Consider the following 64,967-nt stretch of genomic DNA (forward strand, 5'->3'; position numbering starts at 1 on the left):
CGTGGCTCTTAATCCCACAGACCAAGCATGAAGGTAAACTTGCTCTTCAGATGTTTTCAGAGAGATGTTTGCAGCAAAAACCTCCTGTTTAAAATGGGAAAATTGGACAGTGCATGGCAGTGCTTCTCCTGACAGGCTCAGACTCCCACTTGGGGCAGATGCTGTTGTCATTGCTGCTCAGAGGCAGCTCTGGGATGGACAATTGCCATGTACAGATACTCCTGTGGAATTACATGACTCCTGTATTAACAGACACCAAACCTCCCTTGTAAATTGGCTGCTGTGGGGGCACTCACATTTTTAAAAAGCTGTTCTCCTCCCAGGACTGGCAGGCTCAGTTTGAGCTGATTATCAAACCATACTAAAACACACAGAAACGGGCTGTGGGATCTCACAGCTCAAAAAAAAAAAAAAAAAAAAAAAAAAAAAGAAAAGAAGTAAAATCCCAGAGCTCATCATTGTTTTCCCAGGCTAAATGGTGTGGAATTGTTATGACCCATTTCATGCTCAGCTTTGATCACAAGTCTAGGACAGCAGTGCAAGGCTGGGGTACACCTGGCACTGTCATGATGCTGAAAGCTGCAACAGGTCATAGAAAATCCTCTGTAAGACACCTCCTGTAAGCAGAAACAGCACTGAGACACAATACCCACTCTTAGTCATTGGAACAGGGGAGAAAAGATTAAATCACACTCAGACATCTGTCTCCCTGCCTCAAAAAACTTCATTCTCATGCTGAGTCTGGTTTTAAAATGTCACCTTGAAAATGTGTGACATTTTAATGGGCTGATTGCCTGAGATTCTCAAATCCTTTAATTAGAATATGAATCACAATGTTAAATATTGTGGGAAAAGCATAAGAAACTAGAATTATGAGAGAATGCTTTGCATTTCCCTTGGTTAAACATATCTTGGGAGGACTGTCTCATAGAAATCTAACATTACAAAGACAAATGAGATTTAAAAAAAAAATACTGTGATATTCCTATTTATACCATCAGCTGGTTGTGATTGCATGGGTTTTTTTTTTTTTTTATTTTACAGCTGCCTGTGAAAGCAGCCTGGGTGTTTCCTGTTCTTTCAATAACCCTCACAGCCCATGGCAGCATCACCACAGTCACTAGTGCAGCCCTGAGGATGGGTTGCATCCCTTTTTCCACTTTTCTGATGCAGCTCCAAAATATTCAGCAGGATTTCATCAACGTCCTTTGTTCATATCTCTCCAGTAAACAGCTTTTTTTTTTGGTTGCTCCTAAAAATGTTGCAGGCCAAAACAAACCATTAGTTCCCAAAAATCCTTCAGTCAGAGAAAGCCAAGGAAGAAGCTCCTTGGTGCCAGGGCTGGTGGGAGCTAAGCAGATGGATAAATAATGGCTGGATTAGGGTTTGTGGTTAGAGGAAACCCTTCCAGCTGAAACAAAACTTCCTGTAAGGATCTAACTCCTAGGAAGTTTTAGTGGCAGGAGGGGGCAGTGAAGTTTGCACAGCAGGTTTTCTCCTCTGGTGTGAGCAGCTCAGTGCAGGAGCTGGCAAGGCCTGAGCCATTGCTGATGGCTCCTGCACAGCTCATCTGCCCTGGGAGCTGATTTGGGACAGAAATCTGCCTGAATGGGGGTGGCAAATTCCATTTACTTGAGCAAAAGTGGTGAAGAATTGCACAGAGGAACAATCTGGGAATGTACTTTGGATTATAAGAATGAGGAAAGAAAAAGGGCACAAACCACCTGTTACAGGTGGATAATGAGATGATTGGCTCTCACAATTAAAAGATAACTATTGTGTCAATATTAAGAAAAGCTTTAGTGATGTACAGTTATGTTATTGTAGTTTAGATGCCCTCTGTTCTCCCCACAGTTCCCTGTCCCCCCTGTATTGCTGCCATCAGACAGCCTGGGCTGTCTAGGACAGGTACAAAGAAGCTGCACAGGTGTCCCTTACCTGGGGCAGGTGGGAATGGACAAGCTTGGTGCTTATGGGGTGAGGCATGGCAACACCTGACCTCCAATCCAGTGACAATAAAGCAGTTTGCACTGATAAATGGCAAAGCAGAGCTGACTGACAGACTTTGGGAGGGGCCAGGGCTGGCTGATGCACCCCCAGGGGTATAAAAGACTGAGCATCCAGCTTGAAGATGAGCAGGACATGTGGTGTGCACAAGGGGCAGTTCCCAGCACTGTGAATTTTTCCTCATGCAGTCCTTTGTTGTATTTTTGTTTAAGGTTTAATAAACCTTTTAAATTTTCAAAGTGAGCAGTTATCTCTCACACCACGTAATTCAGGTTCAACCTTCAAGCATCAGAAATTTGAGGTTCATCAAAACTAGGATGTAGTTCATCCATTCATGGAGATTCTGTGGCAGTTGGAGCTGACCCTGGGCTTGGATCTTTCCATTTCCCTTGGGATCTGTTCAAATCCAGGGATCAGATTTGCAGCAGAAAGCCCAAAAGCACACACAAAAAGCTGCTTCAAGGAGGAGGCACCAGCAGGCAGAACCAGCTGTGTGTCTGTCCTGGGTCTCTGGAAATTTCCAGGTGGGAACAGAGTAGAGGGATGGAAGTTTTGGGGTAATTTGGATCTCCCTGAGAGATTGGAGAGTAACTGCAATAACACAATTTGTGTGCTAATGAAAGAGACCAAACACAGGAAATGGCACTGGGGGAGAAACAAGAGATAAACTCAGGATTAATGTGCAGAAACAACAGGAGAACAATCTGAATTTCTGGAGCAGGAGGCAGGATTTGCTTCCTCCTCAGGGCTGGTACCAGAGACCTGCCAGAGAGGCTGAGCTGCCTGAAGTGCTTCCAGGGCCATGGGGGGAAGGATTGTCCCCTTTCTGCTCACCCCTCTGACAAACCAGCTGCAGCTTTGGGCTTTGCAGAGCTGGGGACCAAGGGGAGCCTGAGCAATGTCCATGCCTGTGCCTGCCAGTGTGGGAGATGCCAGCACTGGGTGCATGGAATCCCTGCTCCCACACCATGGCAGGGCCTGAAACCCCCAGCAAAAACAACCTTTCCCAGCTGGGAGAGACCAGGTGAGCAGCATGGCTCCTGTGGGGGATTTATTCCAGCCTTCCCTTTGGTGAGGTGGGGCCCAGGAACCAGTCCCAGCACTGTCTGCTCTCACTGCTGCAACACCTGGGCAGAGCTTGGCTCCCAACCATCCAATGGAACTGCAGCTTTCCATGGTGTACCACAGGAATGATTCCAAGGCTTCTCCTCCAAGGAAAATCCTCCCTCCCCTCTCCTGTACAGCCCCTTCCCTTGCAGTCATTATTGGTCTTTAGGAACATGGACTCTTCTATGTGAACACATACACAAAATGAAACAATAACACCCCTTTCTGTAGAAGAATATATTATTTAGCAGATCGGTTTAAAAGTTAAAAAAAAAAAAATCTGTACATCTTTGAAGGTGTCTCTTGTTGTTTTTTTTGTTTTTGTTTTTTTTTTTTTTGCATCAACAAGGATAAAAATGTGTTTGCAGCATGGTTTTTTCAGCTTTGTGCTCCCTTTGCTCATGCTGAAGGATCCCATGGTGTCCAGCTGTACAAAGCAACACTGCAAACTCATTAAGGTTTCTTCTGATTTCTTCTAGTGTAGAAAAAAAAAAAAGAAAATTGCATCCACTATGCTGGGCTTCTGAATGTACTGTGAACACTATAAAATTCAGAGAATAATGAGGAGAAAGTGTCATTAGGGCCTACCAGGCAAACACAAATGCATGCCTGGACCCTTGTCAGTGTATAACATCTTTGCTGTAATTAGCATACTGCTGTACACATACAGAGAGTGTCTTGACTAAAACAACCCCTGGTGCCAGGACATCATTTCCCAGAAAAGGCTCCTTAGCTAAACTCTGATTTGTCTCTACAGACTGTGGGCAGCTGGGTCACCAGAAAGGCAGATCTGCTGGAGGATGGAGCTGTGCTGCAGCCTGAGCAGCATCCACAGGGAGAATCCTGCCAGGAGGCTGTGGTGGGGATTCTGGAGCTTGGAGAATCCTGCCAGGAGGCTGTGGTGGGGATTCAGGAGCTTGGAGAATCCTGCCAGGAGGCTGTGGTGGGGATGCCAGAGTCTGGGAGCCCGCGGTGTCCGATGGCAGCATCCCCTCTGTGAGGAGGCTGCAGGCTGTGGATCCATCTCTCCCTGCATGGTCCCACTTGGATTTTGATGTAGCCACCACCTCTGCTTGGCTGATGGAGCATTTCTCAAACCAGAGTAGCCTCAAGGCTCGTGGTTTGTTTGTCCAAAGGCTGCCTCCTCTCACTTTTCGGTACTGCCGGTGGTCAAACCTTCACTTTTCTGTTTCTGCAGCTGGAATGAAGAGCAGAGCAGCATTAATCCCCCTGACTCACAGTGCTGCTGAGAGTCCCACACTCAGCTCTCCACAAGGCATCTGCAGCATTTCCTGGGAAATAATAGGCAGCAGCTTGGAATATCACAGGCATTGTTTCATCCAAACAGCTCTGGATGAATGTCCTGGGCAAGCAGGACTCAGTCTTTCTCATCAGCTATTGTACCAGGCTCTCAGATTATTAATTTAGTCCTCTTGTTTCAGAATATTTCTGAGTTCAAGCAGCTCCCATTTTTTAAGGCCTCTTGTGCCAATACACTGTAATTAAAGCTCCATCAGTTTGTATAAAAATGCTGTTTTGACAGCTTCTGTAAACCAGGAGTAAAATCTCAGCTCAACTTGAAAATGAATAAAACTCAGAAAATCTGGCAGTCATATTTGAGTTCTTTTGCCCTTGTTTGACAAATGCTCCTGTCTAAATGGAAAAATGCCTAAAAGGCTTTGTTCTCCTTTAAAATTTAGTGCCCTCAGAGCCTGTGCTCTTTGATCAACAAGCCTCAGTACTTGAAGTGCTGAGGGGCTTTTTCTCCAAAGCTCTTGGGAGGAGATGGGAGCTACAGCAAAGCTACTGCTCCACTCATGGATGATCAAGTGGAGGAACCTTCATTACCCACATATCAAACAACAGCAGCACAACTGGTGCTCCGGGGCACTCCCCAACTTATTTTAGTGATGGAGTGGCTGATAGTAGCCTGCCTACATGGTGAATTTTTTCCTGTCAGAAACTCCCTACTCTGTGATGCCATTGGGGCAGGTTTTGTCGTGGATCTTGGCAAGAAAGGAGTGCAGGGCCATTGTCACAGGCTGCAGGGGGCTGGACCAGCACTCTGACTGCTGCCCTGGTCACTGCTCTCTGCCCTGCCAGGCTCCTGAGGCAATGCAGAGAGACAGCAGATGTGGTTACCTGAAATTCCCACCTCCCCTGAGCCTTACAAATTGAGAGATGCTCTGTACATTAAAGTCCCCAATGGGCAATTAAAGGACTTCACTGATTGTGTGTTTAACCCTCCTGGGTGCTTTGCATGACAGAGTGATTCCTCATAAAGTGCCAAGCACATCCTTGATGACACACAGGTGACTGGAAGTTCCTTCCCAGAAAATAAACTCATGCACTGGTGCTGCAGAGCCTTGAACTGCCCAACCCCAGAACATTTTGCTGCAGTGTAACCCAGGCAAAGTCCTTCCCAAGGGAGGGCAGATCCCTCCAGGGAGAGCTGTGCTCCCTTCAGGGGTTACCCCTGGGGTCTGTGCCTTGCAAGCAGCTCCTGTCCCGTGCCCATACTTGTGTGGCTCCTGGTGGACTCTGCAAGGACTTGTTTTTACTGCTTGTGGCACACACCTCTTTCCAGGCAGGTGTAATGAACATGTTTCTCAGGATAATGATTATGCCACAAGCATTCCCACTGTTTCAGAATTAAGCCGCTGCTTAATTATAACGTTTGTCTTATTCATGACAATGTTTGCTGTATCAAGGAGATAACTGGAGTTTACCTCTTTCATAGCATCATCTATCTGTTTTAACCCCTCATAGTGGTCCCTGGATTCCCACAGCGGCTGGAGCATCACCTCCTCCACTTCTGGGAACAGCTAGGTGGGAACAAGAGAAAGACTGTCAGCATTTCCTTTTGCATTCCTCAACTTGCTGCATCATGTCACTGTACACGCTGAAAACAAACGGGGTGTGGAAGGTCCATCCCCATTGCCCTGGGTCACCAAGCACCTGCTGGGGGCAAACTCTGCAGCTCTGCTCTCCCCCTCTCTGCTTTCTGGCCCTGGGGGACTTTACCTTGGTCACTGTTTCGAACATGGGGATGAGGACAAACTTGAGGAAGCCGATCTGAGCCGTGGGTTTGGTCACTTTGTCGCGGTCCATGAACGGCGCCACCGGGAGCCCCTCGGATTTTTCTCGGTCGCTCTGGAACAAACCCGGAGAAACAACCCAGAGGTAACAAAGCCAGAGATAACAAAGGTTAATCCTGTCTAGCAGACTGCGAGGAGAGTGATGCAGCAAGCAGATGAGCAGCCCTCAGATGCAGATCACAGAGGTGTCTGTGGTAGGACAGTGATGTGCTGCCCTCAGGCCAATGTCTCTGCTTTGTGGAGAGCAGCATCTGAATAAAGAGAATTCTCTTCAGTTAATTCTGCTCAGCACCAGCATCAAAGTGTTCACCTCCAGGCTAGACTCCCTGTGCAACCCCACTGGACACGTGAGGTAAAATATTTCAGGGCATACAGAAAGCTGGTAGTGGCTCTTGCTGCTCTGAAAGAGAAGGAACAGTTCCGTGATTTCCTCATTGCTCTCCAGAGAGTGATTGCTTTCAGGTATTCAAACAGAAATTATATCTCATTCTTTACTGATGATTAAAAGAGAAAATCAGTTGCATCCACTTGCTTGCTGAGCAGGTTCTTTTGCTGGCATCCTTCTCTGGCTTTCTGCAATGGAAGCTTTCCATGGAATCACAGAATGGTTTGGGTTGGAAAGGACCTTAAAGACCATCCAGTTCCAACCCCCTGCCATGGGCAGAGAAACTTCCACTAAACCAGGTAGTTCAGAGCTAGAACCAGACTGGGCTGTCAAACAGCAATGCATCTTTGGTATTTGGAAATAGCAGAAAATTGTGAAATTGTGCAATTGCATCTCTCCCTCTCTCTTACCTGCATAAAATACTCCTCCAGCAAGCAATCTACCCAGGGCTCTGCTACCTCCATCGGGCGGACTTCGTTGGAGATGTCACAGCATTTTATCAGTACCATCTTCAGCTGAAAGAGGATAACACTTCAATGCTGCACTCCTAAAGCCAGCCTTTCCCCCCCTTCCCACAACCCCTGTCCTTGCAATGCACTGGGAGGCAATGCTTTCAACCAGAAAGGACAATTTCAGATTTAACCAGAGCTCTTAAATGGTCTGGATCCTTTTTCCCTCTCTCAGCTGCTCTCTGTAAATCATTTATCCCCTCTCTGCCTTGGTTTCCCCCTCTGGGATGTGTCACAGTGGGATGTGCACTTATCTGCTGCAGGAAGAGATTCAGTCACAAATGACCTTAAAGTTTTTTGTGGGACACTCAGAGGCAGCTGGGAGAAGATTTCCCTGGAAATCAAAGACAACTGCCCTGGGGAATAGAGGAGACTAGAGGTTTTACTCTTATGGAATTTTTTTGCCCCACAGTAAAAGACAGTAAGAATTTGTGGCATAATAGAGGAAAATGTTTTATTTTCTTGATGGGACTTCAGGATTTCTAAAGCTGGAAAAAATCTATTTAATATAGAGCACTTCCAAATTGTAATTATTTCTTGGTGTAGGATGGATTATTTTTTGATAATATATATTGAATCTCAGTTTTTCAACAGACAAAAGTTAATCTACAAGCTTTCACTCCATGCACAGAAGAATAACAATCCACAAAACCTCCTTACACAGGTCATGTGTTCTTCATTTGTGTAATCAAAGTTTTCCATCTTTTCCTTGAAAGAGTCCAGTATTTCTGCATGTCTCGCCATGTCTGTAGCCAGGATTAACGTAATTATCCCCTAGCAAAGAAAACATGTTCACATATTAACTTGGCATTCCTTACAAGGCCTGCTATTGCAAAGCCAAGCAGGGTCTGTCTTGCACACAGAATGCCTCAGATGCACTGAATTGCTCATGCTGGAAGGGGAAGTTTCTGACTTGGAACTGCCAAGGAAATGGGAGGAGGGTTATAAAGAGTTTGTGGTACATGAGGATCATGGTTTTATGTGATATTCCAGAGACAATGAGGTTTTTCCTTTCTCACTGACTAATTGTAGAAAAGCAAACTGTACAACAGGATGTTAAAAGCCACACTCTGGCTGCCAAGATCCACTTTCCTCTCCTTGGAAGGCACTGTGGGTTTTGCTGCTGACTCTTAGTGGCCCTGAGACAAAAAATCATGATGTGGATTTCCTTTGTGCCAGCTGTGCCCATCCTTTTTGGATTAAGGGCTTTAAAACACTTGGATGAGGACAAGGAGCTCTGTATCCTCCTTCTGTGCAGAGTTTATGATGGGAATACATGTGGTTAATTTAAAGTTGTGGGTTTTCATACACAACAGTCCATTTTGGGCCTGTGCCAGTTTCCCATGGACTGGCAGAACCAGGAACTCCTACCAGCCCTTACACTGCTTCTTCTAAGGAAGGTGGAATGTGGAAATCAGGACTGAGTTTTAGCCCTTAGAGCCCTGATGGCAATGGTAGCATTGCCTCAGAGATAACTGTGATGACTCCCAGTGCCCCAGGGCCTCTTCCAACAGCACCAGTGCTCTGCTGCTGCAAATCTTTTCCCCTTTTGAAACCCCTCTTGAAATTAATACAGTGTTCCTGTAAAACACAAACTTCTGCCCTGAGAGCTTAATCCTTCCCCAGTCAGAGCTAATTGGCTGCTCCAACAATACAAACATCTACCCCCAAAATGTCATAGGCTTTAATAGGCAGGATGCACTCATTACTCCTCAGCAAGGCATTCCAGGGAGTGCTGCTCTGGAAATTTTCCAAGAACCCCTCTCAGATCCTGTCACTGTGATATTTTCTGAAAAATCCCTACACCAGGATTCCTTCTCCTGGGAAGATGGAAAGCTTCAGCTTCTCCATGTTTTGCTCCTCTGGAATGTGATTTGGAGAATTGTTTACCCAGCATGTGAATTGTTTTTAATTAATGGCCAATCACAGCCAGCTGTGTCGGGCTCTCTGAGTCTGTCATGAGTATTTATTGTCATTCTTTTCCAGCCTTCTGTCTCTTTTCTCTTTCTTTAGAATAATTTTAGTATATAATTTTCCTATAATATAATATAATATAATATAATATAATGTAATGTAATGTAATGTAATGTAATGTAATGTAATGTAATGTAATATAATATAATATAATATAATATAATATAATATAATATAATATAATATATATTAAGATATATTATTAAATATTATTATATAATATAAATTTATAAAATAATATAAAAATAATATAAAAATATAATATATATTTAATAATATATAATAAAAATAAATAATATATACATAAAAATAGATAATTAATATACAATAAATAGTATTATAAAATAATATTTATATAATATCATAACATAATATGATATTATACAATATTATAATATAATGCAATATAATATAATGTAATGTAATGTAATGTAATATAATATAAATAATTTTATAATATATAAAATAATATAAAAATAACATAATTATATAATATATATTTAATAATAATATATAATACAAATAAATAATATATAAATAAAAGCCAAATATATAAATAAAAATAGACAATTAATATACAATAAATAATATTATAAAATAGTATTTATATAATAAAATAATATAACATAATATTATATGATATTATATAATATTATAATATAATGCAATATAATATAATGTAATGTAATGTAATATAATGCAATATAATATAATGTAATGTTATGTAATGTAATATAATATAATAGGATATAATAGAATAGAATAGAATAGAATAGAATATATATAATATATAGAATAGAATAGAATAGAATAGAACATAACATAACATAACATAACATAACAACATAACATAACATAACATAACATAATACAATATAATAATCAATCTTCTAAGAACTTGGAGTCAGATTCTCATCTCTCACCTCATCCTGGGGCCCCTCTCACCACTCAAGAAGATCCTCCCAAGTGTGAGGCCCTTTTCCAGCCCTGCCCTCCAGGGAGGATGAATCCCTCCCATGGCGGAGCAGGGAACTCCCTGCATGTTTATCACCTCAGGGACGGTGTGCCCAGCATTCCTACCTGTCTTATCTGCTTGAACTGGTCCTGGTCCACGTTGGAGAAGATGTTGAACTCGGGCTGGGAGATGATCTGGAAGGCCACGGCGCAGTGGTGGTTCTCCAGCGGGGAGATGTCGTTGTAGCGCACGGCCAGCTCCGTCCGCGCGTTGATCTGGTAGCTGAGGGAGGCAGACCCTGAGCACAGAGCTCCCCAGACACCCCCAGCTGCTCCAAACCACGCTGCTTCCTCCTGCTTGCATTCTTTTCTGTGCTCATTCAATGGGCTGCAGCTCTGGGGTTTTTTGGGTTGTTGGTATTAAGTCAGATTTTCACAGAAAAGAGAGATTTAATACAATCTCAGGTGCTGATTCCCCTCAGTGGGTGAATACCAATAAAGATATATAAATATACTATAAAATACCAAAATATAATATATAAAATACCAACACCAAAAAAAACCCCGAAGGTTTTTATTCCTTCTTTACATCTTGCCACATTTCTAGTTTAAAATGTCTAGTTTAAATTTCTAGTTTAATATTTTGCTACGTTTCTGGTTTAAAAGGATGTAGAACAAAACCAGTAGGAACTGGGTTTGGTTTTTTTTTTGATTTTGAACAAATCAAAAACGGTTTTGACGGTTTTTCTACCTCTAAAAAAATGTGTAAACTGCCTTTTTTTTTGTTTTGACGTAGAACAAAACCAGAATTGAATTGTTTAACTCAACCCCTACTAATGGCAAATGCAGAGATTCTCACTGATCCCAGTCAGAACTGGATTCTGCCCTTATTTAATGAGTGGTTACAAATAAATCAGATTCTTCCTCTTTCACATGCACACAGAAGTGTCTGTGGGTCAACAGCAATAATTTCCTCACATGAAAATAAAGAGAGTAAAGTACACTTCATGATTTATAATTATGAAATAAAGCATAAGCTAAATCCCCCTTTGAATTTTTGTGTAATTATTCCATTATAACATTTTGTAGCTCTGTTACCAAATATAAAGCATTTCACCTTGTTTTCTCAGGAGTTGGAGGGAAAGTGTTTGAATAGGAATCTGAAAATAAAACATTTTCCTTACAGAACCAAGGACAGCTGGCAAACCCCAACCCAGACCTGAGCTCTGCTTTGTGAGTGACCAGCAGGGCCTTGGGAAAAGGTCAGGCTGTGAGAAGGAAAACCTGATCTACCAAAACTTGCCAACCAGTGTTACCTGCCCAAGAGATTTTAAGGGAAGAGAAAGCAAGAGAGCAGACTCACGTGTTGTTATAGCCTGGATGGTCCAAGTCATGGCACACTGCTGCAGTCATGAGAATCAAAATGTCAATTTGGGAAAATTTCTCCTGTAAAATGCAAACCATGAATGTAGTATTATGATTTCTACTTTCCATCCCTGTAAATCGAAAGAAATAAGGAAACAAGACATATTTACTTTTTAGAGAAATGCAAATCTGAGCAAAATGAAGCATTTTTCCTTAGATGAATTTACTTCAGTCAAGAGAGAGAAATCTGCCTTCTCTTCCAGTAAAAATGACTCAGATTTGCCTTTGTTGCATGAAATAACAGCAGCTCAGAGGAAGCAATTTCCTTGAAACTTGCTATTACTGCAGAGATGATATAAAAGCACTGAGACATTACTGCAGTCTCTTACAAGTCACTTGAGCACCCTGATTAGGTAAGGGGAGAGCTGGAACATGGCTCTGTTGCCACTGCATTCTGCATTAAATAAAGTTAGGAAAAGAGCAAGAAAAATTTAATGTTGTGTTCCAGCAGCTTTTGAATAGCATGGACTTACACTAAAGCAAATTTTTCTTCATACTGCTACTGGCAAGAAAACAGAATTAGGCCAGTAACTGATATGTGTAACTATAGATAAAAAAAGGGGTTTTTAAAGTGAAAAAAAGCAGTTTTGTCCAGCAATGAAACTAATATTTGAGTGCAGGTTATCCAGACAGTGAAATTAATTGATGCCTATAGTTTTGGACAAAATAAAGGTGAATTGTGTGTCCTGCATACAATACATGCCAGGCTGCAGGTAAAAGCACACATTTGGAGAAAACCTCTTGTGGGAACATTTTTTGTCCCAAACAAAGAACAAACCCACAGACCATAACTCAGTTGGGTTTGTCTCTCATTCCTGAACGTTTCACTCCATCAGAGTGCAAACTGTGGACACCCAGGAGGTGAAGTTACATCCCCAGCAGCCTCAGAAAGCTGTGCTGGGGCTGGGGGTCAGGAATGGGATGGCTGAGGTGGAAATGCAATACCTCTCCTTGTGTGCCTGGGTGTCAGATAAAGGTTTTTTCTCATCTAGAGATGGGGTACCTGAGAGGTGTTTAAAAATTTTTATTCTCTTTTCAGCTTCACATGAAGGGTGAGACAATAGAGATGTTATAATTCGTGCCATCACAATCAGAAGTCAGCTATTTCTTAATTGTAATACACTACAAGTGTTTCCTGGCCTGTTAGTTTTTGCCATGCTATGCTTTAAATAATACTGTAATTAATACTGTAAATGCCTTAAAGCCAGTCATCTAAAATCACTCTTTGTGGGTCTTAATACAATGCACCTTTCATAGTTCTGTTTCCCTATGGTATCCAGAGGCCATCCTTTGCAAGGCCATCCTTTGAAACTTGTTTCTAGCTCCATTTCTCTCTCCAAAACGTCTGTCCCATTCCAGGGCATTTCTAAGTCAGCATTTCTTGTCTCAGGGTTTGCACACAGGTGCACACAGGGTGAGCCTGCTGTCAGGCTCTGAGAATTCCCTACAAATCCATTTCCCACACCCAGGGACAGAGCAAGGGCAGCCTCCTCCAAGGCCACCATTGCCAGCAGGCTGGTGGCCTGTTTTGCAGAAGTGGCTCAGATTTCAGGGTGGGAATGAGTGGGTGCCATGTGTCAAAATCCAGGACATTCCTCTGGCTGCCCGGGAGGACTTGAGACCCTGGCAGGGGGCTCAGAGACCTTGGCACGGAGTCAAAGACAACTGTGCCTTTGATTTTAGCCCATGGAAACAATTACCAACTTTGTGTGAGGATTTACAAGGCACAGGAGTTTGAGTAGAATGACAGTGAATTTGTCACAGGGTGAAAATGTAGAATTTTGGGGTTTTAGAATGGGGGTTCAAGAGGCAAGATGGAGGAATCTGAGCGTGTCCTGTCTTTCTCCTTCTCCTTCCTGTCCTCCATTTTCTGCTGGGATGGTGACACTTCTGGATTGGTTTAGGGCAGAGACAGACTGTCTAACATCAGTGATAGGTATTGGAAAATTATTGTGAATAAAGCACACATAGCTTTTAGTATAAAAAGATGTCGGAATTCAGGACACCCCTCTGGCTGTCCTGGATTGCCAGAACCCCTGCCAGGGGGCTCAGAGGCCTTGGCACAGAGCCCAAGACACCTGTGCCTTTGATTGTGACCCATGGAAAAAATTACCAACCTTAGATGAGGATCTGCAAGCCACGAAAGTCTAAGTAGAATAATAGTTAGTTTGTCATGGGGTGAAAAATAAGATTTTTTGGGTTTTTAGAATGGGGGTCAGGAGGCGAGATGGACGGATCTGAGCGTGTCCTGCCTTTCTCCTTCTTCTTCTTGGTCTCCATCTTCTGCTGGGATGGTGGCACTTTTGGATTGGTTTAAGGTAGAAGCTCACTGTCTAACATAGGTGATAGGTATTGGGAAGTTATTGTAAATAAAGTACATGTAGGTTTAGTATAAAAAGCTAACACTGCCCTGAGGACAGTCAGTGTGCCATGAACCTGCTGGACAGACCTCAGCAGGTCAGAGGAAGAATGTTACAGGTAACAGGCAATAAACAACCTTGAGAACGAGAGCCAAGGAATTCTGCCTTCCTCTTCAATCTTGGGGCTGTGAAAAAGAGCCTTTCTAACACCTCGGGGTCATCTGGACACCAGAGGCCTGGAAAGGCCACGGAGGGGCTGTACCTGGAGGCTGCAGAGCGAGATCATGCTGTACATCATCTGGGTGACGCAGAAGCAGTGCCGGAAATTGTGGAAGGGGTTGTTCCTGTAATTGTCGTGGATACACAGCTGCAGAGAGAGGGAATGGAGCTGTCAGAGGTGGCAGAGCTGTTTGCCAAGCAGTGGAAACCCTTAAAGGAATCCTATTGTGATATAAGGGTCTCCTCGAGCCAGGTCTGATGAGCTCTTGGAGATCTGTATCACACCCAGGATGGCTCAGCCACCTCAGATGGCATAAAATCAGCAGGATGGCTTCTGTGGAAAAAATTTAATAAAAGGCAAAATAACAAAACTCGTTACAGAGGAAAACAGAGCCAGGTGGAAGAAGTTCTTGCTCCTGGTAAAACAGCTCACAAAAGCCATTAGTTCCTTTGTTCTCTTCTTTTTCTAGTAAATTGCTCAGGCCACACTTTTTGGCTCCTGTCCAACTGGCTATCCTGAAGTTTGAGGTGAAGTCCCCCAAGTCCTATGAAGTGTCTTTTTACCTAATTGAGGGAAGAAACTTCTGGGCTCTTTTCCTTTTTGAGGAGACAAAGGATAGTTTTGCCACTCCATCAAGAAGGGGCACATTCCTGTACTATGGGGCCCAGGATCATTCTCTGCTAGGACAGAGTGACAGCACAGGGCCTCTGACACTTTCTGCCTTCCTGGGTGAGATTTGTGTTATAGATACATATTATAATATTGGCTTTTTGCAAATATTAAAATGGATTCTATATGTGTGATGTTAAAGTAACTTAGTTGCAGAGATGAAGTTTTTATTTCTGTTGTTTATTAAGCTTAGACATTGTAGTGAAGTAGCTGCTTGTGTTAAAATTCCTGCTTGGATGGGATAACACCCAATGAACACAGGATGAGGACACCTGTACAGATCTGCCAACCATCAACACTCTCTGTCTGTGTGGACCAAGGCCCAAAAAATGGAGGTGATAAAAAAGGACTAAAACCACAGCCAAGGAATCTGCATGCTCAAAAAAAGGTGGATCCCAAGGAGGAGATGTGCTAAACAATTCTTGGAACACCTGAACTAGTTTGGGGGAAAAGTTTACTATGCATAAGGACCTATGAATATGCAAAGAGCTGATGTAATTGAAAGGTTTTTAAGGGGTATCCCCAAGATAACAGTGTGCTCTTGCTGAGTGCCAAGATGCACCCATCATAACATTTGCTCTGTGGTCCTTGTCTCCTAATGTCCTCTATTAAACTTTTAAATTTTCACAGCAGAGTGCAGGTGTTTTTCACATTTGTGTGTTCCAGGAATTCACCAGCAGGTAAAGCTCACAGAAAATCCCCTCCCTCTCATGCCAGCCAGCAAGGGGCAAAGATCCCAGCACAGCTGCACCTCATCCTCAAGAGAGGACACTGCTCTCCTCCTGAATTTGTACTTCAAACCTTGCAGTGGCTAAATGGGGACTGTAAAGGCTCAGAGCCCACCCTGGCCCCCTCTCCTGCTGAATACAAACTGCAGCTCTGATACCCTGAGGGCTCAAACGTGCCTGTCATGCCATTTCCCAGGGCTCAGAGGTGGCACTTTGGGACGTGTTGCCCGGCACAGGGAAGATGTGAATGCACACCAGGCTGGGGCACACCTGGGTGGGTTTTCTGTGCCTGTCAGCCTGGCAGAGATTGAGCTGTCACGGGCTCACAGGAGCCATTCTTGTGTGGTTTAACTTTCTACAGATCCTGGCTTGGTTGCCCTCGTTTCACAGGCAGGATAAAGCCTGTCTGTCCCTGTGTCCTGGCTAGTGCCAGCCAGGCTGGCAGAGGGAGGCTGGCACGTGTTGACACGTGCCATGGTCATTATTCCAACGTTCCTCTGGTTTCCTGTCCCTCACAAAGCAGCCAAGGGTCAGCAGCACTGCTGGGCCCCTCTGCTGAATCCTCCTCCAAAGCCTGGAGCTCAGAGAGCCCTCATGCTTCACTTACTGAGCCTGAATTAATGACACGGACAGAATTCCTGCCCCCTTCTCCAGCTAAATCAGGAATTTACTTCAGGAGTCCTCACACCCCATCAGGATCAAACACTTCAACCCATCACCTGACTTCTAGGAGACCTCAAAGCTCTGGGTGAGGTCAAGACAAGTGTGGTATTTCAACGCTTATTCAATATTTGTGGGCTTCATTGCAAAAGCTGCACAGATTATTCTGCAGCAGGGATTTTAGAAACACATTTAATTGTTTTAAAGTGACTCAGGAATGGCTTGAGATGGTTGTCAGCCAGGCTCACAGGTGGGAGCCAGTGGATGTGGGATAAGCGTGAGGTGGCTTTTTCTCTCCCACTCAAGTTCAAAGTAATTGGTGATTTTTTGTTTGATGTTTGGGATGAATGATGAGGAGGATTTTATTTTATTAGAAGGTTAATTACTATATCATATCACGTTATATTATATTCTATGATATGATATGATATGATATGATATGATATGATACAATATTGTATTATATTGTATTATATTATATTATATTATATTATATTATATTATATTATATTATATTATATTATATTATATTATATTATATTATATTATATTATATTATATTATATTATATTATATTATATTATATTATATTATATTATATTATATTATATTATATTATACAATATTGTATTATATTATATTATATCATATCATATTATATTATATTATATTATATTATATTATATTATATTATATTATATTATATTATATTATATTATATCATATCATATCATATCATATCATATCATATCATATCATATTAGAATTTGTTAAGTATTTAATTGTATTTTATTGTACAGTACTTTGTGATTGTTGACAGTTTTGATATACATATATATGGATTTAATTGGTTAGGGAATTAAAATACACTAGAATTTAATTATTAATTTATTTTAGGTCAATAATTTTTTATAATGTATTTCACTTGTGAACAAACACAGGTGCAGCAAATGAGAGAAATTTTTTTTTTTTTTTGAGGTTTAGAGAATATGAATTTTAGAAATTCGTTGGGAAGTTGTACTTTGCTTTTTTCTGTGAAGAGAAATGTGGCAACACAAAGTGATGCCCACACTGTGCCACTTTGGAGCAGAGCCCTTGAGGCTTTTAAAAATCATTTTTCTTTCTTTGAGAAGATGGGAGACCTCACCCTGCCTGACCTTTGTAGAAAATCCACAACAAACTCCCCTTCTGAGCTCAGAGTGAGGCTGTCTGAAATGTTGGTGGTGACAAATTGCTTGGAGACACAGCTCGGGGAAGCTGCCTGCAGCAGAGTGTGTGGGTGGGCTGTTGGTGTGTGTTGACATATCACCTTGCTTCCCATGTTTTTGGGCTGTGAAACAGGAGGAGGAGGAGGAGGAGGAGGAGATCTTCTGGTTTAGCTACTACTCTGTGTTCCCCTTGTTTGTGTTGGGTTTCATCCCACCCCTTGTCTTCAGCTGCTTTATAAGGTCAGCACCACCCAGCTTTTCATTTGCCTCCTTCCGAGGGAGAGATTTACCAGCTTTTGATCACTTTTGGTGTCTCCTTTAATTCAGTCAGTATTATTTTTCTAAAAAAGGCTTCACCAGCGCTGGGAATAAATTTCAGGTGAGCCTCCTGCCTTGTGTGGTGCCATTTTATGCCTTATTGCAGGCTGTGCTCAGCCTTGTGCCTCGCTGTGTCCCTCCTGCAGCAGGACACCCAGCAGTGACAGCCCCACGTGCCTCCTGCCACTGCAGTGCTGTAACACCCAGACCCAGTCTTTTCTTTGTCCTACCCAGCCACCTCCTGGTTTTGTGACATTTTTAGGAGCCTACATCCACCTGAAACAGTGCCCTCCACTCTCTGCAAGCCCCTTGGTGAATTAGAAGAGATTAATGAGGTGTAAGTCTTTATTTTATAAAATATCTGTATGATGAATTCACACCGTGATGTTTTTAATTATTGTCTCAGTCCATTTGTGAGACACAGAGGTAAGTTTTTACTAGTTATAATTCCTCAGGCTATCCCCGGGTGCTTTTAATACAATGGTTAAAATATTTACTGGTTTACAGTTCTCTAGGAAAATGATGGGTTTTTTCTAAGAAAGCAAATATATTCTTCAGATTTTTAGCAAACACTTTCTTTTGCTCTCCCTTGGACCTGAAAACTCATTGCTTTTAAAATATTCCAGTGTTTCTCCCTCAGCCATCTCACTTTTGGTATGATCTCATCTTTCTCACATTTTGCATCTCTGCAATATTCTCACATCAAAGACTGAAGCAAAGAAAGTTACCTTCTCAGCAATTCCTTTTCCTTCCTGACTCGCTCTTTCCTCTGCTCCCTGTGATTTAGCACTTTGAAGGATTGTTGCACTTTCTAGCTATATCTGAAGGCACTTGTCTTGCCTCCATTTACAGTAGGTATCAAGAGCATTCAGCAGAAATGAGCTGCTTTCAGTAACAGAGACCTCAGCAAATGCATGAAAAACAGTTAAAAAAAAAGAGTCATTTATGACCACAAGAATGCCATCATTTTCTGAAGTACCTAAATTTAAAGATTTTGTACAGACTGACTGCTTTCACTGGGATTACTCATGCCAGTCATGCCAATTCCATGACTAAATGCCTTGTTTATTGATTCTTGAACATGAAAAATTGCAAACACCAGTAACTTGAAATACTCACCAGCCACCTCTTCAAGGTGATGGGGTTGATGTTGAAGTCTTTGACCAGCCCAAGGTCGTGGTACATGTGCTCCAAACAGCTCAGCATCTGCAGCCAGGAACAGGCAGGTTATGGCTGGCCCTGTAAATATCCCTTCAGGACACCCTGTGAAGTGAATTTCCCTCTTGCAAGCATCACATCATTGCAGAGCCCTCTTCAGATGAAAGAAAGATGTTCAAAGGCTGCATGATTAAAGGCAGTGCAAGAGGGGAGGCAGAGAGGGCTGGAAGCTTTTTGAAGCAGACACGCTGCTGTTGACTTCACAGGTTTTGTGCAGGCCTTTGAATATCTCACCAGCCCTCTTCAGTGGCTGATTTGTGTGTATCACAGCAGTTCCTGCCCACAAAAAAAAGCATTGCCACTTTTCTAGTTCAGCTGGGATGTGTCCTGTTGCTCAGTGAAACCAGTGGGAGCTTCTCCCTGGCTGCACAGAGATGGATCAGGCTCCAGCTGAATAGAAAATGACAGCAGGAGAGAAGAGATCCCTAAAGAAACATTTATTTCAGACCTTTGTCAATACCTTCTTTCTTTATGACTTCTTGGGAGCTCCTAACTCCACTATCTTGCCTCACATTTCTTGTTTGAAAGATTTCCCATGATAACCCTACAAAACTGCAGCAGTTTTGTGATTTTCCCCTCATGGAGACTGTGACTATGAGTCCCCACAGCTGAAATGCAGGCACAGGCAGCTCTTCTGAGACAACATCTGCTCTGCAGCAGCAAGGGGGATTCAGGTAAGTTAGCACCACCCCTCACGTTCAATCATCCGGGCTTGAAAGAATTGAAAACAAAAGATATTGATAATCTCAAAGAACTGAAAACAAAGGATATTGAAAATATCAAAGAATTGAAAACAAAGGATATTGATAATCCTAAAGAATTGAAAACAAAAGATATTGATAATATCAAAGAATTGAAAGCAAAAGATATTGATAATCCTAAAGAACTGAAAACAAAAGATATTGATAATCCTAAAGAATTGAAAACAAAGGATATTGAAAATATCAAAGAACAGAAAACAAAGGATATTGATAATCCTAAAGAATTGAAAACAAAAGATATTGATAATATCAAAGAATTGAAAACAAAGGATATTGATAATCCTAAAGAACTGAAAACAAAGGATATTGATAATCCTAAAGAATTGAAAACAAAGGATATTGAAAATATCAAAGAATTGAAAACAAAGGATATTGAAAATATCAAAGAATTGAAAACAAAAGATATTGATAATCTTAAAGAATTGAAAACAAAAGATATTGATAATCTTAAAGAATTGAAAACAAAAGATATTGATAATATCAAAGAATTGAAAACAAAGGATATTGATTATCTCAAAATATTGATAATCTCAAACAATTGAAAACAATAAATGTTGATAATCTCAAAGAACTGAAAACAAAAGATATTGATAATCTCAAAGAACTGAAAACAAAAGATATTGATAATCTCAAAATATTGATAATCTCAAAGAATTGAAAACAATAAATGTTGATAATCTCAAAGAACTGAAAACAAAAGATACTGATAATCTCAGTCTAACAGCTCCCACCAGTCAGAAATGAGCAGGTTTCCTGGAGCTCAGGAGTTTCTGTGTAAATGCATTCCCATTTCTGAAGGCCCAATCTGCAGGGGATGGAATGTGGCCATTGTGTTAGAAAATGCAGTTTTTAGAGTGTAAAGCAAACCAGGGGTTTCAACATGAGGGGTATAATGTCACAAATACAGCCCTGGGGGCATTTCTAGTCAGTTTTCTGTTATTTAGGCTCTTAGAAACTCACCAGAAAAAATTATTTAATCTAATGAAACTTTATATTTATCCAGGGAAATATAAATTAAGTCATGGAGTAACAAGAGGGCTGATTTTGAGTAATCCAAACAGGAAAAGCAAGAGCTGAGGGACAATGCCATGAGCTGAATGCTGCTCAGATCCCTTGGACAGCATTTTGCTGAAAATCCCCTTCTCCTGGTGGAAGATATGTTTTGCAATAGTTCCATAAAAGCCTTTCCAAGACAAGAAACTTTATCCAGAAGTGCTGAATTACCCTTGGAAATGCAGCTGTTGCCAAGAGAGCTTTGGGTGAGTGAGGAGGAGACTCTCAGACCCAAAACCCTGCCCCTGAACACAGGGGAGTCTCAGTTTTCATGTTCAGCTTTCCTGGTCAGCAGCAAAAGGCTGAAAATGGGACTCTTGTAAGGCTTGAACAGTGGGCAGGAGGCATTTGAGAAGGAGGAGGCAGGCTTGCTGCAAGGCTGTGTTTGCTGAGGTGCAGCAGGGCACATCCTTCATTTGCTGGCAGCTGACCCAGCTTTGTGACCTGCCTGTCCCCCTCGGAGCACGTGGGCAAAGTCTCACTGCTCAACAAGCACTGACAGAACTGAAATGTCCTCTGGAAACACAAAGCAGAGCTGAGAGGGACAGATACACCCATGGGGTGCTCAGCTCGCCACAGCTTGTGGGGAATCTCCTTTCTGAGCAGACTCCTCCTTGCAGGGCAGGTCAAATCTCCACACCCTCCTGTTTGCCTTGTTCTTGCCCCCTGACAGTGTTTCCCAGCCCTCTGAAGGAGTTGCTGTGCTAAAACACTGTCCCCCAGCCCACAGGAAACCGTGGATAATTGGTTTTGTCTCTCATTCTCATTTTTTCTAAACAGTCAGAGCAACAATGATCCAGCAGGGTTGTGGTGCACCTGTCCGGCTGTAATCCCCTCCTGCCATGGTGCAGAGAGGGAGCAGTGGCTGCAGAGCACCTCTGACCACACAAGGGAGGCTCTCAGTGGATGGGAGATGGACCCAGAGCCACCAGAGAGCCCTTCTGTTGTTCTTCCAGACACAGGGAATACCCTGAAGGGAATGTGGCTGGGCTATGGGGTGTTTCTCCTTGTCATGCTGAGCCAGAATCACTCTGCCTGCAGAACCTCTGAGAAGGCAATTTGGGTGATTGCTGCTGGGGGTGCTGCCAGAGCTACCAAGCCTTCCCCTGGGAAAAAACCAGCACCAAATCCTTGGTTTATTCCTGTCCTCCATAATCCTTTTATGAGTGAGATTTGCTAGTGCCTGCTAAATCTGGTTTTCCATTGTATTATGAGCTGGTTTTATACATTATATTATATATATATATATGGTTTTACATTATATTATAAGCTGTCCACTCTTAACATCCTTCTCCTTCATGCTTCTGGAGGTTTACACATAGAACCTTCCAGAACCTTCTGCAGTACAAGTGATGAACCATGAATAACACAAATAGCAGTAAAAAAAGGAAAAGAAATCAGCAATGAGATACTAATTGGCTTTGAATGCAGCCCTGCAACCTCTTCAGAACAAGCTGCAGAAAAACCCCTCAGCTGAAGGGGTGTGAATCAATGCCTGCACCTCTGCCTGCTGCTTTATTGATTTGAGTGGAGTTATTGATGATGTGCTTAAGCACACACTTCACTGGGGATTGATTTGTTCAGATAAAATGGTATGGGAGAACTCATGTGGCAGTAATGACAGTGCACCTGTTGAGGGACTTTACTAGGAAGAGATTAAAGAGCAAATAAAGAGGAGCCAGGATATGATAAACAGCATAATCTACCTGGCATCTGCTAGGAAGAAGCACTGCATTTCTGGTGTGGTATGGAAATTAAAAAATATAGAGAGAGAGGGGCAGAAAAGGGGGGAAAACCCTGCAGACTGTCTCAAAGGGCTCTTCTGGCCCTATTAACTCCCACAAAGTGCCAGCCTGGCATCCTCACCTCATTGGGCTCCCACAGCCAGACGTCAAAAGTCGGTTTCCGCAGAGCCTCGATGGTCTCCTGGGACAGCATGTACTGCAGACAGAAAGGCAGGAGGGTAAACAAGGGTGTCCCTGCCGTGGGAATGCTGTTGGCACATCCTTGGGGCTCCCAGGGTTCCATTCATGAGGGATTTAGCCACATTTCCCAAGGAGAGAGCAAATGATCTCTCCCTCTGGCCACCCAACCCTCCTCACCCTTCCTGCCAGCTGGCAGCTGCTCTTTGGGGAAGATCCTTGTGGAGCAAGACTTGGGAGAAAAGGGAGAATAGAGGTGTTAAGGAGAGGGCCATGCCTAAATCCAGCAGAGAAAATCAAGGGCACAGGGCACAGACCCATCCCTGCACTGGTTCTGCTGCCTGCAGAGCATCAGGCACTCAAAGCTGCCAGTTAGGGAGGGGTGGTGTGAAGTGTCTCTGCTTACAGTGCTAAATTAGCTGGTGGGGATGATATGTTTATTTTCAGATGATTTATGCTCTCGTTTCGAGTGTTTTTTCAAGAGTGCCCACAGTTTCAAATTGGTTGTCAGCCTGCAAGATTCAAGTGATTTTTTATCATTGGGCTCAAAGCCTAAAACAAAATCAAGCTCATTCACCAGTTATGGCTGTATACAAAATGAAAAGAAAAGGAATGTGCAGGGCTAAAAGACATGGGGTTATCAGGACTCCACAGCTTCATCTTTTCAGGATCCTCTTCATCAGTGGTTTTGGGACTCAAAATCCTCGTGGCTTCAACTGGCCCATTTACCATGGCTGTCTCTAGTTTGGGTTTACTCTCCTGAGCAGGTGAATGACAATTTCTGAGCCATCAAACTGATACTTAATCCAAGGAGGAACAACATAGAAGATTAATTTTTCTTCTTCAAAAGGCAAGGAGTTTTGCATTTGCACACACAATGCACATTTAATGTGACTTTCTGCAAGAAAGCTGCAAATTAGCAGCACAGATCTGGTGAGCAATGATATCTTCCTTCAGCCTCACTGACATTGGACAAATCCAGCACCTGACAACTGATAACAAATTTTGCAAATCAAAACCCCAAACTCCCCATGAGTTTTGGTCTAGGAATAATGCAGAAATACAAAAGTTTACTCTGCAGTCGATCAGTGCAACTCTTTGTAGCCTTTATTCTTAATTCAAGATCCTAATGCAGCAGTCCATCAAAGTTTAATCTGACATATCTACTTATCAAGGGAAAAAAAACCTGGCTTAGAACTGCTGTGTTCTGTGAAATCATGTGTTAGTGTCAGGAGCACAAGCCTCCTGGGCAACAGTTAACTAAAAGAAATAGAAGTGCCAGAGTCTCTGCTTTAGTGGAGGTCACTTTAGTGAGGCAGAGCAGAACAAACAGCAGAATTTATTGCTCTGCTGGGCTCTGAGGACAGATGTGCACAGAGCCACGTCCATGTCATAGATCTGCATCACACAGGGCTGGGAGGATTCAGGGTGGCTGAGTCAGCTTTGGTGTGTGTGTGAGGTGATGCTCATGGTTCAATCATGATTTGCAAATGGGTGAGCTGGTGTTTTGTCAAGGTCTGAGCTGGGCACTGGGCAGGCATAACCAGGCAGCTTTAAATAATTCTTGTGGGCAAAGACTGCAGGTTCTGGGATTCAAGACCCTGTGCTCTTGATGGCTTCAGCCTCATTCATCACTGTGGATTTGTAGTTGTGCTTGCCCAGGAGACATTTTTCTTCCAGCATTACTGTTTTCTCTAGCAAATACACTAACTCATTTTCACAGGGACAATGAATCATTTTGGAGAGGATCCAATGTCGCATTTTCTCTTTGTTTCCCTAGGTGAAGCATCCCCATAAATTACTTTTTAAATTAAAAAATAATCTATCAGGAGAAAACAGGCAGCAGCACTACTTTCAACCAGAACACAGCATTACAGGGTGTTTTTGATTGTTGCTATGAGCATGGAGAATAAACAAATATAACTAGACAAAAGAGTGTTAAATGTTGATGAATGCACAATGTTCATTAACATTTCAAACACTAACGAGCTTTCAAGTATTAAAGACTACTGAGAATTATACTTTAAGTCACCACGGGCAACTGATGGCTTTTTCCATTGGCATTTTGGATCAGATCCTGGATTTAGAATAACAGGGAATTAATGGCTAAGGAGTCACACATTGTAAAGCAGCACTTGTCAGGGTGGCAGCCCTGCAGCAGGAATATGGGAAGAGAAAATTGTGTGGTACCTTTGGGTAGGATGGTACATCCCTCCGGGGAGCTGGCCTCTTGTTTTCATCCAAAAAGCTGTACTTGCAGGGACAGTTAGTCCTGAAATGAAATGTTCATCTCTTAACATGGAGGGAAGACAAGCTCAGTGCCTCAAAAAGTGCCACAAGTGCTCTGGTCTCCCAGTGGCCACCCCTCAGAGCAGCTCCCCACCCCACAGCCTCTCCCTTTCTAATGCAGTGTTGTTCAAAATGCTTTGGAAGTGTGATCCTCCTCAGGATTTTCTCCCCTTGTGCAACACCCCTATTGCCATTTCTCAGTCTATTTGCATTCAAGAGAGAAGCATCTGAGTTCAGGCAGGTATCCATGGATACCTGCTCCAGATTGCAAGGCAAGACGAATTCTATTTGCCATCTGTACGGCAGTTGTCTTTTGTCAAGTGGGCAGTTTGCCTCATCTCTTCCACAATCACTCTTCCCTCGGGTGGGGACATCTGCTGATAACAGGCCATTGGATGTCCCTGCATGGCTGATAAGAACTACAGCATCCCATTGGGAGATGTGAGCCCAGGGGGAGGAGCCAAGCATTCCTACATGGATATAATCTGGAGATTCTGGAACACCAGCATGGCTTCTCCACTGGATTCCCAGAGGAACAGCAGCTGCCTCTTCCACTGGATCTCAGAGGATCTAGAGGATCCTCTTTCTACAGGATCCCTGCTCCAACAGAACCACCCCTGACACTCCAGGAGGGCTGCAGCCACAATCCCAAATGGATTGCTACCAGCACCCTGACCCACAGGGTGTCAGGGTGTGTTCTGACTGTCAGTGTTGTTTTGGTTTATTGCATTGTTTATTTTATCCTTTTATTTTCTTCCCTAGTAAAGTACTGTTATTTCCTGCTCCCATATTTGTTGCCTGAGAACCCTTTAATTTAAATTTTATAGCAATTCAGAGGAGGGGGGTTACATTTTTCCATTTCAGGGAGGCTCCTGCCTTCCTTAGCAGGCACCTGTCTTTCCAAACCAAGACAATACCCAACCACTTCTCCTTAAACTTCCAGGGAGCAGCTTGCTGTCCATGGCAGGCATCCTTCTCCAGGGCTGCCAGGGACCACGCTGGCTATGGGCACACCTGTGCTGGTTCACTGCTGAGGGCACCCACTGAGCCTTGCTGCAGCCCGTGAGAACTTCCACTTTGATGCTGTGACCTCCTTGGCTGGTGCCCCTGATGTGTGGGACAACAGCAGAGAGGCACGGACTTGGCAGACACCTCTGCTTGGCTCCCTGGTCCTGGAGAAAGGGAGCCACTGCCAGCAATTACAGGTAATTAACACTTGCCTGGCTATTAACACTGCCAGTTATCTACTCTTCTTTCCTCTGCATATGGAAAAGCCAAGCTGATGCTTTCCCATCTGAGCAGAGGCCCAGGGGGGATCTCATCACTCTGCAACTGATGAGTCTGCAGCCAGGGGAGGGTTGGGCTCTTCTCCCAGATGACCTCAGACTGTGCCAGGGAAGGGACAGACTGCACATCAGGGAGAATTCCTTCATTGAAAAGGTAGTCGAGCACTGGAAGGGGCTGCCCAGGGAGGTTTGGAGTCCCCATCCCTGGAGGTGTCCAAGGAAGGCCTGGAGGTGGCACTGAGGGCTCTGGGCTAGGGATAAGGTGGGGATCAGGCACAGCTTGGACTCCATGGCCTTGCAGAGCTTTTCCCAGCTAGTTGTCCACATGGACTTTATTAATTCTTGTGTGAAGCTGATCTTCTTGCATTTTGCATTTACAGAGTCATGGAATGGTTTGGATTGGAAGGGACCTTAAAAATCATCCAGCTCCACCCACCCTGCCGTGGGCAGGGATGCTGCTCACTGGGTCAGGTTGCTCAGGGCCCCATCCAATCTGGCCTTGAGCACTTCCAAGGACTTATCCCTGGAGTCCTAACATTTGGATTATCCTCTCTCAGTTTTCAAGCCCCCTGCCAAAGGAAGCAGAAATAAACCTCCCGAAAGAAGCCAAGCAAAGCATTCCATTAACTCGGTTTGTGCGTTTTTGATTATTACATTTTGCATTGTATCTCTTTTGAGTGATTCTCTTTGGTGGGAATTAGTCCAGGTCTCTTTTCTCCTCTTAACATTGATGCCTGCTGTCATTTCTGGTGGCAGTGTCAGAATCCTGTGAAAGTTATGTCATTTCACAGCTCATGGTGGTCAGCTGACATCAACCAGCTGCCTTTTCCTGCCCTGTTTAAGGAGATTCTCACTTGATGAAAAGCTGTCTTAATCGTTTCTAAAGCCGTTTCCTCAAAACTCCACTGTGTGGGGTATTAGTAGGATAAAAATAGTGAGATTGGGGCATTCCTTGCCCTAATTGGAGCTGACTGCCAGGGTTAGCTGAGGGTCAGCCAGCTATCTCTAATTCCCAGCTGTAGTAGGATATTGAAGCCTTCATCCAGGCACACTGGGGAGCACACCAGAGCCAGGATGCATCAGACCTTCACAAATGCAAAACTGGATCTGCAAATGATCATGATTTTAAATGACACCATAATGATATTAGCATCTGCCAGTGGTGAGTGCAAAAAGCAGACAAGCAAAAAAAAAAAAAAAGCAATTTGAGGAGGATGCAAATGGAGCTGCTTTGCTCTTCTGAACAGAGAGCTGCACAATTCACTGTGCTTTTATAAACCTGGCTGCCCTGCCTTACTCTCTCATTTGGTAATGTAACAGCAAATATAAGGAAAGGTGAACACCCATACAGCTGTGTACACTGTGATCTTATTGAAGGAATACAGGTGCTCACAAATATTTATGTACATCAATTCAATTTAGATGGCATCCCTAGTTGCAACCACAATGCATTACCTAGCAAATGACACTGCACAAGGATGACAGATCTGAATGAGAGCAAATAACATTTCCACTTCCCTGGGATGCCTCTGTTCCCACACACATCTCATGCCAGCAGAGAGGGTTGGCTCAGCCACCCTGGGGTGAAGCATCCCTAGGCTGGGGTCACCACAGGCTGGTGACCTGGGGCTCTGGTGCCTTGGGAATAAGGAACCTCAGCTCATTCCTCAGCAGCTCCTGATGGGAGCCACCAAGGAGCATCATCTCCTCAGTCTTGTACCCACATCTAGCTGCTGCTTTGGCTCCCACACCCACGGGGTGCAGAATTCTGCATGAGCAGGAGGAGCCTTTGAGCAGCTGGGAGGAGGGAGAGGCAGCTCAGGGTAGCCAAGAGGAGCTGTGACAGAGCCACGTGGACACAGCACCAAGGTGATGCTGAGCAGAGTGAGCCCTGCTCCTGCTCCAGAGAGAGCAGCTGTGAGTGTGAGCCCAGAGCAAGCCAGGGTGGGTGTCTGTGCCCAGTTGAGCCCACTCCCATCTTCAGCACAGCTTTCCAGCCTCACATCCCATGCTGGTCTCTCCTTTTGGAGCCTGTCACATCTCAGCACCAGCCCTCGGTGAAGGTGACACCCCAGCTGGAGCTGGCTGCACTGAGCAGATGGAACACCCGCCATTCCAGCTTTTCTTGTTAACAGCTTGTTTAGGCCACAAAATATAGATTGGAAGGTGACAGGATCTGGGATGGGAATTAGTCATGGCTGCTGGGACAGTCTTGTACTTCCTGATGCGGTGTGGTGGTGACTGAGTGAACATGAACTTGCCATAACTTCTTTTTTTGGACCTAATTCCTTGTCCACCTGTGCATCACTGCTCATCATCATCACTGTGCATCACTGTTCAGCTCTGCCAGCTCCCTGCCACAGCTGAGGCAAAGACACATGGGCACACACGTTTCTCACATCACACCCAGCACAAATCAGCACACATGCTCCTGCATTGCTGCCAGCCTGGGCTTGGATTTTTCTAATGAGATTTCTCCACACACCCCAAAAAGAAATGATGCAAATCACAGGCTGCATTCCACCCTGCTGCGATAAATTTGAGGCACACAAATCTGAGGTTAATAATGTTACTCTGCGTTTATGCTAATATGACAGCTGAATTTGGCCTTGGACTTCATGGGAATGAATTATCATTGTGCCTCCTGACATATCTGCATGGCAACATTCACAAAAAAAAGTGATTATAAAGCCTGAATCTTTTAGCACATTTCCCACTGCCCTCAGTAGGAAACAGTTTTGATTAAGGGTCAGACAATTTGACCCCGAGGCTGTCAAGACAGCAAAGTTACATTTGCTGAGAAAAATCCCCTTCACCCATGTTTTGAGCAGCAGGGTGTGTTCCTCTCCAGCATCTTTCCCAGGAGTATTCCCAGTCTCAGATTGATTTGTTTGTCCTAATGGGGCACTTCAGTGACACAGGGGGCGTTTTCCAGCTGAGACCATGCACCGTAGGAAATGCAATTTTTTCTGCTGTTGTTTTAATTACAGCAAAACTGAGCTCCACCATCACAATGAGCCCTTGCATTAGAATGCAAATTCCCAATTTCTCGTTGGATTTGAAACGGATGATTTATAATAGCATGAGATCATAATTAGAGGAGCTGCTACATATTTATTTGGTAATTTCCCAGAATATATTGGAGCTGATTCGAGTTCTAACTGGTTCCCAACCAAAGGCTGCAATGTGCAGAAGTTCTTTTCCCATTCTCTCTCTCCCCCAGTAAATCTGGATGAAGAATTCCCATTCTGTATGATGACAAATAACTCCCAAGACCTTTTTCTCTATTCCCATGGCCCAAGCTAATTTAACTGGTGAATGGCTATAAATCTTCAAATGGTAAAATAAAGCCACTGTCCTTGATGGTTATTGGTTTCCTTGCTCTTTTACTTCTAAGCCCAGGAATAATTCTGTGGAAATGTTGCACTAGGGTTTGAAACCAGACACTCCTGTGGTTGGGTGCCAAGCAGAACTTACCTGCTGCTCCTTGCTGCCATTTCCTCCCTCATCTTTTTGATGTCACGCTTGCATTTCTCAATCTCCACCACTTTCAGGCCTTCCACTGTCAACAAAGGGAAACAACAGGGCTGTTACCATGGCCAGAAGTCGCAGGGTCTGGTTTCACAATGGTGCAAAACTTCAGGGAGCTCTGCCAGAGGGGTTATCCAGCGAGGCAGCAGCTCCCACAGGCTGCCTGGGCTCTCCCACAGGTGAGAGGTGCTGCCAAAGCAAGAGGAGATCTTGGAAACCCACAGGAATTCTCTGCTGCCAATGCAGATAACATCCACAGGGCTTTAATTCTCTCAATGGCTATAACATCTCAGCTTCTCCACAGCAGCAGGCAGCTCTTCTGGTGCCTTCACTCCTGGGCTGCAGAGCAGGAATCAGAGGAAATCCTGAGCAGGAAAAAGCCCCACTCCCCTGATGGGATGATAAGCAGGGCTATGCAAACATGTCCCAGTAGGATTAGAATTCCCATTAAGATAAAAGGTTTTAATTCGGAAGTTCATGCAGAGCATTAAGGAGCTCTGAGAGGCATTGCTGGATACAGAAAAACCAAAGGGAGAATGCAGGAGGGAGAGAAAAATGTTGAAAATTCGGCTCTAATGACAGATTTTTATTTTTTTTTAACTATTGAAATCCTGTCACTTCTTTTTGCCGATCAATTCTGTAATCAAAGGTTATTTCTACATGCAGCACAGAAAATCCTATATTTCCCTTCTGCATGTAATTGTGAGAGCCACGAGGCAAAAAGTTTGATTGCCTTTTTATGCAGCTGAGAGAGCCCAATGCAGTGAGAGTGTGAGAATAATTCTCCCTTTTCTTTCCCCCTCGTTGAACTGTCAGTGTGATCAAGGACACAGAACCATTTATTAAGTCCATGTCATTCACATGCAATCATTTCACAGTTCATTTGTTTACTGAGCTCGAGGTTTGCATGGAGGAAAATCAGTATTCAGCAACTTTCTTAGAAAATCACAGTCTGGATCACACTTATCTGGAGAGCAAGTGATAAAGCCCTGCCTTGAAGGGCACAGCTCTGGAGATAAGCAGAGACCTCAGTTTTGTTTACCTTTAGGAGAGTAACAACAAAGATTGCAGCTGGAACTGGGAAAAGGGAAAGAGATGTGTCTGAGCTAAGCCCAGAATGCCACATATTAGGGGAGGAAAGGGAAAGGGGGGTTAGTTCATTTTTGTTACAGGGATGCTCTCTTAAAAATCCCATTTAGACATTTATAGTTTTTCATCTGTCATTGTTACAGGCAATTTTTTTGGGTGATCACAAAGTGGTGATGCAGGCAAGCTGCTGTCCTGCTCATTGGATATCTTAGTTCTGGATACCTGCCTGCAATTTTTTGGGAGCTTTGTCCAACTGCTGATGGTTAGCTGTAGCTGACCTGGAGCCTTGTGCTGCTCTGTGCACCACTGGTGCATTCACCTGGGAGAAATTCCATTTGCCAAGGTGTCTAATTGGTGACCAGTGCCTATCTGAAGCAGTGGGAGCCAAGCAGAGTTATCAGTGACAGGGAAGTGAGGCAGGCAACTGCAGGGAGAAGAGGAGTTCTGGTGCAGAATGTCAGCCCTGAGCATTTTTTCCTGTTGCATCTCTTTGGTTTTCATCCCAAATCTCTCTGGGAGAGCAGAGAATTTACATAATTATTTTCTTAAGGTAGATGTGAAGTGCTTACAAATTGCAAAGGGTTTTTTGCCAGCTTCCTTATTCTTGTGTGGGCACGGGACAAAGAATTCCCAGTGCCTGCTCTGCATGGGCTCACTTTCCAAGGGGAAGTGACAAGCTTTAGCTGGGATTTAAAAATCAACTACAAGATTTGGCTCCCTGAAAACACATCTCTGGTGAGGTCTCTAGGCAGGAATGGGAAGGAAGCTGAGAACATTTCATGTGAGGTGCAGATGCAGTGCTGTCATGAGCACTTATCCCCACACACACACATCCCCTCTGGGGAAGAAATCCTGGAGAGCACATGTGGAAGTGGTGGAGAAGGGATCTCTGAAGGAGGCAGGAGAAAAGGCAAAATAAAAGCACAATTCTTTCCACATTTGGCTTGCAAATGATAGACGGCCATGTCATGTGCACTGATTAGGGGCCCATTACATTATTCTGCAGTGAGAAATACCTTCTGAAAAGAGCCTGTGCTGCCTAAAGAAATCCTTGGGCTGAATCCAGCAGTGAAACATGGCTCTCAGAGCAACCTCTGGGAGCCCAGCTCAAGCAGGGAGGTTGGACACTCCCTCTCTCCCACGGTTTTGCTCCTCAAACACGACAGCCCAGGGAATTATTTCAGAGTGCTGCAGACTGGGCTCAGTTGCAAACTCTGGAAGTCTGATTTGGAGCAGAGAGGCAGCCCAGGGAGCTCCTTCCCACAGATTGCTCCATCAGCTGCTGGCTCCATCAGCAGTGGGACCCACTCAGGGAGAGAGCCCTCCTTTGGGGAGCAGGGAATTCAGTCCACCTGCCTGGCCCAGCAGCTCTGGGCATGCTGCCCTCCCTAAACCAGCACTAAATAAAGTGCTGGAGTGGGCAGGTGCTCAGTTTTTTCCTGCCAGGAATGGCATGAATGCCTTGGTTATCTCCCTCCTGTGCAGTGAGCTGCCAGTGTTGAGAGGCAGAGTGTGTGCCAGGGATCCCAAAAGCAGCCCCTGGCTGGCTGGGATTGCTGCTTTCTTGGGCTGCCAAGGGGATACAAAGACCCGCAGCTTACCTCATGTGCTCTAATCCATGGCATTTAGCCCTGAGGAGTGGAGCTGGTCAGAAGTTTCACTGAAAATGCAGAGTGGCTGAGCTCATTTCTCTCTTTTTTTTTTTTTTCTTTTTTTTTTTTTTTTTTTTTTTTTTTTTGGGTCAAAGAATAAACCAGCAGAGCCTTGGGAGAAGCAGCAGCCAAACAGGCAGGGAGGAATTCATACCTGGGTTCCTTTCTGGGGGTAGGCAAGCTGCAGGTTGTCCCCTTCATGGACATCCCTCAGCACCAGGAGCCTGAGGCTGGGGTGGCCACAGGGAGAGGCTTCCCTGCAGCTGCTCCTCAAATAAGGACATTTCTTCCTCTCTCTGCTGACAAAGGGATCAGCCTCCCTGAGCAGCTGCAGGGTCAAGGTAGCTTCTGGTCAGGGGAAGTTTCAGGAACCAGAAACTCTTTTTTCCCAGCCAGCTCTTGTGGGAGAGTTGTTTCTGCAGCTGCAGTGCTGGGAAAGGCTTTCCCTGCTCCTGACTTCAGTGCTGAGCATCCTCAAGGAGAGGGGGTTTGAAGTCAAACTTGGATGGCAGCACCTTGTCCATACCCCTCCCTGCCTCTCTGGGACCTGTGTACTGAAACAACTCAGAGACTGCACAGGGGGAAACAAAACAACCCAGAACACCAGGAAAGGAGCTCATTGACAGGATGAATTGAATTTGGCTGTTGCACTGTGACAATGTGGTCGTGTTGTGGTGCCTGGAGTGATTGAGGGAGCTGGGGGTGCTCAGCCTGGAGAAAAGGAGACCCAGGGGTGCCCTCATCACTCTGCACAGCTCCTGAAAGGTGCCTGTGCTCAGCTGGGGCTGGGCTCTGTCTCCAGGCAGCACTGACACAGCCAGAGCACACAGCCTGGAGCTGCACCAAGGGAAATACAGGTTGGAGAGCAGGGAAAAGGTTTTTATGGAAAGGGTGATAAAGTTCTGGCATGGCTGCCTGGGGAGGTGGTGGAGTCCCCATCCCTGGGTGTGTTTAACAAAGCCTGGAGGTGGCACTGGGTGCCAGGGTTTAGTTGGGCTGTTGGGGCTGTGTTGGACTCTATCTTAAAGGTCTCTTCCAACCCAGGGATTCTGGGATTCTGTGGGGGGTGGGACTGAGAGCAGAAGGAGGGTGCTACCCCTGGAATTACAGACCAAACAGCCCCAGTGAGGGTGGGACCAGGCTCCCCAGAGTCAGAGGATCAGGGAGTGCAGAGGGATGGGGGAGGTCACTGCTGGGTGCAGGAGGTGACAGACACCTGGGCCATGGGGGACACGGGGGGCTGGCCAGGGGCTGGGAGGGGGAGATGGGGAGGGGGTGGTGGAGACCCTCTGCCACGGGGGCATGGGAACAGCAGGACGTGGCCCCAGCCCCAAAGCTCAGTGGAGGGCTCAGCAGCCCCTCAGAGGCAGGACAGGAGGAGCTCTGGCTGCTGGCAGCACCAGCCAGCCCACCCTGGTCCCCACACCAGTGCCACCACAGGCTCCCACCATCCCCACGGGCTGACCTGTGGCCTTTGGGGCTCAAAATTGGCCAAATTACAAGGGATTGGAGAAAGTGGAGGAGCAGGACAGGTCAGAGGCCACAAGGCACCAGTTCCCACTGTGATAGGAATAAAGGGACACTCACATTCAACCTTTTTCTCCAGCATTGCCAAGTGATTAGCTACTTCCGTTTTCAGTTCATTGATTTTAAAAACCCTGGAAAGAAAACCCTCATGTATTAATGTTATACATTTAGTGCTCTACCTACCCTAGGTGCTAAGAACTTCTGCTAGAAATGTCCATATTTTTATCTCTATCAATCTGCCCAGCCCATGTTTGTCATAAGGAAAAGCAATTTTTCCATGGAAATGCTAACACTGGGGCAGAAAATACACCAGGGTTTAATTTTCAGAAAAATTAAGAGATATATATATTTTTTATGGCCCTGGGAATGTCCTGTGGCTCTACAACACTTCATCTCCCCCTCTCTCAGCAGTGACTTGCTACTGTACCCCCCAGGGAAGCAAAGTTAAAGTGATAATTGTTCAATTGGTAATTCATAATTGTCCAAGAGCAGCGTCTTGGTGTCTGCAGGCTCTGAAACCTCCTCCCCTCCTGCCGAGTTACACTGCTGGTTTCTGGGCTGTGGTGGGACTGATCTCTCTTATTGAAACCAGCTGGGATTAAATAAGCAGCTACACAGATGTTGAGAAATCCTCTCTGAGGAGAGACATTTTTGGGTGATAAAGGGGAAAATGAAACAAATCTGATTATTTGACTGCCCAATGAAGCAGCATTTCTTTTGCTTCCTAAGAGGGAAGGAGCATTTACTACTTGATCTCCTTTTTAGATCAAAGATAATCACTGAAATTGCTTTTGGTTTGAGCTACTGTATTGCTGTCAGCAGGAAATAATGTGTCCCAGACCTAAATTTGGCAGGCAGAGTGGGATTTGAAAGATGTCTTAAATGCCCCTCTGCCTGCTGTGAAAATTTCACTTCAGGCTGATAAAAGAAATAGCATTTTAAATTAATAATGATGTTCAGTTTTTTACCTCGAGAACTGCTCAGCAATCTGTCCCAATAAATTCTGGAACAATTCTTCTTTCTCTGAAAAAAAATTAGAAGGAATACATGATAGAAAAAAATGAAAGAAGACAGCCCTTCTGCAAAGTGGTGTCCCCAGGCTTCCAGTTCTGATGGCGAGGCCAAAAAATTGTTTAGGTCTCTGAAGAGTGACAGGCTTTGGGAATGACTCCTTGTCTCACCTGCCTTGCTCTTCCTGCAGGTTACAGCTGGGGTTTCTCAGAAGTTTTATTTTTGGGAGGCTGGATCTCGATCTCTGAGAGGTGGCTGGCTGTAAGGCAGCCCTTTCTGGAGAGGAGACCCTTTCACAGAGCTTGGGTGGGACGCCCAGAATCCCACCTGGCTTTTGAAAGTTCCTGCTCACAGTCAGTGTCTCTGCATCACTTGTGACAGAGTGCCCATGAACAACCCCACAGCTCAGGAACACTCAATAAAACCCAGCTTGCCTTTCAGTCTTATCCTGGAGACCAATTTTTTTTCCTGGTGCAAATGCCTAAGGATTGTGCTGCCTTGCATGAACTCCAGGCAAACACGAGATGACAAAGTGCTGTCCCTGCAGAATGAGCTCTGCCCTTCCTGGTTTGTGGGATGGACACAGCAGGGCACAACTTTCCCAGCCCCTTTTCCCTTGAGAACACAGCCTGGACGGAGCTGCCACAGGGGTCCTGTCAGGACTCCATTGTTCCCTGAGTTCCTCCACACTGGGAGCCCTCGTGGGCTCTCAGGATCTTCTGCTGGCTCAGGAAAGCCAGCCTGATGAAGCCCCAGCCTCTTCCCAAGATAATCACAGGACTGCAATTCCCAGCACAAGGAAAAGCAAGCAATCCCTCAAAGCAGGACCCTAGATTTCAAGGGATGGCACCCTTTAGGAAGGAAGAAGTATAACAGCAATGTTTCCCATCTTTTAGCATGTCCACACAGAAAGGGGAAGCCCTAATCACCTTTGCTGAGCCCTGAGATCCTATTTTGGGATTGTTCCCTCTTTCCCCCAGCAGCTAATGCAGAGTGCCCCAAAGTGCTGCAGTGATTCCTGCACTGGGGGTATGCTCAAGGAAAGGAAGCACTGAGAGCACTCAGAAACACGCTGCAGATCACACAACACCTATTTATACCCCGCACAGAAACACCCGGTGGCACTTCTGCAGATTCTTCTCCTCCTTCCCCGAGGGAACACGACACCTCACAAGGTAAAACACATCAGACAGAAATACAGCCCAGCATTTACCATTTATTTCTAAATAACAGCTCTTGTACCCGATGAAAGGATTTGCAGTTCCTCGGGTATTAGAGACATCAGCAATACTTGTCAAGAGCATTCACATCACGGTCAAAACAATTTGCCTGTCACCCCCTGTGTCTCAAAACTGGAGCAAGCATTCTGAGCTCTGAAAGTCTCAGATCTAATTCCCTCTTTTTTTTCTCTTTTTTTTCCTTTTTTTTTTTTTTATCCCCCAGCTCCCAGCAGAGTGGCTAGCAGAGAAAACAGAAATTGCTTCTTCTCACCGAGACCCATTTTCCAGATTTCTCACAAAACCCAAGAGCTGAAACAAAGCAAACGCCGCGTCCAGTTTAAGAGAGGAGGAAACTTACCGTGGGCAGCGCCTGGGATGGCACAGAGTCCAACAGGGAAAACAAGCAGAGAAAGCAGAGAAACCCCTGTCCTCTCCCTTCGGTGCTGCTCAGCCCTCTGACAGTGGCTGGAGCATGCCAGAGACTGACAAGTTCCCTATAAACACTGTTCCAGCAAAAAAAAAAAAAAACCCAACAATCTTACTTTCACTCCCTCCCCCTGTCAAAACTCACTCTGAGTACTAAGAAATTCCCATCCAGGGAACAGTCAGCTGCAATCTGATGTTTATGGATGTAATAAAAGACTTTCAAAATGAAGATGTATGTTTTTATAACCCTAGGGTGCAGTAAAGATATATGACTAAGAGTGGCAGCTCGCCTCATCTTAAAGAGACAAAGATCCATTTCTCTGCCCTGTTCCTTCCAGAGGGGAAGACCTCTGGTAACCCCGGGTTCTGAAGAAAATGAGACATTGCTCTGACATAATTTAGTCTTGTTTGTCCCCTCCTTTGTAAAACAGGAGGGCTAAGTGTGCTTTTGCTTCCTCCATTACCCTCTGCCTTCTTCTTTTTATACCTCTGGGCAGGGCTGAAGCCCCAGTTTCACAGAGATACCTTTTACCTCGGATTGCTTCCTTTGTTTTGCTGCAGTTCCCTCCCTGAAAAGGAAATCCTGCTGCAAGCAGCACTGGCAGCAGCTCTGGGTGCTTTGCTAAGGGTCCTGTTGCAGCATCCCCAAAAAATCCCCCTTTCTTCTCCCCTCACTCCGAATGAGCTGTATTTACAGGTTTTTGCACAACACTCTGGGTGTTTTGCAGCTGACAAATGACAATCAGAACCCCCAGAAGATGCTGCAATGGTTAATGCTGGGCAGGGCCAGGCCAGCTCAGGCTTCCCCAGGCTGCCCAGGGCTCTGTGCCCTGCTGCCTGCGGGCACAGGCACTCCTGCTCTTTGCCCTGTGGCCTCTGCCAAGCTCAGCTGGGAGCTTGGCCAGGACTCCGTGGAGAAAGGAGCTGCTCTGCCTCGTCTCCAGCAGGTTCTGGGAGGAAAGCAGGTGTGGGGGGAGATGGCAGCAGCGTTTTTTCCTGTGACCCCTGCCGCGGCCGGGTGGGAGGCTGGCAGGGAGAGCCCACCTTCCCTGCCAGACTGGCACCAGGGGCACACTGAGCAGCTCAGGTGGGCTGCCCTGGCACAGATGGTTCATTACCCACTGGCAGACACCCTCTGCCTCGCACCATCCTGCTCACAGGGCCTCTTCCTGAACCCTCTCACCCTCTGGGATCACGGCCAGGGAGCCACCTCCATCCTCCCACCCTCGTGGCTCCTCTTGCCACCCTGCCAGCCTCTGCCACCCTGCCAGCCTCAACAGGCTGTGGGCAGGGAGTTCCTGGGCTTGGGGAGTGGCTTGGCTTCCCCCTGGCTTTTCTGCTTTGGCCAAGCATGGCTGGGAGGGCACGGGCATCTCCCTTTCCTTGCCAGCAGCAGGCTGGTGAATTCCTGCCCTGTTTCTCACAAATGCTTCTGCCTCTGGCTCAGGCTTCTGTCTGCATTTCACTTTCTGTGGTTTGCTTGGATCAGGGCAGTCAGAGTAATTAAAAAAACCCACCAGCAGCCAGGGGGACAAAAGCCTGGGGAAGGGGTGAAGTTCAAGCCCAAGGCCACATCCATGGATCTGTCACAGGAGCCCCAGATTCATGTAATTCACAGCTCAGGTTAATTTGGGCTGTTGCATGCAAATTCCCCATCAGGTGAGCAATCCCAAAGGAGTTGGCCACATCCCAATGCACGGAGCAGCAGTGGGAGGAGGATTTTTCTCTCCCAGTCTCTGCCTCCTCAGTCTTGCCTGAGCTGAGAGCATGAACAAGACTGGAAAAGGAGAAGAGAGAGGTGCCAGAATAAGAAGATTTAGACACAGTGACAAGTTTCTGTTGTTTTACCAATACCTAAGCACACAAGATCTCAGGTATTGAATCATCCAGGGGGAAAATCATCCCAGTGCAGCCACTGCTGGGCTTTGCTGCCCTAACTTTGGAGCAGCAGGAAAGTCCCCGAGAATGTTTTCCTGTCCTGTCAGGACCACAGTGGGTCAGGCTCACTTTTGACCTCCACAACAGCTCCTTTCTCTGCACTGTCAGAAATGAAACAGATTTCAATTTCATCCCTCAAGAGGGTGCTGCTAATAGGGTTTGTTCATTTAATTGTCACCCCTGTCAAATCTGTAAGTGCCTGCACCCTACTAATTAGAGCAACAACACAGCCATCAATTTGTGAGTTGTGAGCCAGTTCCACCAGGAGGACACAGACCAGAGCCCTTCTGCTGGTGGCAGGGAGAGGATGCTCATTCAATGGGTTTGGAAATTAAAATACCACAGAGAAAAGGGTTTGCCACAGGGGTTTTGATGCTCTGCATGGATAGCCATGAATCTTCTGGTCCAAGGCCATAGGAGGAGGGACAGGCTGTGATCCAGCAGCTTCACAGGCTCAGAGCCAGCCAGCTCAGGCCTCCTCTAACCCTAACCCTGACCCTGAGCCTCACCCTAATCCCAACAGTTGCAGACAGCTGACCCCTGACACATCCATGGCTGCTGCATCCAACACTCTCTGGAATAATAATGTTTTATTTCCAACCCTCTCCCCTGACTATGGCCAGGAAATGAAGAACTTAGCAGGACTCCAGTGGGTATCTCCTCTGCTGGATTGCAGCCACTGCTTATGTTTTGCCTCCCTAAGGATTGTATTTCCCAGTCCCACCTTTTACAGCCTCTGTTCCCTGTGTCATTCTCCTGCAGCTGCCTGGGACATTGCTAAAAGAGGTTCATTGCCTCCCACCACTGTGAAAATTGGGGTGACCCCCTTTTTGGCACCTATTTGGATGAGCTGCTTTGGGAAGCAGAATGATTCAGGCAGAGTTGTGTGAGAAGTGAAGAACAGAACAGAGCTGGTTTGTTGGTTTTTGTTTTTTTTAATGAAAAGGAACAATTTCTCACTCTGTTTATTCTTCCTACTGTCAGCAAAATGTCAGGAATGCTTAAGATTAATGACAAGCCATGTGAAAGAGAAAAAGATACCAAGGAACATTAGTTCCATCACACTCAGCTCAACTTTCTTCCTCTTTCCACAGCAGACTCTGTCTTATGTTTGGACAATCTATGGCCAGAATTTTTCTTGCCCTTTTCAGCTCAGATCTTTGGAAATCCTTTTTCTATGAAGTGCAGGGAGTGAAGAGAGATCTTGCTGACACAGTGAGCTGTGCTCTGCACAAAGCAGAGCCATGTGCTGTCAGCTGGGGATGACAAATGAGGGCCTTGGGAGAGTGTGAAAAGTCATCCACAGTCCTATAAAAATATACTGCTAGCTTCATGTTAGGGGAATAAAAAAATACATTCAAAAAGGAGTATATTTTCTAGAAAGCCCCTCAATCAGCTTCCCAGCTGGTATGGCTCAGTGGCATTCCCTGCTGGAGCCATGCTGGCCCCATTTCCCTGCCGTGGGGCAGCTGGGGACTGGTTGCTCACAGCAGCTGGGACACAGAGCCACGTGCTCCACCCCACCTTTTCTCTGTGATAATGCAAACTGTGCTCCCAGAGCAGGAGAGTGATGCTGCTGCAGCAGGGTTTGTCACAATAAGGAAACACTTTGGCAGACAGCTCCTTCCCCTTTGCAGTCACACGTGTCCCTTGGCTGGGACTATCTCCCCCTGGCAGTCACTGTCATGGGGTTTGTTTATGGCTTCTTACAAATTTCACTGTGGGTAGGTTCTTCCCTGTTCCCTCTGCTCTCTTTGCTCTCTGTTCACCTTTGCTCCCTGCACAATCTCCCTGCTGTTGCCTCTGTGTCCTCCCCACGTCCTCCTTTCCAGATGTTTCTGCCAACAGCCTCAGCTCCTCGTGCCTCCCCTTCTAGAACACACAGTGCTGTCAGACACTCTGTTTCCAACCATCATTCAGGACCCTAAGCCAGAAGATGAGGTGGGACCCCCAAAACATCATCTCTCCTGTCCCAACAAAGCCACCTGCTCCTGCCCACCACTTTTTCCAGCCCCAGGCTTTCTGTCACACTCCTGTTCTGTGTTTCCAGGACAATCACAGCCTCTTGCCCTTTGTCTCTCCTATCTTCCCACTTGACTGCTCCAAGGAGTGTCCCCAGCTGATGTCTCCTCTCCTGCTGCAGCCCTGCCAGCCTCTCCCTGTGGCTCCAGAGTGTCCAGGCTGCCCTGATGTGAGTGGCAGGAGACTCTGCAGCTGCACAGGTGAGAGAAACCAGGAGCCAGATGCTCACAGGAACTGCCCCAAGCCAAAGTTCTGCTCCAGTGTCTGAGAGCTGATACTGACAGCAAAGAGAAGTGGGAGGAGTGGCACTCCAGCCCTGCCTGTGGCTGGGAATGTGCTCCAGATGGGTTCTTTCACCCAGGCCCTCTTTAATCTTGTCAGGTGAATTTAAATATTTATCACACTTAGAGCTACCATGCCCACAACAGAAATTATGTTCTCTCCTCAGCCATCTGGGATTGACATGAGGCTCAAATGTTGTGCTCAGCTTTCCAGCAGAGGAATGGGCAGATTTAACAAAACACTGCAGGACAGGCTTTCATTTTTCTTGCCTGAAACCTCCCCCTGCTCCATACAAGGCTTTCCCCAGGGCATCAGGAGTGCTGAGTCAGACCAGAGTGAAGCACTGGGAAAGACCCCTGGACTCAGCCATTCACCTGATCTTCAAATTCATTGAAATTCAGGCACATTTTTAAAGCTGTCCTGCAGAACACTGTGATCAAACACTTCTTATTCTGCTGCAGCTACAACCATGACACTGACATCTTCAGGTTTTTGCCTCATGGCCACATAACTTCCACATGCAAATGTTTGCAAATTCAGCTTTACTTAATTCAGCTTTAGTAGATTCAGATCAAAAGGGTCATTTTACCTGAGAGCTGCTCAGTCATAACTGGTATCACTTTGTATGGGGACCTGGAAGAGCCACAGAGGGTTGATGTTAGCAGCACTCAAAATGCAGTTTGTATTTCACATCTGTGCTCCCTGAGAAGTACAGAGAAGCATCTGAAGATATTCCAAGCTCTCTTAAAACCTGTGAGTTCGAGTAAGCAATAGACACTTTTTCTGAACACACAACCCTCTGATTTACAGAGAATTTACAAACAGAATGATTGGATTCTCTGATTTAGAAACAGAATCATAGAACCATGGAATGGTTTGGGTTGGAAGGGACTTTAAAAATCATCCAGTCCCAGCCCCTTGCCATGGCCAGGGACACCTTCCAGCATCCCAGGCTGCTCAGAGCCCTGTCCCTGTCCAGCCTGGCCTTGGACACCTCCAGGGATGGGGCAGCCACAACCTCTTTTTGCCCTGTGTTTGTGCACTGTCCTGGGCAGGAGCTCCCTCCCAGCTGCTGGGGCTGCCCCACACAGTATCAATAAAGGCAATGGCATTGAAAAGTCATCATGAAATATGGGCCAAAGCCAGCAATGAAGAGACCTGAACTCATCACTCATCACAGGCTTTGAGTTTGCTTTTCAAGTAACCTGCTGGTTGTGCCCTAGCAGGGCAATCAGCAGTGGGGGAACAACAGAGCTTTGTCAGCAAACAGGGAAGGATGGGAACAGATATTCTACACTGAACACCTAAAAGCAGTTTTTTTTTTTTTCCCTAAGACAATTCCTCTTGCTTTAACAAGTAAAAATCTTCCAAACCAGCACCATGCTACAGCCAGCACACATTTCCTCTGCCATGCCCCTCCCTCTGCTCACCTCCCCCTGCACACAAAAGGCTTCTGCAGGCAGCCCCCTCCCTGGCCTTGGGCCTGAGCCTGTCCTGGGGGAGCAGGAGGCAGCAGGGCTCACCTCTCTGTGTTGGCAGGCATCGTGGGGTCGATGGACACCATGCAGTTGTCTGCTGTCAGAAGGGAGATGGTGGTGTTCCTGAAAAGCAAGTTCCAAAAAGGGTTATGTGACCTGGAAATGCCAGCTGGAATTCTGTGCTGCTGCATGTGATGCAGAGCCATCCTCCCTCCTGCAGATGCATCTTTTCTCCTTGCTCCTGGCACCTCTGTTACCTCAGAGCAGAAAGAGTCAAAGCCCAGGGCAGGGTAGGTTTGATGCTTCACCCATGTAAAATGTGAAGTGTGATAATTGTTGATCTCAGAGCAGACCTTGCTCCCTGCTAATTCATTTATTCTTTTGACTCATTGTATAATAATTTCTGTCAAAAAGCTGTATTTTGTGATACATTGACTCAGCAGCCACATATTGACTCATGCGATACAAATGACTTTTGGTGCTATGAATGTCTTGAAATTATTTAGTTACTCATTTACCAAAACAAACAAAACAAATATCTTGCTGAATATGGGGTCTTTCTCTTTTTCAATCACTGTCCTAAGGGTGATCTCATAGGCTCAGATGTAAACCTTGGAGGTTTACTTTGGCTCCAGGATCCTGGTTGAAATGCAATTTTCTTTTGAAAATCTTCTGATGAAAATAAAATACCAAATATGCAGTGAACACCCTGACTCTGAATGATTAAAACTGCTGAACAAAGTTTCCTGGGTGATGGAGTGGAAGTCTTTGACATCACAGGAAAATGAGAGTTATTAACCTCTCTAATGTCAAATGGGAGGAAATAGAACAAACAGCAAAGGGCATTAATTCTGTCCAGTAGCTTATGCAAATTCAATTTTATCTTTCAATCCTCAGGGCTGGCGTCATGCAATAAAACCATTATTAAAAGACTGGCTTATTTTTCTCCTGCACTTTTCCTGTACTGTAAAGTTGTGTGTCCAGAGATAAAGGCTTTGCCTTGTTGCATCCAACCTGTGCTGCTCCAGGTCCTTATTCAGACAGCAGATCCCCCCTTCTCGAGGGGATTAAGGGATCTGGAGATGATTGAGGGGCTTCCCTCCCCTGCTCCAATGCCTGGAGGTGATAGATGGATGGATGGATGGATGGATGGATGGATGGATGGATGGATGGATGGATGGATGGATGATGGATGGATGGATGATTGTGGGGGTCCCAGTTGTGGGTTTCTTTGGGCCTGGATTGAAGGCACTTGAGACAGTAGTTCATGTTCAGACTCAGGTGTTTATTATTTCTTATCAGTAAAACAGTCTCACTGCTGTGAGTTCTGCAGCTTTTCATTAGAAGGCACAGAATGGCCAACAACCTCTTGTTCCAAGGTCTTTTAAGACTAAACTATCCAATGAAGAACTGACACCTGGATTATTTTCCCTTTTACCCCAATAACTGATCCCAAGGAGCTGCCATGGGGACTTTTCTGCCCAATTACAAAATGCCATCCAACCCATGGAGAAGGAGGAAGAAGAAGCATGAAGAAGAAACCCAGGACCACACCCTGTGCCCTCCATCTTGCTTCCATCCACAACACACTAAAAACCCCAAAACCTCAAATTCTCATCCACACTACTCTCTATAATCTATTTCACACTTCTGTGGATTCCAGTCTATCTTGAAGTCTGGGAAACTTTCTCCATGAATGAGGGTCAAAGTCAGTGCTGCCCTGGGGGTCAGGGCACCCCAGAGCAGACAGAGAAATATTCCCAGTTTCCAGTTTCGCCCTGGGTTTCCACAGATGGTGGATGGATGGATGGATGGATGGATGGATGGATGGATGGATGGATGGATGGATGGATGGATGGAGGGATGGATGGATGGATGGATGGATGGATGGATGGATGGATGGATGGATGGATGGATGGATGGATGGATGTTACACCATCCACCACATCCCAGCCTTTCCCACACACCCTCCCATAACCCTGGACCCCTCTCAGCACTGAGGTCTCACCTGGATACTGCTCTTGAGGTTGAAGGGAACAAATCCCATTTGGATTTTCCCCAAATGGAAAATCACAGCAGGAGGGTTACAGGGATTTTGTGAGACAACACAAATTAGGAAATATGTGGCCTGGGAAATGGATTTAGAGACATTTATGCTCTATAAAATTGTTCAGCTGGGGTGCTTTGTGTTTGACTATCCCATACCTGGGATTAGATTTTAAAACACCTTAAGAGAAAGCTTATTACCTGGTGGCAATACTTCTTGTTGTCCCCATTTTCCCCCTAAAAAACAGGTTCTAAACAAGTACCTGCATTTCACTCAATGTGGGCAAAAATGTAGTACTGAGATATGAGTGGTAGGTGTGCCCAACCTGTGTGTACTCAGGGCTGGGCTTCTTCACTTGATTTAATTTTAGATTATTTCTCCTCTGTTCTGCTCTGTTCCACTCTGTTCCTTGTGTGCAGCCAACACTGAGGTGGCTCAATTCCCTGCCTCCACATTTTCCAGCTCTTGATTGCCCCAGTTTCTTCTTTCACCAGACTGGAACAAGAGGCAAGCCTGAACAGCAGCTAAGTAAAACATTTGGGGGCTGGCTGTCTTTAAATTGCTCCCAAAGGAAAGAAACAAAAGTGAAATGAATGTCACAAATGACAGACCTACCTCGGTAACCCTGTTGCAATGCAGAAAAGGTCCATAATATCTTTGGAATTGCAGTATTTACTGAAGATCACCTTCCAAAGGAAACAGCAGCAGAAGGGAAAAAAAAATGAAGAAAAAGAGAAAGGATGGTTAGTTCCCACAGAGATATGAATCCTGTTCAGGCATGCACTGGGCTAATTTTACAGCACAGCCTGTGATTTCAATTATCTGATTTGATTTGTGAGCTGGAATATTTCTCTGCTCCTGTGTAATACCTGTGTCTTTGTCAATAAAGCAAGCAAGCTCTGGAGGCCGAAGTGCTGCTCAGAAGTGGAGCAATAAAGTGTGTGAGCTGAGAGCAGGGGGTTCCTCAAAATGCAGTGCTGCTGTGGGATGATAGCAACTATAAATTAAAGAGTGCAAGAGCCTGGATTTAGGAAGAAAACTGCCCAGATCTGAGCAGGTCATGGGATGGTATGAGAGGGCATTGATTTTTGGACCACACCAGTTTATACTAGGTTGAAAGTGAGCAGAGCTTGTGCCAAAATTCCTACTGACTGTCAGATGTTCTTGTTGTTAGGTCAGAAGCCAGACCTGGGATTACAAAATTTGCCACTGTTACCTTCCCATCTCCCCAAACACCTCTTCATTCCCCCACCCTTCCACACACACCAGGCAGCCCCAGTGCAGAGAAGACTGAGCAGCACATCCCCCAATCCCATTTTTCTATTCCTGCTATTCCTGTGCTTTCAGTGACACAATCCCAGCCACAATTTTCCACAAGACTCCTGTGCCCATCAGGACTTGCAGTCATGGTCCTCCCAGCTTCTTCTGCAGTCAGAAAACACTTTAATGATACCATTACAGCACTTCCCATCAGTCTCACTACGCCCCAGCGCAATATTTAAACTCTGTCATCTAAAGCTTGTTAAATTACTTGCCCTGTATTTTATCATGGGTGAGAGGCAGGCCAGAAACAGAGCCCAGGAGTCCTAATTTGATGTCTTGCTGGATTAGGAGACAGCACACTGCCTCTGAAAGAAAAACACTCAAGAATTCAACAGCAGCACTCTGCATGAGGAGTGTCCCATTTCAATAAATGTGTATTTGTAGGATGTCTGTCCTTGTGACTGAGCTCCCTGAGGTTGCTTCCAATCCAAACCCACATCTCCTCTGTTGGGTGCACGTTGCACTATTGAATCTTCCAGTGCTCTAAATCACAATCTTGTTCTTAGTGGACTTATTGGGGAAAACAGCCATTGAAAAGGATCCCTGCTGCCAGTGAAAAAAAATCAAGTGTGGGTGGAATAAAAAGAAAGTGCAGACATGAGAATGAGGGATGGGGCTTGAATGCTTCTGCCAGCGTTGTGCCCCTTTCCTCAGAGCAACTCTGAGCTCCTCTGAGTGGCTGTGCTGGAGGCTTTGAACCTGCCATAGAAATTAAGTGCCTCATTGCAGCCAGCCTCTCCTTAAAGCCAGGAAAAGCAACAAGCAGTGGGAATGGTTTGTCCAGTGGGAATGGTTTGTCCAGTGGGGATGGTTTGTCCAGAGGCTGCTGGTGCTGATGGGATGGTGCAGGGGCTGGCAGGAGGGGAGCAGTGGTGTGGAGAGGGGCAGCTTCCCTGCCCAGCACTGCAGCTCTCTCCTCTCACATCCCACAGGAAAGAGCCACAGAGCCTCTGGGCTCAGGATGCAGCAGCTCAAAGGCCCTTGTGGAGATTGACCTAATGGCAAAACTCAGGAGGAACAAGAAACCTGCATTTTGCAGATGAGCAGGGACATCAAGGTCAGAGTTCTCCTCTCCTTACAAGTGTCAGAAATGGGATTTTCCAGCCCCCAGAAGTTTCTGTTGCCACCCACCACAGGCATGAGGGGTGTGCATGTCCACAGGTCAGCCTAGAGGCTGGTGACCTAGGAATAAGGAATGTGTCACCTGGGAGGACAGCTGGGAGGAGACAGGGGGGCTGCAGCCACCCCCCCTGAGCAGGCCCTGTGTGTTCACTGAGGTGAGGACCACGCTGGAAAAATAACAAGTCACCCTCTAATTAGGGACTCCTCAGAAAAGGTGTAGGTGCCAGGAGGTAATTAAGCCTGCAGCTTCACTTTGTCAGCCTTGACTTTCAGGTGCTTTAATTCCTAATTTGTCACAGCACTGGTGACACTGTTCCCCTGCTCCTCCAAGGTGCCTTCCAGGCTGCAGGGGAAGTCCCTCACCTGGAGCTCTGCCACTGGAAGTGGGGAAGTTCTGGGAGATGCCAGGGTGTGCTCTGTTGCTAGTGGCTGCTCAGAGCTGGGGGCATGCCAGCCTGAAGTACCAGGACAGTCTGGACAGCACAGCAAGGCTGGCTTGCCCTGGTGGTGCACAAACACTTCAGCAAAGCTCCAGCCTTCAGCTTTCACTGGTGGTAAGGAGCCTTCTCACTCCTGAGCAAAGCACCAGGGGCTTTGTGGCACAGAGGAAGATGATGGTGCTCACTTCTAGAGGCGGGTGTGACCCACACCTACACTCACACCCACCTTCCCTGTGTTCTGCCCCAGGTGAAATTGCTCCAGGCAGTATCTTCACAAAACCTTCATGTGGCATTCACGTTCTCCAAAAAAATCCCTTTGCCCAGGATTTTTCTCCTGGGAAGGTGAGAAGCCTCAGAGAAAAGTAAAACAATTTTTGTCTCATTTGTTTCTCCTGTGTTGTGCTCATGTGGAATGTGTTTGGAGATTGTTCACCCACGGGTGATTGCCTGATTAGATTCTGCTGGGAGTTGTTTTGACTCTTTGGCCAATCAGGGCCAGGCTGTGTCAGGACTCTGAAAAGAGTCACGAGTTTTCATTATTATCTTTTATCATTCTGTAAGTGTCCTTTCTGTATACTTTAGCGCAGTATAGTATTCTTTAATATAATATAATATTATAAAGTAATAAATTAGCCTTCTGAGAACATGGAGTCAGATTCATAATTCCTGCCTTTGTCAGGACACTCTCTGCAAATACATCACCTTCAGGCCCTTGATTGCTGAGGCAGGGAGTAACTGCTGCTGGGGAAATGGGTGTGTCTTGAAAGTCAAGACTGACCCTTGGTTATTAAAGCACAGAAGCAATCAAGGCAATAAAACACAGCCAGTGGAGTTCAGGTAGGGCTGAAATCCTGTTCCTAGCAGAACCCAGCACCCTGCCAGACTGATAGCTGCTGAAATTGGCTGGCAGAATATTGGAGTACAAACTGGTACAGGCAGTAACTGGGCAGATGATGTCAATTGTGGCTGAACAGAGGCCAAAGGCTTGTGATGTGCCAGGAGTGCTATTTCAGCTATTGAGGTTTCTTATTCTGGAAATCAATTATTATTGACTAGGACAGACAAGAGAGGAAAAGATAAAAAAATTATTAGGGAACATTAAAGGTAAGAAAGTTGGCCTGACTCATAGAAAGCAGTAGGAGCTTTCAACACACTGAGGATGAATTTTAATGTTTCCTCTTACTCCATGCAATAGTGAAAGAGTGGGAAGCGAAACAAAGGCTGTGATACTAGATCATGAGCCATCTCCATACATGCTTTTCAGTTTTCCATACTTGGCATTTTTACTTAGGTGTGCTAAAACTGGATTTGTGGATCACCCACTGCAGTTTCGTACTCATCTCAGGATGCCTGTCCTCAGCTGGTTGTTTTTTTTTTTTTAATCAAAAAGCACATGCTATTAAAATTTCCTTCTTCTACAGCCTGCTGAGCTGTTCTGAGCATCTCCCCTGTGCTCTACAGCACAGCAGCCAGCCTCAGATGTTCTGTAGGAAGGTGCAATTGCTCCTGTTACTGTCCCCAGGTCCGTGCTCCCAGCGGAGTCGATGCTGGTTGTGCTGCTGGAACACAACTGGAATGTGCTTTGGAGGGTGGGAGGACAGCCCTGAGTGCTATTGATGGCTCCAGCACAGAACAGGAATCCTGTGGGCCTGGAGTCCATCCCCCCTGGGGGGACATCAGCAGCAGGAGGGCAATGTGGGGACACTTTGCTGGTGGCCACACTTTGGTGGCACGTGGGCTGTCCCGTGACCTGCAGCTTTGAGAGCAGGCAGCCCTGGCACTGGGGGACAGAACATCTCACCCAGCCCTGTGGAGCTGTCCCTGCTCAGGCATTGTCCCCAGGGCTTTGCTGCTCAGCCTGAGTCTCCATGATCATAACTTTCTGGCACTGTCTGGGGCTCTGATCCACAAATTTCATCTCCCTTCAGACCTGTCTCAGCTGTCTCTGACCCACATCTTGGGGTCCCTGTGGGTGACAAGCCACTGCTGAGATGTCTCACAGGACCTCATTCCCTGCATTAATGCCTGGTGCTGGAAGATATCCTTGCTCAGGAGAAGATTGAGATCTTGCTTAACAGAGGCCAGAGTTGGGAGAGCACAGCAGCTCCTCCAGCTCTGGCAGCAGGCTAAGATCATGCATGTGTAGGGTTTCCTGTAATGAAATTCCAGGTTTCCTCATAGTGCACATTTGAAAAGTGCATAGTCAGCCCAGAAAATCCAGGGATGAACCTCCAGGGATGAGGAGAAAGAGGATACAGGGACTCTGCTATTGCCTGGTGGCACAAAGGTCTCCTGCAAGACCACTCAACACACAAGACACTCAGCTGCTGAAAGCAAGTGCAGGACTGAAGTCAGGTCTGAGCAGAGCCACAGCAGTGACAAACCACGTGGGGAAGGGAAACCGAGGCCTCTGCTTCAGCTTGCAGACTGATGGCTAATTGCCAAGAAGAAAATCAGCCACATACAAACCCTGTTAACTGCATTTCCCTTGGGTTTGTGCCAGGAGGAACAGGCTGAATTCCTGGAAAGTCAGGCAGCATCTGCAAACAGGTTTTTTTTCCCCCCTGAGAGTTAACATGATTTCATATTTCTGTCCTTGCTGTTGATGGTGGATATCCCATCCCTGGGAACATTCAAGGCCAGGTTGGATGGGTCTCTGAGGAATCTAAACAATTTGAAAATGTCCCTGCTCATTGCAGGGGGTGAACTAGAACCATTAAGGGTCCCTTCCAACCCAATTCTATGATTCTACCACGTGTAGGAAAAATAAACAATGACAGGAAAAGCAGCTTTCTCTGAATGCTTAACTTGTTTGTGCCAAGGAGTTTCCATCAGGATCAAGGAGCAGCCATTCCATTAGAGAGGGCAAATCTCTGTGTGCCTTGGGAGAAACGTGATGCCACTGGGGGGAAGGCAGAATGAATAATGGCTGAGGCTTTTTGGAGTGGAAATAACATTTTGATGAGGCATGCAGGGACTGCAAAGTAGGACAGCACAGTTTGATGGGGATGCCTGGTTCCTGGCCTGGCCCTCAATTCTGTGGGACTGGTTTCTTTCCTGAAAACAGTCCTGCTTTCTTTTTTTTTTTTTTTTTTTTTAAACATTTTCTTCTGAAACAAGGAGCCATTGTCTCTTAATCCACAGTATCCACCTCTGGTCTAGGACAAGGATTTAAAAACCCCTCTTGGGAAGAGCAGGGATTGAGAGCCCTGGTGCTCTGGGCTGGCTTTCCCACTTGGAGAGGAGCTCAGATTAAGGGCTGGGATGGAGATTTTACTGAAGGACCATTGTGCACAGACTCTGCAGCCTACCAGTTTATAACTAATCACATTACACTTTGCTTTCAGATAGGATAGGTAAAAACACAGTTTAGAAATCCAATTTGTGTTCTATATTTGATCCTCAGAACAGCTAATCCTCTCTATAAACAGCAAACTCTGTCCAGAACATTATCATGTTCTGATCTGCTGTCTGTAATTGGGTATTCTTCCAAGAATTTAATTTCTGTTTGATTATTTTTATTTTACCCTGGTAAAATTCCTAAATAGATAATGTAAAAATATTTTTGAAGCCAGTGTACCCTCAGTTTCCAGTTCTACTTCATTTCTTCTGGTTTCAACCTGCTGTCTTCAATACTTTAGCACTTGGTCATGTCTTTCATTCAGCTCAGTGAGCAATGTTCAGAGTCAGGGCTGAAATGGCAGGCTTTAAACAATCTAAATTACAGTCTTTCACTAAGGAGGGAGGGGGATACTACGTCAGAAAAGATTCTAGTAAAACTCAGTTAGGTGTCTTGCATGGACTGTGAAAATTGCTGCTGTTTCTGCAAGAGCAGCTTTCATGGAGGATTTCTGAGCTATTAAGGCAGAAGATTCATGTGAAATTCTTCATTGTGATTTTCCCTGTCTTTCCAGAGGTGCTTGTCATCCATATCAAAATGAAGAACAATCCAGAGGTTTTAGGAATCACTGGAAGGAATTCATATTTCTTGACCCATAAGCAAATAGGTCTCCCTCAAAAAATATCCATAAATGTCCTTTCTGTCATAGTGCCCAATATCCAAAAGAAGCTTCACCTAAAATTCCATATTTAAAAACATTCCAGCTTTCCCATTCTTTAAACTCAGATACAAACATAGCATCAGCCCAACTATACCCAAACTCTCTGTCTCCTTTTTTATTTCTGGCACTAATTAACAGCTGATATTCAGAAAACCACTCATTTATCTGAGCTTTGAATGTTAGGAGCATTAAAAATAGGCTGCCAGATTTGCCATCTGTTTGATACAGTGGGAGCTTCTCTGAGAGAAGAGCAGAAAACCAGAGCATGTGTGCATGTCCATGTGTGGGGGAGAAAACACGAGAGCCCTCAGCTGAGGGTCTGAGCAAAAATAAAAACTCCCCTGAGCTCTTCAAACACTGACTCTGATAGGGGATGAGAAGTGTGGCAGATATGTTATCCCAAAAGCCACAGCTCTGTAATGCTGCTGATTCACACAGTTCTGGGCAGGACGTGCCTTAGAATGTTCATTTCAACACGAAATGTCTGTGTGGGGTTTGTTTGCTGTAATTTTAACCCTCCCCAGGCTCAGCATCTCTCGAGTGCCTCTCTGCCAGGTGCCCTCTGCTGCCAGCAGAAAAGGAGGACAATCTCCAAATCAGCCCACGTGTCTCCAAAACCCCCTCTGGGATGGGATGAATCATCCCTGGAGATGCCACCCGCCCCCCCAGTGACTCCAGGGGAGCCTGCAGGACCCTCCTGGAGCAGCCATCCCTCCCCCTGGGATGCCGTGGTTAACTGGGGTCAATCCCATTCCTTTCCCTATGCATTGCCCTAAATTAGGAGCTGCCAGACAGAGCTGGCTACCAGGTTCCTGCATGTGGCATGTGGTAAGTCACAATCCCCACCCCTGTAACAACCCTGAAAAGAGAGCTGTGGGAAAAGAGATTTTCCTCTTTTTAGGAAAGAAAAATGTCCATGAGGCACCCTCAGGTGTGTGAGCCCAGGACAGTCTGGCAGATTGTCCCTGAGAGGGGCAGCATGGCAGAGGTTGGCTCTTCCACTGGGGGCAAAGAAGCATCTCAGTAATTTTTAGAGTCATCAGGGCTCACAGGAAAAGGGAGATTACATTCAGGAGAGACTTGTGCAACCTACTGACTATACTAAGGGGCATATTGCAAATATTGCATCTGTCAGTACTAATTATTAATGGCAGAACACAACCAGGAGCCAGCAAGGCTGATTGGGAGGGGCCAGGCTGAAAGTTTCCTATCTTCTGCAGCAGAAATAAAAACATTTCATAAAAGCATTTCAACCTTTAACAAACAACACAAATGTCTATATTCTGGCTTTTCTTAACACAAGGAGGGCACATTTGCTGCTAATGGAGTACTAAGTGCAATTAACCCTGCAGCACACCAAGGCATGAGGCTTGAAATGTTTTGTAAACTGGATAATAGGGATGCTTTAGCACCAAATGTTCTCAGTAGCTGTGAGTGAAAGTGCTTGTTTCCAAGCTGCTCACACAATTAAAGTCTGACATTGGAACTGCCTTGGTAATAGAGGACTGTTAGAAGGAAAATGTTAATTAATGGAGTGAGGAAAAGCAGGTTTGAGGAGAGACCAGCAAATGGCTGACTTGAATCTATATAGGCGAGTTCATGAGGAAGGTTCTGATGCCTTGAGAGGCTGCCTGGAACAGAGGCTGGACAGAGTTAAAGGAATAAAGTGGGGATTTATGGAAAAGGCCTTCAAAGGATGCACCTTGGACTGTACAAGAGCCTGGCCAAGGCTACACCCAAGATGGGCTCCTGGGTCACACCTTTTCCCACTTTTATAAGTTTTGGTCCATTTCCATATTGGGGTTAATTGTCCAATTACAGCTCCAGGTTGTGCAGTCCCATCCTCCCAGATTGCTCTCCTCAATTTGCTGTGGTTTGCACTTTTTGGGGCTGAAGCTGCAGTGGTGTCCTTGGTTCTGGGGCTGGAAAAGGATTGTTTTGTCTGACTGAACTGTGAGGAGAACTTGCTGACACTTTTTATGAAGTTCAGAGTTCTGTACTAATGCAGTACAGGACCTGGAAAATATGAAAGCTAAAATTTAAGGCATCAGTTCTAGAAACAGAATGATTTTGTCATGTTTGTGAGGAGCCAGAAGAGTTGTTTATGAGGAGAATAAGCTATATTTGTCTGGTCTGAACCCCTAGGTAACACCAGAGTTACCTATGAGAAAAGTGTTAGACCGAGAGTGTTAAACTTACACTTTGTCTGGACTAGTGTGAACATAAACTGCAATAAATACAATATACTGAGTGTGACTTCACAAAGATAAACAGCAGTAAACAAGCCTTGCTGGGTGATGGGTGTGTAACAGCACAGCTCTGTAATTCCAGCACAGCTCCAAGAATTTTGGAGCTGTGCTGGAATTACAGAGCTGTGCTGGGATCATGGTTACGTCCCCTAGATGCTCTGAGGAGCCCCCACAGAGAAGGAAGGAGAAGGGGGAGTAGAGGAGAGAGAGGCCCATGTGTGACATTATCTTTCATGTTTTTAAAAGCATGGATTGAAGCCATTTTTACCCCTTAAAATGTTTATGTGCTGCAGTGTGACAGAGTTCAAGGAACCTGCTGCTCATTTTGTGCTGCTTTACAACAAGAACAGGCAGCCACCTCGAGTTCACCAGGGCCAGCTGCAGTGAGGAAGCCAAGGCTAGCCAAGAGCTGGACAGACTCAGGCTGCTCCACCTTTCCCCTCCCACACCCACAGAGCTCTGCCAGCAATAAGAAAATGGCCTTGGTCCCACACAAACATTCCTATGGCTCACCATGCTCAGGCAGGATGTGGCACAGAGCAGCCCCCAGAGGTGCCCATGTCCTGACTGCCATGAACACCCATCCTGTGCACCCCTTTGTTGTTTGGCTGCTGGGAGGGTGTTCCCCTAAATCCTCAGTGCAGACAGACACAGCCTGGGCTCCATGGACTTGCCTTGCTGTGTTGAAAGAGTCGTGGGGATGCAAAAATACTTCATCGCCTCGAAGGGATCGTCACGCCATTATTTTTCCTGCCGTGTTTTGTTTTTCATCTGAATCCAGTTTTGCAGGTTAAAAATAGCCTGGTGAGCCTTGGAAAAATCTGTTGGCTTTGCTAGAATCTGGGCATTCATAGCACAGATGCTGCTGCTGTAACTGAAAGGAAAATCTCACGTGACAGAAGCGATTCCTGCGCGCTGATGTTTCGATGCAACAACCTCAGTAGCAAAGCTCAGTCTGAGCCTTGTCCTCTTCTTTGGGGACCTCAGGCCAAGAGGAACAATGGCTCAGTGTCCTGCAACACAAGTCAGGTCAGCAGACACCCAGAAAGCTTGAACTCAGTGCATTTTTTTGAGGGAAAAAAAAAAAGGGCAAATTTTCTGCTTAACATCCAGAAAGACTCAATAAACCAGCAAAATGACTCTAAAATTCTTTACTTGCTTTCTGAGGAAAATACCATTGAGTGACTTCATAGAATCCTTGACAAAGGCAGCAGTCCTCATCTTTTTTTCCAGTTACTTCATGCTCTGTAGCTCTCTGATTTTCCATACTTGTTACAAATATGATGTTGATTAAGACTCTGGAAACAGAAATCCTCTTGAAACAAGCATTTTTCTCAGATGAACTCCTTAAAACTCTGCAAGCAAAGCCACTAGCCTGTGACATTTAAGAAGGAGAGCCATGAACCCTGCTGGGCATAAGGCCACTGGCTGGTTCTCCTCTGCTACCATTTAAATCTCAAAGGTCAAAAAAAAAATGTTCTCAGTAGTTTCTCCATGGAAAAAAAAGATTGGGCATGAGCTGGGGAATGTTTGGGGTTTTTTTCCTGGTGTACGTTTTAACTCAAAACAGACTCAATAAGAATTTTTCTTCAAAATGCAGCCAAAGGGTTAATAACAGTGTGAAGGAAAATAAGCTTCCAGATCTGGCTTAAATTTGGCACTTCTCCACCGATATTGGGGGTTTGGGTGCTTGACCCCATCTAGTGGTACTCCAGGAACTAGGAGAAATCCATGGGGGTTTGATGAGATCACTTTATCCTACATGAAGCACAGCCAGGGCTTCCCCTTGCCCTGCTGTCCTCTCCTGGGCCTGGCAGCAGAGCAAGGCTGGGCTGGCACACAGAGGTGATTCCCTGTGTGCTCAGCCCCAGGTACTTCTGAGAAGTGCAGGGAGGAGGTGTTTGTCCAAGGAAGTGGGTGGTGGACTGCTGGCTGAGAAGATCTTTCACAAATAAATAAACCGAGCATCCCTCGTTTTCCCCAGGTGTGCATCCCTTGTTTCCCCCCAGGTGTGCATCCCTTGTTTCCCCCCAGGTGTGCATCCCTTGACGTGGCTGCTGGATAGAGGGTTACTCTGGAATTTCATTTTTCACCCAGCTCCAAGAAAAAGTGACCTCTTTGAAACTGTTCTGTGCAGAGCCCTGGATCTGGAGTGTGGCTGTCATCCCACAACCTTTGATCTTCCCCTCCACAGCCCTGCATGACCATACCTCTGCCAGCTTGGGGTCTCACAGGTGGAGTCTGCTGGGCTGGGCCACCTCAGGTCCTTCCTAAAGCTGCCCCAGCTTGGAGAGGTGTTCAGCCAGCTCTGCCCACTGGAGGAGAGCCCAACGCTGTGGTCAGCTTTGGTGAAGGCAATTTTGTGCCTGGCTGTGCCTCTGGAAGGTCAGTTTAGCTCAGTCCCCTCTTCTCCAGTCTGAATAGACCAAGTGACCCCAGCTGCTCCTCATACAGCTTCCCCTCAAGGCCTTCACCATCCTCATGGCCCTCCTTGGGACACTCTAATAGTTCAATGACTTTTTTATATTGTGGTGCCCAAAACTGCCCCCAGCACTCGAGGTGAGGCTGCCCCAGCCCAGAGCAGAGCAGGACAATCCCCTCCCTTGCCCAGCATGTGATGGGGCACATGATGGCTCCAGGACTTGGATGTCCCTCCTGGCTGCCAGGGCACTGCTGATCAATATTCTAATTTCTGTCAACCAGGACTCCCAGGTCCCTTTCCTGGGTGCTGGTCTTCAGCATCTCACTCTCCAGTCTATGCACACAGCCAGGGTTACCCCGTCCCAGGTGCAGAATCCTTCATTTTCCCTTGTAGAACTTCATCCAGCTGGTGATTGCCCAGCCCTCAAACTTGTCAAGGTCTCTCTGCAGGGTCTCCGTGGCCTTGAGGGAGCCAACAGCCCCTCCCAATTTAGTGTGACCAGCACACTTATTTAGTATTCATTCGAGTCCTGTATCCAGGTTGTTGATGAGGGTGTTGAAAGGCACAGGAGCCCTCCAGAACCCCACCAGTGACTGGACACCAACCTGATGTCACCCCCTTCACTACAACCCTTTGTGCCTGACCTGTGAGCCAGCTGCTCATCCACCATTCCACACAGTTATCCAGCTGTGGGCTGGACATTTTGGGCTGGACGTTTTGTCCAGAAGGACATTGTGACAGACAGAGATGGACTTCAGCCCTTCCTCTGGGACGTGCTGGCACCGGCATGGTCCTGCTTTCAAGCGGGGCTGATGATGCCTCCTTTATTTTAATAACTCCTGGGAAGGATTTCAAAGCCAGCCAACTCTCCTTTCGTAAGCACCAGGTCCCTCTGCCCTCCCTGCTGTGCCCCTCTGGACCTGCCAGCACACAAACCTACTTAGTTTAGCTCCTCTCTCCTGCTGCAGAGCGCTTTGCAGCGCTCACCTGCGGGGCGCAGCGTCCCGGGGGAGGCGGAGTGCGGCTCCCCGGGCCGGGTTTGTCCCTTCCTTTACCCCGGCGCCGGGGTGAAACAACTCCTCCCAAAGTCAACAGCACACCCTGCGGCAGCACCGGTGGAAATTCAGGATGAGGCCATGGAAACGCAAAAATTGGCTGTGAGCAGCTGCAGCCACAAGCAGCGCTGGGCTAGGATGCTCAGTTCTACTGCACGATGCCCAGCAGGGCCAGCTGGCGTTGGAGCTGAGTCCTTTCAAACTCAACAAGTGCTGTTATAATGAAGCTCGTTCTTCGTTATTGGTTGACAAGAAGCTTAGCATTGATTTAATGAGTTCCTTTCAGAAGCCTCCACTGCTGCATTCCTTGGAAGATTAAGGGCTGCTGCTTTTCCCCCCCCCCCTCCCTTCTGCTTCTTTCTAATGATGTTACTGAGAAGGCAGGAGAATCTGAGCTATGTCCTTCTTACCGCTGGGTGAACCCCATTTACACGGCATTTTTACTTCAGGAATCCTTCCAAACATTACACGGGCGGGATTTTACATCTGACAAAAGAAACAGTTAACATTTGCCGAGATTAAACCCCCTTTAATGCTGCTTGAGTTTGCATTTGCTTGCTCATGTGACTGTGCCTCTCCTGTGCCTTTAGTGTTAAAACTACTCTCCAGAGGCTGGTTGGAGAAATGCTGTATTTTTTTTTTTTTTTAAATCCAGCATAGATGACAAACACTGTGCATTACCGACATCTATGGAAACACTCACCACCCTTTCGAAATGCCAAAACATTTTTTGCATTGAAACTGAACTGTACGGGAGGCTCCATTCAATCCGTGCTTCGGGGGGCCACCAGGCAACCAATTTATTAAACCCTGGAAAAAGAGAATCAGAGCTCTCAGCTCAGCAGAGCCCGCAGGGACAATCTCACGGCAGCACAGAGACCACCATCACGACTAAGCTACGTCTAAGATGGATCAAGAGGAGCAGCTTTCTCTGGGGAATCCGGCACAGATCTGGATTCTCCAAGGTCTTGTTCCTGAGGACGCGACTTTGAGCGGTGGCCGTGGGTTTCCAGGGCAGTGCTGGAGGGGGCTGGAGGCGTGTGTGGTGGGATGGGACTGTGAGCACCAGCTCCCCATTCACTCACACAGCGCAGGGGAGGGAAGGGACACGGCATCGTTGCTGTTTCTTTACAAAATTAAAAACAAAAGGCGACATTGGGCGAGCGGAAAATTTAGAGCAGGAAGACGACAGTGATGCGAATTTTGCAAATCAGAGTTTACTTGCTCTGGACCCCCTCAGCAGCTCTCTGTTACAGAAAAGGCACTTGGTTTGCGGCCAAAGAACTGCTGACAAAGAGAAGGGGAAAAAAACCAAAAAGGCTTGCAGAAAGGCGTCGGCATTGTTTCTGTTTAAAAGCAGCGGGCTGTCAGCCCGACAGCGTGCGAGCTCTCCCTTTTAGCCAGGACACATTTCTCCCGCAGCTCTCCCTGCGCTGTGAACCGTGCTTAACCAAACGAGGCAGGCGAGCGGCGGTGAAAGTTTGAATTATCGGCATTTACCGCAACTCGGGCAGAGGCGGCACAGGGGTCCCGCAGCCCCCGGCGATGCGGCGGCATCGCGCAAAGAGCCGGGCACTGCCTGACCTCCAGCTCGTCCCGAGCGAGGTGCCCACGGGCAGAACCAATCTCCAGGAGCTCGGCACGCTGTATTCCCTGCTCCCACTGCCTGGGGGGGAAACCTCGCCCCAGGCTAAACTTTGTAAACACGGCGCGACGCCGCTCCGGGAGCGGAAGCCAAGGCGGCTGCGAAGCCGAGGATCCCCCCGCGCCGGCAGGGAGAGCTGGCAGCGACTTGGTGTTGGCAGCGCCCAGCCCTCCCCTCTGCCAGCCTCCCCTTCCCCTTTAAATAAACATCCGTGTACAAAGCAGAAGGCACGCAGGATCCCCCCCCTTCCCCTGGAAAAGGGATGCGGAGCCCGTCTGGGATCGGCCGCGCAGCAAACGCCGCCCGCAGCCGGAGACGCCGCTCGGTGAAAAACAACAAAAGTACCTTTTGAATTCTTCCATCAATGTCCAAATAAATACATTTGGGCCGGTAAGTGGAGGAGGCAGATCCCATCTTGCTACAGCTGGGCTCTCACCGGACTTGTTTCCAGTGTCAATCAGAGCAGAAAATCAGGTCTGTCCTACCCAGCCGAGCCACCGCTGCCTGACAGTTTGGTGTCCCCGCTCTTCTGTATCCCACTGTACTCTCATTCTGGGAAGGTCCCTCCTCTAACATGCATGCATTTTGCTGTGCCTCTGTCTTTCTCTGCCACCTCCTTTTAGTTTTGCTTCCCTCCGAATCCAGCTGCCTCGGACAGGGAAAGACACAGGCTCCAGATGCTGCCTGCAAGCCCCCTCTCCATTCCCATAGCAACAACCCCTCGTGGCTTTAAGGCTGAGAGTGGCTGGGCATCCGCATTCGGGCTCTGACCCTGGGACTGCCCGGCTCCTGTTATGCACGAGATCAAGTGGCATTTATCCCCCGGGGGGGCTGCGGAGGAGGAAAATCCCCCTTCATCGGGGTGCTGAGAGATAGAATTTGATTTTACGCTGAAATAGGACCGCAATTATTAGTGAGTGCCTCTCCTGGTGAGCTGCTTGCACAGTGACAGGCTCCCGTCTGGAAGTGCCCTGTGCTGGAAGTGTCCTTTCAGACACCCACTGCCAGCCAGGGCTCGGACCGTCTCAATCCAAACTCAGCAGCTCCATTTCCACATCCCTCCCGTTATCATCACAAGGACAGAAGGAGCTTTTTCCCCCCTGTAAGCACCAGCAGCACGAAGAAACCACAAACCCCGTCCTCTCGCCCACCGCCATCCGTGCCACCCCCGGAGGGAAGGAATTTGTTATTTAGGGGAACGTGAAGTCTCCTGGCAAAGGCATCTCTCCCGAGGAAGGCAGGAGGGAGCGCAGCCCCGGCGGTGCTCCCGGAGCGATGCCGGGCGCTCTCTGCCGTGCCCGGGCTGCGCTGCCCGGGAGCCGGGCACGGCCCGGGCACGGAGCTCGGAGGCAGCACAGAGGCTGCACAGGCAGCACACAGCCCCTCCTGACAGCATGGGCTCTCTGGTTTTCTGGGGATTTTGATGGAGGGGCTGCAAAAGCATTTTCTGGCCTCTTCTGTGCTGTGCGGGCTGGGAGAGCAGGGTTGGGACAGCGCGGTCAGGGATGCTCAGCCTGCCCAGCCCGAGCCTTCTGTGCAGCCAGAGAGAGACAAAAGTGACCCCAGCAGAGGCCAGGGGGCTTGGCTGTGGCTTATCCTTGGCTGTGGCTTATCCTTGGCTGTGGCTTGTCCTTGGCTGTGGCTTGCTGCCCCTGGGAAGGCAGACAGGGCTCTGCTGCTCTGCAAAGGGGATTTGTAGGGCTGGAGGGCTGAGTGGGTCCCAGAGCTGCCTGTCAGTCAGAGCTGGGATGACCCTTCAGGCTGAAGCCAGTGGTGCTTCTAAAGCTCTCAGAGGCAGCAGCAAGGTGGATCTTTCAGGAAGTGCAAGCCTTTGCTTCACATCCTTCCTCTGCCAGCCCGAGCAGGCAGTGGGAGTCTCTCAGGAGAGAACCCTGGGCACTGCAGGGGTGTCCTGGGGACTGTCCCCTCAGCTGTGCCACAGCCTGTCCCTTACCCCACTACCCACTTGACTGTCCTCTGAGCTGTATTGCAGTCTGTCCCACAGACTGTCCTGGGAACTCTCCCAGAGGCTGATCCCTCAGATCACCCCACAGGTGATCCCCATGGCTATTCTGAGCTACAGCTTCTGCCACTTCACCAGCCCTTCCACACCAACCCCACTGCTTCTGCCCACCAGTCAGGAGCTCTGTGACCCACCATTCCACACCCTGCTCTTGATCCTGTTCTGCTGTGATTCAGGCCTGAGTGACTTGGTTGACCCAGCAGGTTCCTGAGGAAGATGACCATGGTGACAAAAATGCAGCCATTTGGAAAGAGACAACAAGAAAACTCACTCTGGGGGATGCACATGGGACATTTGGGATTGTAGAGAGGATACTGAGCTCTCCCACTGTCATCACCCACTCCAGGAGTGGTCAGACATCACTGGGGCATTTCAGGATTTGATCACACCTCACTGAGATATCTAATGATCAGAGTCTCACACTGGTAAGAATCAACTTTTTGATATTTTTTTAATGTGACTGGCTTCTCCAGCCAGCAGAAGGACAAGCTCTGAAATCCAGATGATGATCCTAATCCTGCCTCTCCACTGTCCTTGTCCTATCCACTCTCCCTGTGTATTTGAAATTGTGTTTCTTAAGCTCCAGCACACATCCGCCTCTCCCTAATTACATTAATACTTGTTGGAAAAACTGCTTTGCTGTACAACTGCTGACTATTGCTCTTTTCAAGAACTTCAGGTATGAGTGAATCTTCAAAAGCTGAGCACTCAGAAATTATGACAAAAGCCTGATGCAATCAAAGGCCCAGTTTAAGACCAAGCCTGAAAGAAGACAGAAGATAACATTCATCAGTGTGCAGCTCCAGCAGATCACTGCCTTCAGCTGGTTTAACCTTCCAGAGCCTCCTCATTTCACTGTACACTGGGCAATGTGGGGCAAAAATTACTGGGGAGCATTATCCTGTGTCATCAAATCCTGCCAATCCAAGCCCAAACCCAAGCAGTACAGAGCCAGACAGTGATTTTCCATCATTTGCCCTCGAGGGATGTTTTGCCCAGCTCAGGGCAGTACCAGGCTCCTGTGCCCCTGACCACATCAGGTGTTTCACAGCTCTGCTTTGCCTCCCCTGGGTGTTTTACTGAGGCCAGCACCCTTCCCTCTGTTCACTCCAAGCCTGGGATGTGCCTTTTGGAGAGCTCAGGGTCCAGCCTGGGCCCAGGGATGTGGCAGTGCCCCAGCCAGGTGTCACTTACCCCGGGGGTGCTCCCAAGGAGTGACAAAGGCACTTCTATCTTCCAGCCCTGGTGTCAGCTCCGTGGGGGTGGTGCAGAGGCAGCTTTTTAGGGTTTCCAAGGAGCATCCAGGGGAGGTTCAGATCCCACATTGCCCTGGGACTGCTGCTGTCGAGGCACAGCTCAGCCAGGCTGGCTTTGCACGGGCTGAGATCTCCCCCTGCTGCAAACCCTGCTCAGAGGGAGAGGATGAAAGCTTTAAGGATGAAAGGGGCTGCTCCAGTCACTCTCCATGCAGGCCTGGGGTGGCACCATTCCTGTCCCCTCCCATCTGTGCCTTCCCCAGCCCTGAGGTCACTGTCTCTCAAACCTGGTTTTCTTGCTGCTCTCAAGAAATTCAGTGCCCCTTGCAACCCACTGTGTGCCCATCCAGACCTGGGCACTGCACAGCAGAGGTTGTCAGTGGGATTGAAATGGGGAGAAAAGGGCCAGAAAATGCAAAACTTCCAGTGAAAGATATTGTACTTTGAAAAAAAGTTTGCCTAGAATTAGAAACAGGGAGTAGAAAATAGAATTAAAAACGTGAAATCAACTTTTTTCCTTACCAGTTCCATATCATCAAGTGCTTCCTTTGCCCATTAATCCCTCCTGCTGCAGGTCCCTTGTGTCTGTCTGTCTGTCTGTCTGTCTGTCTCCACGTCCCCACAGGGCCCTGACCTGCTGCTTTACTGCTCCAACCTGCCAGAATGCCAGATTGCCCCTGGAGCTGGGAAGGTTTTCCTTCCCCTCCCACAGCTCCTCTTCTCCCTACTTCACTCAGGCTTCTCTCCTCCTTTGGTGTTTTGCCATTTTTGCTTCTAAGTTGTTTTTTTTTTCCCCAAGACCTGAAGTCATGCAGGGTTTCTGCAGGAATTACCTCTCTGACTGATGCTCCAAATGATGGCTGTGGCACTGGGAGCTCCTCCATGCAGAGCCCCACTGCCCTTTCCAGCCCAGCTCTCCCTCCTCTCCCTGAACCCACAGAGAGAACATGGCGTGCTGCACATGGAAATTTTACCTCATTTCTTTGCACATTTCTTTCACACTCTGCCAGATTTCCACAGGCCCACTCCTGGAATTGATCACATTGAATGTTAATTAGAAAAGGACTGATTATTAATATTGGGACCTTCACAGGATTTCTCCACACAGGCCCTGAGAGTGGTGTCTGACCCCTCCCCTGTGAGCAGCACAGCTCCCCACCTCACTCCTGGCTCCAGCCCCGTTTTTGGGTCCTGCTGCTCACCCCAGCCCCACTCCCAGTCCATGCAGTGCAGCCACACTTGCTGCCAGCCTGGTTTCCATGGCAAACCCCCAGGAACGTGGGCTGGAAGGGAGCTGTGACATCTGACGTGGCTGCTCTGGGGCACTGGGGTGCAGGAGCAGAGCTCTGTGGGTGGGAGATGTGGGATTACTCACCCAGGAGCCAGCTCTGCTCTTCACTCCAGCAGCCTTGGCCACCCTGGTGATAATGCTGCCTTCTTTCTCTTTACAGCTGGAGGGAAAATTCTGGTGCCTACCAGAGATTCTTGCTGTGTCTCACCTCTCAGAGCCAGGTAATGGGCTCAAATCTTGTGGAAGTGAGAGCAGCCACCCCTGGTACCTCACAAATATCTGTGTGTGCAGTGCTGGCCTGGAGAAGAGCAGACTCAAGCTATAAAGAACTTAGAAAGCCCTTGCCCAACATAACATCTGGCATTTCTTGGCTTTTCTCTTTTGTCTATTGAGGGAAAAAACCCTTTTTTCTCCTGCTTTTCATTAGCATTTTTTCAGTGATCTGTTCCCACAGCACTTGCAGTACCTGGCAGGTGCCAGGCTGGTTTCCTGAGGGTCTCCCAGTGGGGCAGACCCACTGCCTTTCCCTGCTGGCTGAGGAAGGAGCTCACTCTCCACAAGCATTTCCTTTCGCTAGAGCAGAGGCACCAGGTCCTTGGCACAGCCCACCCTCCATCCTGGTTCCACTTTCCAGTGGAATTAAATTCCAGTTTCACCTCCAGGAGCCACAGGACCCCAGGAATCTCCATCCCTGTGCCATGCTGTGCCTGCAGAGAGCCTTGGCTGCCTCCTTTCCACTGCAGCCTCTCTGCTTGATTTCCAGCCTCCCTTCCCTCTCTGCTTTCCATTTCCTACCTCTGTTTCCCACTGCCATCTCCTCAATCCAGCTCTCTCCTCCTAGGCTTTCATTTCCAGTAGGAGAGAGCCAAGAATCCTGTCCCAGGCACCTCTGCAGGACGTGGAGCTTGCAGGGCAAAGCACACAAACACACACACACACACACACACACACACACACACACACACACAGGGGCCCCAGCTGGCTGGAATGACCCTGGAGCAGAGCTGCTGGGAAAGCCCAGCTCCCAGAGCTGTGTTTTCATAAGGTTATGGAAGGAATTAAGAGACCCAACTGGAACTTTCAAGAGCTGATGAGAAAAAAATAAATGAAATTAAGTGTGCCTGGAGTCACCCAATAGATCATTTAGAGGGATGATGGCCAAGAAGTGGAAAAATCAATTCCCTCCACTGGGCAAGGCTGGCTCATGCTCTTGGCAGCAAAGCCTGAGCAGGGGCTGCAGCCCGTGGTCCCAGACTGCAGGGAGGGGATAGATGGCTCCATTTGAAGAAAGCTGCCTGGCATTTTCTGTGGTGCAGGAAAGTGAAGTTCCCTGAGCTGCCTGTTTTGGGAGGCTGCCATGTGAGCAGCTCGGAGCTGTGCAGTGACTCACTGGAAATCAGCTCCTCCATCTCCCCGACAAGCAGATCTCAGACATCCCCAAGTCTTGGCAAGCCAAAGATTAACCCAAAGGCTGAGGGCTGCTGATCCTGCTGCCAGCCTGGTGCAATCTGTGCCACAGATCACAGAGCTGGGGACAGGAGGTGTCTGGGCCACAGACCTGGCATGGGCAGAGCACCAGGTGATCATTCCTGACTCATCCCTGGAGCTTCCTTGTCTGCTGATCACCCCCTGCAACATCAGCACAGCAGCAGCAATGTCTGCAAAGGGTTTCACTGCTTGGGGCTGCTTTTCAGGGGGTGGGAGAT

At 46.8% G+C, this 64,967-nt stretch overlaps 1 protein-coding gene across 3 annotated transcripts; it reads right to left on the reverse strand.

Moving 5' to 3' along the window:
* Positions 1-3,342: 3,342 nt before the first annotated feature.
* Positions 3,343-59,225, reverse strand: PDE9A (phosphodiesterase 9A). Of its 3 annotated transcripts, XM_059840066.1 has the most exons (18): positions 59,037-59,225; positions 44,990-45,060; positions 42,373-42,450; positions 41,439-41,482; positions 34,919-34,973; positions 34,011-34,081; positions 29,629-29,713; positions 24,767-24,848; positions 22,521-22,595; positions 18,742-18,828; positions 14,082-14,186; positions 11,398-11,480; positions 10,161-10,317; positions 7,767-7,880; positions 7,008-7,112; positions 6,139-6,267; positions 5,844-5,939; positions 3,343-4,312 (listed from the first exon to the last, which is right to left on the reverse strand). In XM_059840066.1, the coding sequence occupies exons 1-18, from the start codon at positions 59,103-59,105 to the stop codon at positions 4,262-4,264; spliced, it is 1,557 nt and encodes a 518-aa protein (XP_059696049.1). In that variant the 5' UTR covers positions 59,106-59,225; the 3' UTR covers positions 3,343-4,261. The 3 variants fall into 3 exon arrangements, with proteins under 3 accessions (XP_059696049.1, XP_059696050.1, XP_059696051.1); XM_059840067.1 differs by lacking the exons at positions 41,439-41,482; positions 42,373-42,450; positions 44,990-45,060; positions 59,037-59,225 and adding an exon at positions 36,540-36,847; XM_059840068.1 differs by lacking the exons at positions 34,011-34,081; positions 41,439-41,482; positions 42,373-42,450; positions 44,990-45,060; positions 59,037-59,225 and adding an exon at positions 36,540-36,847.
* Positions 59,226-64,967: the final 5,742 nt, after the last annotated feature.

The sequence above is a fragment of the Haemorhous mexicanus genome, chromosome 2 (assembly GCF_027477595.1).
Source record: "Haemorhous mexicanus isolate bHaeMex1 chromosome 2, bHaeMex1.pri, whole genome shotgun sequence".
NCBI classification, from domain to species: domain Eukaryota; kingdom Metazoa; phylum Chordata; class Aves; order Passeriformes; family Fringillidae; genus Haemorhous; species Haemorhous mexicanus.

Excerpts from the sequence above, each read along its gene's own strand:
- PDE9A (XM_059840066.1), bottom strand. The coding sequence starts at position 59,105 with ATGGGATCTGCCTCCTCCACTTACCGGCCCAAATGTATTTATTTGGAC. Across the intron at positions 41,483-42,372 it reads ATGCCTGCCAACACAGAGAG|GTCCCCATACAAAGTGATAC; the intron begins GTGAGCCCTGCT and ends TGGCTCTTCCAG. Across the intron at positions 7,113-7,766 it reads ATGAAGAACACATGACCTGT|CTGAAGATGGTACTGATAAA; the intron begins GTAAGGAGGTTT and ends ATCCTCTTTCAG.